The sequence below is a fragment of the Astyanax mexicanus genome, unplaced genomic scaffold (genome assembly GCF_023375975.1).
Source record: "Astyanax mexicanus isolate ESR-SI-001 unplaced genomic scaffold, AstMex3_surface scaffold_37, whole genome shotgun sequence".
In the NCBI taxonomy this organism is placed as follows: domain Eukaryota; kingdom Metazoa; phylum Chordata; class Actinopteri; order Characiformes; family Acestrorhamphidae; genus Astyanax; species Astyanax mexicanus.
The window spans coordinates 1,108,674-1,180,762 of NW_026040047.1; the positions used below are offsets into that span (position 1 = coordinate 1,108,674).

At 38.1% G+C, this 72,089-nt stretch overlaps 2 protein-coding genes across 2 annotated transcripts; one reads left to right on the forward strand and one right to left on the reverse strand.

Moving 5' to 3' along the window:
• The first annotated feature begins 19,976 nt into the window (after nt 1-19,976).
• tspan18b (tetraspanin 18b) lies at nt 19,977-57,582 on the forward strand. The gene is made up of 9 exons (XM_022664362.2): nt 19,977-20,165; nt 33,617-33,690; nt 41,807-41,902; nt 43,462-43,656; nt 43,804-43,878; nt 43,962-44,060; nt 47,307-47,483; nt 47,909-47,992; nt 56,644-57,582. The coding sequence occupies exons 2-9, from the start codon at nt 33,688-33,690 to the stop codon at nt 56,689-56,691; spliced, it is 777 nt and encodes a 258-aa protein (XP_022520083.1). The 5' UTR covers nt 19,977-20,165; nt 33,617-33,687; the 3' UTR covers nt 56,692-57,582.
• A 4,085-nt stretch (nt 57,583-61,667) lies between these two features.
• On the reverse strand, nt 61,668-67,947 carry lmo2 (LIM domain only 2 (rhombotin-like 1)). The gene is made up of 3 exons (XM_022664363.2): nt 67,392-67,947; nt 66,335-66,550; nt 61,668-63,271 (listed from the first exon to the last, which is right to left on the reverse strand). Exons 1-3 carry the CDS (start codon nt 67,430-67,432, stop codon nt 63,049-63,051), a joined length of 480 nt encoding a protein of 159 aa, XP_022520084.1. The 5' UTR covers nt 67,433-67,947; the 3' UTR covers nt 61,668-63,048.
• Between the last annotated feature and the right edge of the window lie 4,142 nt (nt 67,948-72,089).

Here is a 72,089-nt window from a genome sequence, read left to right on the forward strand (position 1 = left end):
TCTTTGTCATGTCAATCCCTGTATTTGTAAATGCTCATCTACATTGAAAATGAGAGTTGCCCTCAATGGACATTGTAGTTAAAATAAAGATTGATTGATTGGTTGATTGATTGATTGATTGATTGATTGATTCAGAGCAGGAGAACATCATGAACTTGATCAAGTCATATATAAAATATTATTTTTTAGTTGAATTATAAAACAGAGCTGATTTATACTTTCGTTAAGCCATACCATGTTTACCAGATAGAAATGTCAGAAAACCGTCAGTCAGTGTGAGTAAGTGTAAGTGTTTGAGCATAAAATATTCTAACAATCGAGATTGGCTGATGCCAAAAAATGGATAGGATGTTCTACTCTGCAATTGGTCAATGCAAAATGTGATTGACCGCTAAAAGCAAAACATGATTGACAGGCTCATCTCATTAGGTCTGTCTCTGTTTAGGCAGGTGGAAGGCTGCGGAGTAATCTGACTTTGTCTATGTAAAAACTCAAACAGAGCCATTTGCCTCAGGGTTATTATAAATTCATCATATGAGGGATTTGCTGTGTGGTCTGAGTAAGTCTGACGGAACCACTCTTTAATAGACCCTTATCTTCTCCATGTGTTTTTTTTAACTCGTCTGGCTTTAATTTCCACTAGTCAGAGAAAGTGTGTGAGTGCTGCTGTCAGACAGATGGAAGAATAAACAGGAGCGAATGCTGTTAGTAAATAAGGTTAACCTGGGAAAAGAAGACCTCTAATCTCTTCTTTTGTTCAGTAATGTTTTGTCATTTAATTAATAAGATTCTTCATCCTAAAATACTAATGTAAGTTATTAAACTGTGATTAATTAAACATGTACATGCAGCCAAGTCTTTTGTGTTTATTATATTCAGCATTTTGCAAATCCATGCATGTATATTTAAGTAATGGCTACGTTCACTAGAATTGAACACAGATTAAAATGTATTTTTTTAAACATAATGCGGGATATTTTATATTACACCGTAAACCTACTTCTAACTTAAAGATATTTTATTTAAAAAATGTATTTTATTTTTCTGTTACTGTTGACATGGCATCTTTCCTATTGGCTTCTGATATCAATTATTTGCACACTAGACATGTACTTCAGTCAGTCACCATCAGTGTGAAGGTGAGTCTTCCAAGACACATTTAGCAACTGTGCTTTTAAATGCAGCTATTAATGTCGGTAAGTGCACTACCCATGTTATCAAGACATGATCTGTGGTTGGTCTGTGTGTAAGGCTTGTGTGAAGTTGCAGCCTGCTGTTTCCTGATTGGCTGGATGCAGTGCAGTGGCGTTCAACACAACCCAGCATGCACTGCAGCATGGAGCGGCTTTCTCCATTGAAATGAATAGGATGCAATACAGCTCTCTATGTGGAGTGGCTATGTTAATTAGATGTTCAGTTTACATGAATCCCCATGATGTAGTTTCATAGCAGTTTTAGGTTTTAGGGTTATAATAGACTTTATAATAGATAGTTGTTTACAGAACTTGTTCAGTGTGTGGCCTAAAAAGCTGTTGGGTCCCCACAGCTTAAGAGATAAAAGAAGATAAAATTCTTTGTTTATAGCCTGTCTGTACAGTTCTATCTATCAAATGTCTCTTCCCTTTCTCTCTTTATCAATCTCTCTCTCTCTCTCAGTGCTCAAAAATCTTCAGTTTTCACTGTCTAAACTGAGACTGTAATAATTGTTTTTATCCTATTTCTGATCTCTGGCAGGGTTTAAATATACTTCATGAATGATATAAAAATATAATATGTTTTAGATGCAGCACAGTGCAGGACATAATAAAAATTCAAATTCTACATTTGATCCATAATAATAATTCCTACGTTTTGTTTTAAGATGTATTTTTGTGGTTGTAGAGCGGGTGATGTGGACCTGGCATGTTTCTGCTGTGTGTTTGAGGAATTGTGTTTCTTGTGTTAGTGGAGAGCAATGCGGGGACCCACGCTCTCCCGCTCTTTCTCTGAGCCCTCCGTCACCATGGCAACAGAACCACGGGATGCACATCCTTTCAGGAGATAAACCTGAGCTACTCCATCATGAATACATACATCACAACTCTGGTAGTAAATATTTAGCTTCTCACAGTCATGCAGCTTCTTCCCTGCAGTAACTCTTTAAAGAGTGTGAGAGAACGGGAGAAAAATATTTTATCTTCTGTATGGATACTGTAATGTAAAAGAGGCAGGCATGTCACTTTAACATACAAACCAGTGGTAACCAGGCCAGACTGGCTCAGTTCTTAAACATGATTCTCTGGACATATAAAGCTTAGATTCACTACAGTAAAGAACCTATTAATACACATGTGATAGAAGGGATAGACAGGCATGAAAAACAGTCGGGAAACATAATTTTACAAAATTATCATCTCTATTTGCATCTTCATTAATTTGACTAAAACAGAGATACTTTAAACAGTGATACATGGAGTGGCATTGTATGGGTGTTCTTAGCTAATTATGCAGACCTAAATGATGGAAGCTGTAACTATAGTGACGGGCAACAAGAACCTGGCTCTGAACCTGAACATAACTGATGCAGGCAGCGGCACTGTAGCCAATCAGCTTACATTTCACAGCATCCGTCTCCATGGACTTTTATTAAATTCCTGCTTACCATGAGCACTTATACTAACAGGCATACTTTCTACAAATGGTCCAGCAGATAAAGCCACTGCCACTAAAACAGAGTCAGAGGGAGTACAGAAGGTCATGCTGTTTTTCCATCAGCAGTCGGAGTCTGAGAGAGAGTACAGTAGGTCATGTTGTTTCTCCTTTAGCAGCTGGAGTCTGAGAGAGTGCAGTAGGTCACAGCGGAGGCGGAGTCTGACTTCTCATATGTGTTAGTCTTGAAGGTATGTGTTAGTCTTCACCCTCCTGGTGTAGGGGCATCACTAGTAATGGGGTTGTCCTATTGAGTTTTGCAAAACACCTTATGGGGTGCTGTCTTGGTCAGATCTGTAGGCGTTTGGACTGTACTTGTACTATAGATTATAAAGTGGATCATAATTTGAACTGTGGTGAGACTTCACCCTTTTGGTTTAGTTTCAGTGTTTAGAATTTAAATGACTGCGTTAGCGCCCTCTGCTGTCTGACTTTAACATTGGAAGGTGGCTGCAGGCTGAATTTTGAGTGAGATTTGTCACTGTTGTCAGTATTAGCAAATTAGACTGCAGGTTCATGTATTAATCTTAATCCTCTCTGATTATGATTAATAAACAGACTGCTGCTGTCAGTGGTGAGGTAGTGGAGAACATGCTATGATCTGTACTAGTTTGTTAAATTGTCAGGTCTGCCGCAGAACTACCAAAATGAAAGGAAAACGGCTTTAATTATTAAAGTCCCCCTCTGGCAGCACTGTCTGTAGGATTGGCAGTAATTAACAATGTGCTCTATTCAGGGTAAACAGCTTCATAGGGAGAGGAAAGTCTCAGAGGGACTAAAATGTGATGTAGGCACAGATTAATGACTCGCTGAGACCTTTTCCGAAATACTCCTCAGTGAAGTTCTAATTCAGAAAACACTAAACCACTTCTTTAAATCTGTAAGCGGTGCTTAATACAGGCTACTTGATGCAGTTCTGACCCTGATATCTGACCCTCCTTTTTATCTGCTGATCATTTACTGTATGATAAACACATCTTAAACATATTCAGTATAACATGTAGACTGAAGATTATCTACAGTTCATTAGCTGTTCACTGCTTGTTTATTTTCAAGGATGTGTAAATATCATCACCTGGAGCAATACGATTTAAGATGTTTGTCCTTGCAGGAATGTGCTGTAATTAAGTGGAATGAAGAAATGAATGAAGTGGAACATAAATACTTCTTTATACAAGTGTGTATTTAATCTCCAAATTGCTTAAATTATAACCAATGAATACAATAACACACAACCCCAAATCAAAAAAGGCTGGTGCACTATTGAATTGCACACAGTACACTCTAATCAGAGTAATTCTGATGGCCTTTAGCCAATACTTAAATAAATACAATATTGTAAGATAAATAAATAATTATATAAATTTGGTAGGATTTTTATTTTTTATTTATTGTCTTATTGAGTTTTAGTGACAAAAAAAACAAACGTGTTGTTTCAACTCACTTTCCTGACTAACCCAAACTAAATATATTCCATTAAACACTAAAATGCAAAAGTCATTTTGTGGCTAATTAATTATCTGTATTGGAAACTTAATTTTCTCCTCCATCTGAATTCTCCCACTTGTACATGTTGGAGATCACTCTGGAGAAATAGAGACGATCCACCAGACACCAGTTTTAAGTGTGTGAAGGATGAGCTGTGTGATCAAAGTACTGAATAAAGTTTATCATACTGTTTAATATTGACACTGTTTGACAACTTCAGCAAAAGTGATATTAAAGGAACAATAGAGAAGACACTGAGAAAATAAATTATGTGCAAATTAGCAAGATAAATATATTTTAGGGTATGATACACACACAAAAGAAAAATAAACTTAAAATTGTTTTCATTAAGGTGATTTTTAAATCAGCTGAACAAGATTTTTTTTTATATTATATTATTAAGTTCCTTGTTAAAAGTTGGTGTAATTTAATCATTTGTGTTGTAAAGTTTATAAATTGTAGTTGAACTCTAGTTGAGGTGCTCTACTGCACATGCTCAGTTTACTCTTTAGTTAAACAGGGTCTACTGAGCAATTCTGCATTCTGTTGGTCACGTTATTTGCATATTGGGCGTGTCCTCACACCTCTCACTCTCAGCATCAGTGTGTAGTCATTCCCCATATATATATATATATATATATATATATATATATATATATATATATATATATATATATATGTGTATATATTGAAATTCACAGTTTCTAATTTAAATGAATGAAAAAATTAGTATAGTGCCTTTATAATTAATGCAGAATGTGTAATAGACACAACTTTATAACATATTTCATAGAACTTAAATTAGTAACTTAAAAATAGCTAAAATTAATAACTAAAAACAAAGTAAATATTTAATTTGTTTTTTTAACTTCAAAATGTAAATGTTTGAGTTTACCTCAAAACCCCTAGCAGAGTTGCCTTAAAATTTTAAGTTTAAGTTAACAGAAAATAAATTAAAGTGAATAATTATAAAAGTGATTTTGTGTTTTAGTTAAAAGAACAATTATTATTAAGTTGATTAAACTTACCGGCCAGTACAACTCAATAAAATGAGTTCAGACAACTGGAACTACAAAGGTCACTTTGACACACTCTTGATTAAAACCTCTGTATATTTACGACTTAACAGTCAAATCAGAATAACAATGGATGTGATATAACAATGCCATTTTATCTAAGTTTGTAGAATCCAAATTATAGTTCACCTTTTCTTTTGCTCATTAAAACAAAGTACTGAAAGGAATATTAATGATTATTAGTCAAACGAGGACTAAATGATTAAATAAATTAATCAATAAATACAAAAAACAATCAATCTACCACATGCAGAAACTTCCTAAACTTTACTCAATAACAGCTGTTAAAAAAAACATACAAAATCTAATTAGTACATATGAAGCAATTATCTGATCTAACTTAGATTTGGGTAGAGTTTACTGCATTAAATATTACTAAACAGCTAAGCCCCACTAATTATAAATCTATAATATTTAGTATGATGCACAAAATTGACATCATTCCTACTGGTTCCTGACTTACTTTATTTGCATAATGGGCTTGCTCTCCCACTTAACCAACCATCAGTGTGGACTCTTGCCTACCAAGAGTGTTGTAGATCAGCAGAGCAGTGCTGATAATATACATCATAGTATAATCTTAAGCGTGTTATTGCAATTATACCACAGTTCCATTTTTATTGTATGTTAAAAGATTTTGGAGTAAAGAAGATGAGAAAATATGATCTGTTTGGTTATAAATACTGAGTTAAAATTGTTTCAATGCTGCTCTGTTTGTAGCTGTGCTGTTTGGCTAGGTTCCCTGTATGTGGAGGAGTAATGCATGGAGAGCTTCGGTTACAGTGCATTACTGGCTGATAACGGTACTCATAGAATGCCCCAATCACAGAGTCGGAGCTAACTGTGGTATAATCTTACATATTTTTTCCCCTTCAAGTGTCTGACAAAAACTACAGTAATATAATTTTAAAAAATAATTTCCATAGAGCTAATTGTATTATTCTTCCACAAAATCTAAAACCTATGAAATCATATTTTTTTATGAATAGCTAAAATGTGTTCCTTTAAAATAATGAAATATATCAGTCCTGCTTAAAATTCTTGCATTTAAAAAAAACAGCGCCCTCCCATGTTCAGCTGTGCTATAGGTGTGGAGCACAGTATGCAGATCAGACAATCAATAATACCGCCCACCTGCTGTTGTCCAATCATCTGCATCTCACCGCTATCAGAGAACACTGCTGCTGCTGCTGCAGCTCAACCAATCAGCTCTCCCTCCTGCCCCACCTCTAAACCCATACATCACCCAGTGCCCCTCTAAAACCTGTCCTACCATTTTTTTTTCTGCCTTTTTCAAGTTTGGTCTGAGGGTGGAGTCATCAGAAATCAGTGAGATTAGTGCCCCTTTAAACCACCGCCTCTAGGGCTTGTGCTGTTTAGTGCTTCATGTTGCTGACGTCACTAAAGAGTAGAGTTTGATTGAAGAGCCGGGAGCAGGAAGTGATTCGGGAGGAGTCTGTAGATGCTGAAGTGTGAAGAGAACTGAGATGCAGTGGTCAAGTCCCGATTTATAACAAGAGGATCAATTTGCATAAAGAGCGTGTCCTTTTTCACTGACACAATCAACGTGCAGTCATCCCCCTGTACTACCTTCTCTAAATAATCTTAACAAAAACATAAAGCAGGGACACGTCATGAAACATCTGGCTTGTGAGGTTGTTTGAGTTACAATGAATGATAATGAAAAAAAAATGTTTCTCTGGTGAGATTTTGTTTACATTTCTCCCTTGTCTGTTTCCGCCTGTTCTAGTTTTTCCCTGCCGTTTTTGGGCTCCCTATCTCCTTAAAAGGGCATTTTTTGGCCGAAGCGTTAGTGTATTGGACTCTGATGATACAGGTTTTTTGCTTTGAAACTGTTCTGCAACTGGGTTCAACAATCCTCTGGGCTGGGGAGCTTCTAGTCTGTACATTTCATTTTCCAAAACAGATTTTTTTTTTGTTTGTGGCCACCACACAGAAAATACGTAGAGTATGGTGCCACTAATTAAAATTGTAAGCAAGAATTTGTAAACAGTTGTAACCACTATAGAAGAGACAGACGTCAACCTAATAGAATTATCCCAAGGGAATCAACTGCACAGTAACAGTAGTTTCAGTGACAAGCTGACACGCCCAGTATGCAAATAGATTGAGCCAATTAAAAGTCATGAATTGATAACTCAGAGTATTTAATAAAAGCAGAAACTCTTTATTAGGGATTTGATGTAATGTGATGTGAAACTACACCGTGTTCTTTTATTTTGAAATAATTTAGTTGATTAAAATAGTCTATAAGTCAATAAAAATGGGAGATAATATATTTCTAATAAGCTGAATGTAAACAGTTTCACATTACATAGCTTACATTACATTACAAGCTTCGTATTTACACAGGTAAAAAACGTACTATGCAAAGTCAAACATATACAGTACAAAAGTTCAAAAATGTGTAGTTAAACAAAAATGTGTGAAAGTGTTAAATTGTGTGAGTTTATTCTCCAACTTAAACTACAAGTTGAGTTGAGGGGAACTCTTTGGTGGTGTAGAGTTTATTCCAAGGTGTTGAGGAGCGTGACTGAACTCTCTACACTGTAAAACATTTCAAGTTGTTTGAACTCAGTAACATAAGTTCCCCTGCTGCCTTAAAAAGCTGAGTTAACTCAACTTGATTAAAACCTTTGTATCAACTCAAGATGTTAAGTTAAACAAGTTGTTCAAATACTCATTACTTACTGTTTCAACTGGATGCACTGAGTTAAAACAACTTAAGTGTTTAATTTGTCCTTTTTAAAATGTTCTGTTTAGTCAAATAAACTAACAATTCATCTTTATTTTCACACAATTTAATAAAACTTTATTAATATTCACATAACTTATAACTTTATAATAACCATAGGTATTTTCAACATATTTAGTACATCATTATTAATTAACTGCCAATACTGACAGTATAATAATGGATCAATACAGGAGTAAACTGGGTAAAGAGTGAACTCTGTAGCTCAGAGTCAGCATACTGTGATCACTAGAAACACAGAATAAAGTTAATGTGCTCTTACAGCTCTACAACACTGAGACCTGCCAAACAACATGTATATTATAATTACTGCACACCCAGGATCAGGTAGCTTTGGGCAACAGACAACACAAAGATGGTAAGTAGGGGAGAGGCCACACCCAATATGCAAATATATGATGCCAGGAGCCTATAGTAGCCAAAACTGTAGAAAGAGCATTGTCACGTGTAGTGACTAAAAGTTGGTTCAAATCACATTTTTTTATTGGCTCAACAAACAGTTTTTAGTTTTCAGGTTGAAGTTCTCTGAACTCATTTTGTTGAGTTGTACTGGCCGTTGAGTTCACTCAACTTAATAATATTAGTTCTCCTGACTAAAACACAGAATTACTTTTAGAGTGTTGGTGACTCCGGAGATAGGCGTGTCCCTCCGCAGCTGAAAGTAATCCCCTTTAGTTTTTTGCTCCTTGTTATTATTAATTGCTATGTGTTGGTTAAAAAGTGTTTAGTCCAATGTGTCCACAGTTTTAAAGTTTTAAAAAGTACTCCAGTCTTTTTTAACTTGCTGCCTATCACGCTACCTCTCTGCATTTTCAAATCCTCCCACTTTGCTTTTTTTAACCAATAACTTATAAACGTAAGTTAAATAAACTTGGGCAAATTTGAGTAAATCACAGTAAGTTAAGACAATATGTTATTTTAAGTTATTTTTATTTAAAACGAAGGAATTGAGTTTAATATCCTAAACTTGTCATGGCAATTGGAATTGAAAAGAACAAATGAGTTCACATAACTTAATGTGGCTGTAATGTTTTATAGTGTAATGGGCGTCTCCCTCAATCCCAGCTCACCATCAGTGTGTATTCTTGCCCACCAGGGCTCCCTTCCATTAAATATATAAGCGCACGTTACCATATTTTGCACTGTATAGTTTGATACAGTGCTGGCAGTGCACTGAGAACTGCAATGCAGGTTCAATTTTGTCACACTGTAAAGGAGTTTATGGTAAAACTCCCAGAACTCTGTCATAGAGTGTATTTGATATATACATACACATATATACACTTAAAATGAGTTGATATTAACTCAGGGATATTAATGATGGAGTAAAGGTTAATTCTTTGAAGTACAGAATTTGTACAACCATGTACCTTTATTTCTGACACTGTACTATCATCAAAAGATCTGGAGAAATCCTTGTGCACAGGAGACGAGGCTCAGCAACACATGCAGAAATCACTGTACGTGAACACAGCTCACCCTGCAATCCACAAATACAGGTTAAATCTGTACCATTCAGTCAGGTAACCATAGAGCCGTGCCTCGGGTATCTGTGGTAAACTGATATGCTGGTGATGTCTCTCCACACTGTTGTGCACTGAATCATTAAACAGGCATTTTCAATTTGCATTCATTCTTCCATAGAACACAACAAGAAAAATATTCTTTCTGTGTTTGTCTATGGTGATGCTGTTACTATGAAATATTAATAAAACACATAAAACAGAGATTAATATAAAAAGTTGTCAGACAAAAATAAAACAGGTTTTGGATTATGATCCTGCTCCCCGAGGAGCTGCCCTGATTCTGAATTCTTCTTCATTATATTTGTTTTGTTCAGTCGGGTTCGGGATCCATAATCCATAATTATCTGAGGGATGTGGAACCGACTGTCAGCAGAACAACAGTAAGAACTTCAGCGCTGACAGCTGCAGGTACGTCTGCCAGATACAGCCTCTGGCAGCAGGAATGGATTCACTGGCAAAACACTATTTTTATCTGTTTAAAGCTGTGGAGCACACGGCTTCTGCTTTATAAAGAGCAGGAGATTCTCTGAGATTTTGTTTTCACAACGTTTGCTTTAAAAGTGCTTTTCTAGACTGCTGGTAGCCAATCGCTGACATCACAAAGATCCAGCTAATTTAAATGTTTCTGGTATTTCCTTTAAGTGTTTAATTCTATCTTAAAACAAGCATAAAAGCCTGGAAACAACACCAGAATAAAATCTAATTGAAGTTACTTTCTCACATTCATCATACACAGTAAAACTAAACTCTAAAAAGTAATTCTGATGGCCTTTAGCCAATACTTAAATAAATACTCTGTTGTAAAAAAATATATAAGTTTTTTTATTTTTTATTTATTGTTTTTCTGAGTTGAAGTGACATAAAAAATTAAAATGTTGTTTCCACTAAAATACACTAAAATACAAAAGTCATTTTTCTGGCAACTTAATTATCTGTATTTAACAACTTAACTTTCTCCTCCATCTGAATTCTTCCACTTGTACATGTTGGAGATCACTCTGGAGAAATAGAGACGATCCACCAGACACCAGTTTTAAGTGTGTGAGGGATGAGCTGTGTGATCAAAGTACTGAATAAAGTCATACTTTTATCATACTGTTTAATATTAACATTGTTTAACTTCATTAAGACAAACTTCAGCAAAACTGACATTATAGGAGCAATCGAGAATGTTAATAAAATATATTCTATGAGCAAATCAACAAGATTAATACATCAGTTTTTGGTAATGAAAAGTTACACAAAAAACTAAAGTTAAAATTGATCTCCTTTTTTGAACAAGAACAAGAAATATTGAATTTCATCAAAAACTATAATAAACTAATTACCTCAACTTACATTATTAAGTTTCTTGTTAAAAGTTGGTGTAAATAAATAATTTGTGTTGTAAAATTGTAGTTGAACTCTAGTTGAGGCCGAGCCGACTACTCTGCTCTACTGCACATGCTCAGTTTAACTCTTTAGTTAAACGGGGTCTACTGAGAAATTCTGCAGGGGTTTCACCTGATGTTGGTCACGCTATTTGCATATTGGGCGTGTCCTCCCTCCTCTCTCTCAGCATCAGTGTGTATTTATTCTCCACAGGCTGCTTCTCTAGTGAATCTGATATGTGTTATACAGTAACTGCTCTCAGTGTTGTAGATTATAAGAGTAAGTTACTGTGTTTTTTGGTTGGTGAGTGTTTGTAAATTATATGTCTGGATCCAGCTGATTTTGTCTGTGTTACTGCAATACTTATATGACTGATAATGAGAGAGATAAGTTATGGTCTCAGTTGTTAATTTAAATTTAAGTTAAATTACTTATGTAATTTGAGTTTAGTGCAGTCAATATAAAAATATCTGTAGATGGGGACACTTATTAAGTTCATACTATTAAAAATGCTTTCTGCTATAACTGAAAAACTGATGTACCATACTTAAAATATCAATGCAATTTTGCTGACCCAAAGCTTTATTTTTTAGAGTGTAGGAGCGAAATGCCTTGATAGAAGACATAGGGCCTTATTTCACATGGGTGCTCATTGCTTAATGCTTGCTTAAACTCCACCAATAGTCTATTTTCACAATTTATACATCATTTAAATAGCAAAGGTGATCACGAATATATTTACGATGATGGGCGTAAAGTTCGAAAAATGGTGTGTGTTTAGGTACATTTCTTGTGTATTGCTATCTTGGCACAAAAAAATCACAGGGCCTCCACAGACTGATTTAAACCATGACAGTAGTTAACAGTCAGATGTCCATACTTGGCAACACAGGAAGACTGTGCACGCTCAGTGTGAGTACACCCCAATTTATTACACACACACAGGCGTGCCAGTAGGAACAAACCCCACTTTTACATCAACATTAAACAAAATACTGTCACATATTTAACCTGTTCCCTGTCGTTTTACCCTCTGTGCCTCTCTTCCTCATTGCCTTATTTCTCCACGTGGTCCTGTGTTCCCCCATGTCTCCACCTAAACTGTTTCCACCTGTGCTCATTTGTAGCTCCATCCCCATCATTAGTTTATCAGTTCTTGCATGTTGTCTACGCATGTTCCGGCTACAGGTACCTTTATGTTTCATTTTTTTTTTTTTTCCCCCATTTTCTCCCCAAGTTCCAAGGCCAATTACCCAACCCACTTATTAGAATTTCCACTATCACTAGTCATGCCCCAACACACCAGGAGGGTGAAGACTAACATGGGCCTCCTCTGATACATGTGAAGTCAGACTCCGCCTCTTTTCGAACTGCTGCTGATTAGTATCACATCGCATTTGGAGGAAAGCGCAGAGGCTCGGTTCTGATAGATCAGCTCACAGACGCCCTGTGCTACAGACATCACTCTAGGAGTGATGTGGGGAGAGAGCGCCATCTACTGTACCCACCCAGAGAGAGCAAGATATGGCGTCACATCAATGTCACAAGTCTGGGGGCGAAAAAATACCAGGTGAAATAAATGTTGCTCTCAAGCTTAATTTTTTACTTCTCGGGTGTTTTTTTTCCTCGCACACTGTGCGAATTACCTGCAGCAGCATTTTTCAGCAGTGTTTTGCGCTCCAGGCACTAACCCGGGCTAACAATGCAGAGGAGCCGGTTGTTTGCATGTTAGCATAGCCAGTTAGCTAACTCTCCCTTTGTCCTTCTGTCCCCGCCCTCCTCCGGCTTGTGGAGGTTGGTGGTCCGTCACAAATCCTGGAGATATCAGCCAATAGCGTTCGCTGAGGGAGTTGACCCTGAACCCACCTCCAAACTGTCAAAACCACCCCTTTCAAAACTCGAGCGCAAAAACACTCACTCGAGCACAAACTGCTGCTGCAGGTAATTCACACAGCGCACGAGGAAAAAAAGCAACTGGGAGGAGAAAAATTAAGCTCGAGAGCAACATTTACTTCAGCGCGCACACAATTCAGTTTTTTTTGCTCGCGAGCTTCACATTTGTGCTCACAAGAAGTTCATTTACACACGCAAAATGTTAAAACACACTGGTTAATTTTTTTCACCTGGTATTTTTGCGCCCTCGACTTTTGTCATTGATGTGACGCCGTAGCGAGGCCAATTGTGCTCCCTCTGAGCGCCGGCAGCTTGATGGCGTGAGCATGAGCGACCTCCCACTCATAGTGGCAGCGCTTTAGACTGCGCCCCATTTGTTTTCTGGTTTAATAAATATTACTTGCGTTTGCGTCCGCTCTCTGCGTCCTTTTTTTGCTGCAGCCGTGACAAATACATAATAAAATAACATTCCTGTTCCTGTAAATGAGCTGCTCAGGTCCTCTCCACTGAGACAAAAGAGTGTTGAGGTATCTAAATCAGCTACAACAGCATTTAATAAGGGTCCCCAACATCTCCTAGTGTTACTGATGGAAAGAGAGTTTGTGTGATTTTTACCTAGTTTTTGATCAGCATGCTGAGATATTTTGGGAAACACAGCCCTGAACATTGTAGCAAATATTGTTTTTAGTTAAAATGAATATCTCACAGTGAATCAGTTTTTTTCTGTGGTGAAGGAGTGAGTGTACCAGCGCGTAACTCCCCTGGCCTACTTTCCTTCCCCCAGAGGACTAGTGAAGGTATAGAGTGGGCTTCTGTCACGCTTGGCCTGTCAGAGAAGGCAAAAGCACAATGTGGACAACTGGAGGAGGAGGAGGGGTGGTCATGTATTTAAATTAGAGTGCTGGACCAACTTTCTCTCACTGTGGCCCACAGCCTCCATTCCCCTCTCTGCTTCTTTATATCTGTGTCTCCTCTCTCTCTGTGCTAAATCACTGCAGAATTAGAACCAGCTTGGTTTTATAGTTTCACCAACTAATCAGAAATCAAACAACCACTAGAACAGAAAGACAGAATGGACTCATATCCATTCATATGCAAATTACTTAATTAAATTTCCACTAGAAATAGTGCAAACACGCTGGTGCTGATGAGTGCACTTCAACAAAGCAGCAGAAGCCGAGAGTGGCTGGTTGAGGGTAAAACTATTATTTTATATAATCCACATTTAACACACATTCCAAAGCATTGTGGCCAAACGTACAGTTAAATCTCCACTCATACACTCCCTCTCTGCTGAACGCAAATTCACTATCAATAGAGGTACTTGAAAAACATTCAGCTGTTAAATGGCCTACATATGCAAACTAGAATGCATTGACCTAAAAACGCAGAACTATTGTTCATACCCAGTTTCTATTGTTAACTCACTGCCCCAAATAACACCTAAATTAAAACAGCAGTTTTATTATTATGCAATGTTGTTACTGTGTAATGCATTAATGCACCAATTATACATGAGAGGGCGCACTATAATGTGTATTATACCACAGTTAGTTCCGACACTGCAATGTAATTGGCTGAGGCATTTTATAAAAGACATTATCAGCCGGTACTGCACTGCAATGTAATGCTCTCCATGTATTATTCACCACATACAGGGACCCTAGCAACGATGCAGCGCTTACAAACATTATACACCACTGGGAGGCGCTGAACCCCATAAGCACAGTCCCACAAACGCCATGTCTCCAATAGCGATTCGAAAATATTCATTTTTACATAATTATCAGCCACTATATCAGGATAAGAGTTGCTATTAATTAAATAACAGCTTAAGTGAATATATTTTTCAGCTGTGTTTTAAGCTGAATGTAAGGTGGAATTTTGTAATTCCGCAGGTCTTCCCGCTGGTGGCGCCAAGTAAACAAAACATTAATTTTTAAAAAAACGTTTTTTTTTTTTTTTTTTCAGTTAAAGGAGCGCTGGACTTTAATCTACACAGATTTCTCTCCTAAAACTGTTTATTTGGGTGATTTAAGCACTTCTGTTTATTAATAGTGAGCTTAGATTTCCACAATATAGACTGAAATGGCGGATAATGCAGAGCTTACAGCGCAGCTACAAACAGAGCAGCTATGGAACTATTTTAACTTGAAGTGTGTTTATAACCAAACCGATCATATGTTTCTCATCCTCTTTAACATGCCTATGACCGCCGCACAGCAGTAACAATATTACCCCTTATAGCACAAACCTTCTGTGTATTATTGTGATTATACCACAGTTCCACTATCGCTGTTTACTAAAGGATTTTAAGTTGAAGAGAAGGAGAAAACAAGATCTGTTTGGTTATAAAACTCTGCCAGTTAAAATAGTTCCATTGCTGCTCTGTTTGTAGCTGCGCTGTTTGGTTTGTAAGCGCTGCATTGTTGCTAGGTTACCTGTACGTGGCGGAGTAATACATGGAGAGCTTCGATTACAGTGCATTACCGCTGTCGAGCCCCCTCCGCTGCCGCGGCCGTGCTCTGTCCGCGGCCGGGACAGCGGAGGGTCTCGACAGCGGTGAGCCATTACTTTCCTTGATGCAGTAAATTATTCCCTGAGTTTTAATAAATTATTCTGTTACTTTAATAAAAAATTCCCTCAGTTTTAATAAATCGTTCTCTTTATTTAATAAATAATTACCTTTGTTTAATAAATCGTTCTGTTGATTCAATAAATAATTCCCTGTGTTTAAATACATATTTTTCTTTTAAATAAGGGAATGATTTGAATACAAATTAATAAAATGTTTCACTTGTGTTGAGATTGTGTAAATATGAATGAGAGTTTGTTTAAATGTTTTCTTCTTGTTGGTACTTACATAGATGAAAATAGTAATCTACTAAAATAGATAGGAAAACATATTTAAATATAACTGGAACATACTTGGGTTGTGGGGGCTGCTGCTAATTGGTTGTTAGAATTGGGTTAACTGCTAAACTCTAAAATAAAAGCAGCAATTGCTATTCTGGACAGTATGCAGATCTCATTAGTTTTAATAATGAAACGGTAGGATATTTTTCATGTTCTTTCTGTTTACAGCTCGCTGAGGAATTCAGAGCACTACAGAGCACTGACTGGTGTGTCAGGGACCGTGTAGGGTACTACAATCAAAAGTGTTGCAGTACAGAGTACTACATACTGGGCAGTGTGTAGTATGCAGTACATACTAGTGCAGTATGCAGTACGCAGTATAGTAGTATGCCATTCCGAATACAGCCTATGAAACATAAAGTTACATTCTTTTACATAAAAGGACACCATCTTAAGAAGAGCTCTCAGTAGAAAGAGTGGAGAAAATGTAAATATACAACAGAATCAACATGCCAATACAGAATAATAATCAGTTTTTGTCATATGTATATAATTCAGACATTGCATGCATAATTTTGCTAACAACTGTAACGGTAACGTGGAGTAACATGTTTAGGTTGTAAAATCATCTTTACTTGGATGTTAACTAATAATAAACAAAATAAAAAGGGAATTTGATTATTTGTGTTTAAAAGTAATTTCCACAAATGTTGTTCTAGGAAACTATAGGGTGGGCTTGGGTTCATATTGGCAAAGCCCGCTCCTACGCCCTTGACGACCACATACAGCCTCGGTTCTGGACTGATTTGCTTGGAGGGGGGCAGTAAAATTAAAAGTGCACTAAAAAGTGCTCTTTTCCCCCTGAGCACTTGCCCCCCAAAATGTCTGTGCACGCCACTGATGTACATATTGTAATGTATACAACATAACACACAGCTAACACAGAGTTCTTACAACCTACATCACAAAGGTAGGTCAGGCAGTAAATCATAAAATTAAATCTACACACTGATGGTGAGTGTCAGAAAATGATGGACACACCCAGTGTGCAAATAGAGAGTGCCAGAAGCCAATGGGAAAGAAGCTGCTAATGGCAACAGACTAAACAACAGACTAAACTCAGTAATTATAAGATTTTTACATCAGGAGTAAAGGCATAAAGTTATCCAAAAGCAGTGTGTAAGACTGGTGGAGGAGAACATGATGCCAAGATACGTGAAAACTGTGATTAAAAACCAGGGTTATTCCACCAAATATTGATTTCTGAACTCTTAAAACTTTATGAATATGAACTTGTTTTCATCTATCATCTGACAGCTCAACTCACATCCAGTACAGTGTATGTATATAGAACTGCACTTTTACAAATTGATGGTAACTAACTGCAAATGTGAGATTTTTAGCTCAGTGAGGGACACTGGAAGTGTGAACAGCAGTCTTACTTTTTATACCTTCTGTTATGTGTTTTTATTTTATTTTTTGGTACATCATTACATAAAAAGTGCATTTGACCTCTGCAATTATTTATTCACATTATGAGAAAGTCAGGATGTAGTCTTGTCCATCAGGGCTAACTTCACTTAGATATTTAGTTATGTTTTATATAATTGTTGATTGCCTAAACATGTGTGTTGTAAGCTATAAGAGCAAGTTACTGTTTACTTTACTGCAAAGTGTGACTTCATGCGGGCTGAGAACAGCAAAAACCTAACTTTGTACAGGATTAATTTGGCCATGTTTTGGTAAAACAATCTTTTATTGAAAAAACAAAAGCACAAGACAGTCATTCCTGAATGCCCTGGTAAGCAGGACTGCACACTGATGGTGAGTTGGGGGTTGGTGGGACACACCCCTTAAATACCTGATGCCAGGAGCCAATAGCAAATGTGTAGTTTGTGTGCGATGTACTATGAAATGAAACAACTCACAGTTGGAATGATTATCTTTGATAATACACTTCAGTAAGGAGCATTACTGAGTTGAACTGAAAGAGCCAGGCTAGCTAATGTTATTTATATATTTCTAAGACAATTTAATACCATGCATACAAATTCAGATTTAGATTATTGCTATGAGATTTAACTTTTACTGGCGTGATTCCTGCTCCACTGTGTTGTGCTGGACTTTCACTGACCTGTTCACAAGTGTTTGTTGCTCTGGTATGAAATAATGGAATAACAGTTCAAGGTACAGTATACAGTATTTGACAGTAGTTTTATTTGGAATTTGGAAGAAATGTTGGCCATAGTTTATAAAATAAAACAACAGTGTTAATTTTACTCAAATATATTCCTATAAATAGCAAAATCAGAGAAACTGATTCAGAAAATGAAGTGCTCTCTTCATTTATTCCAGAGCTGTACATTACATTTGATTCAATCTCTGTACATGAACAACAACCATATGATTTTCACTGTTAGTTATATCTCTATTATATCTCAGGATGAGGACAGATTCTACTCTCATAAACCTTTGAGTCTCGTATGTAAACTCTGGTCTTTCCCCTCTGGACCCTGCAGGTCCCAGAGCAGTCAATTACGGCGTGCCTGGAAGCTGCAGTCTGATTCTAGGTGCAGCAACAGTGTCTTTCCTTCACGGAGCGACAGGACTCAAGAGCTGACACACAGAAACCTGGATCATTATATAGAATATTGTGACATGTGGGACAGCTCCATTTCACTTTACTTTCTCTGTGTCTCCCTCACTCTGTCTCTCTCCTTCTATCTGTCTTACCATCTCTTCCTATGAGAATATTATTATTTGAAATGGAATGAATGAATATATCATATCTCAATCTATATCATTCCTAACCACAGTGATTGAGTTATACAATCATAATGTGCAAAGCATATACTTTTGGGATAAAGTCATTATAATGATAAGAATACAGGTCCTTATATGTCAGTGAGGTGATTTTTTCTACCTGTCCTGTCTCTTGACTGCCCTGTCAATCATTTTTCAGCCTGGAGACTTGAGACTAAGAGATTTTGGGGAGGAGGAGGGGTCAGCATGACACATGGCGCTTGTCCCAGGGGGGCTTTCTGATGCCATTTGACATAATGAGGCTGTCTGGGCTAAGCATATGGGGAGGGGGGGTATATTGTTTACATGACATGGAGACAACAGACATGTGTGTCCTACAGTAGATCACAAACACAATAGAGAGCGTAAAGAGTGTAAAATCCAGCAGTTAACTATAATTTCCTTCATTTTTCCTACAGTTCTCACTCATAATCAATGATTAAATAAAGTCTTAGTTTGAGTCGATGGAGACAATTTTAAACAGACTTTCTCCCACACTTTGTGATGCTTAGGAAAAAAACTTTTAGTAATTTAGTAATCCATAACTTTCTTAATAAGGAGCAGAATTTTCACAATGCTTCAAAAATACCTCCAACTTTAACTTTAAATGTAAGTTATTCTGGTGCTTTTTATATCTGGCATTTGATTATAAATTGTTTACAATTTGTAAAGAATACATTTATGATCAAATGGTGTGAAAAAAAAGTAAAATGTCTGATAGAACAATACAGAAATGTTTGGAATACAAACCTTTGGAATACAATCAAGAGGAAGATGGATGATCACAAGCCATCAAACCAAACTGAACTGCTTGAATTTTTGCACCAGGAGTAAAGCAGCATAAAGTTATCCAAAAGCAGTGTGTAAGACTGGTGGAGGAGAACATGATGCCAAGATGCATGAAAACTGTGATTATTATTAAAACTTTATTAATATGAACTTGTTTTCTTTGCATTATTTGAGGTCTGAAAGCACTGCATCTTTTTTGTTATTTCAGACATTTCTCATTTTCTGCAAATAAATGCTCTAAATGAGAATATTTTTATTTGGAAATTGGGACAAATGTTGTCTGTAGTTTATAGAATAAAACATCTAAGTTCACTATACTCAAACATAAACCTATAAATAGCAAAATCAGATAAACTGATTCAGAAACTGAAGTGCTCTTATATTTTTCCAGAGCTGTATGTTGTTTTTATTAAAATGGTTTCTACTTTATTTTCTGTAAAATAATAGAATATAAAGTGTATGATGTGCAGTTCAGGTTTTGTACGGAGGAGCATGTTGGCATGTTTATATATCAGTGTGATCAGTCTTGATGGTGTATTTTCTTATTATAATGTTACAGTAAAATAGTGTTGGATCAGTTTAAACAGCGCGGTCCCCGTAAAACACAATAACCAGTGGGGGACTGGAACACTAAGTGGGCGTGACCGAAAGCGTAGTGTCCGCCCCCTCTTGGCTCAGCTGCTGTATGTCTGTTATTCAGGTGGGCGGGGCTTCAGCTCCGAAACTTACAGCGGAACGGGCGCGCGGAGCGGCGGCGGGTCCGAGGGTCTGCGGATCATCAGTGCTGAGTCTCACCCGCTTTAACCGGTTACGGTGATCCTCTGCTCCCCGGGTTACGGTGATCCGGTCCCCGCTACAGCCCTCCGGTGGAGCCGTGGCGGCGCGGAGCAGCGATCTGAGGTGAGCACTGACCGGGAGCTTCGCGCTGTTTAGTATGTGTATCTATTATTGCTGTTACTCAGAGAATAATGAAATGGTTTATTTAAGATTTTACACTGTTTATGATTACACTGTGATACTCCGATTCTGCTAGTTCTTCTATCCTGATATTTGCAGCGGTGAAATAAAGTAGTTTTAAATCAGAGCGGGTGTTTATGGGGTTCACGGCTCTGATCCTCTGCTCTGACCTGCGAACGGGTCTAACGCAGCCGAGGGTGTAGAAGAAACAGGGGAGCTGCTGTGCTGCTGTTGTGGAGCTGTGTTGTTATTCTGTGCTGTGCTATGGTGTGTTGTGCCGTGGTGTATTGTGCTGTTATGCTGTGCTGTGGCATTGTGGTGTTCTGTGTTGTACTGTAGTGTTTTGTGGTGTGTTGTGCTGAGCTGTTGTGATGTTGTGTTGTGCTGTATTGTGTTGTGCTGTGCTGTGGCATTGTGGTGTTCTGTGTTGTACTGTAGTGTTTTGTGGTGTGTTGTGCTGAGCTGTTGTGATGTTGTGTTGTGCTGTATTGTGTTGTGTTGTGCTGTGGCATTGTGCTGTTGTGCCGTGGTGTTGTGTTGTAATGTGGTACTGGTGGTGTGAAATTGTGGGCAGATAATGGTGTTTTCAGATATTTAATAATCAACCAAAACATAAACCTTTACAACTGACACAAATTAAGGAACTGTTTCTAACATAACAGCACAGTGTTACATTAATTTGTACAAATACAATAAAACAACTTTAAGTTTAGAAGCCCATTTTTAAATAAACACACAGCAAAAGAGCTAGAGCAGTTAGTGGTAAATGCTAATGCTGCTCCAGCAGTGCTAGCCGGAGTTAGCAACAGGCTACAGGTTGATTTACGGTTAGCGGCTAATGCTAATACTGCTTCAGTCTCGAGTCTCGGTGCTGGAGAACTAAACTGAAACTCCTGTATAACTCTGTTGTTCAGCAGAGTGACTTTACTGCTCCTTAATACCTGACTGGTAGAATTCATACATAAGGCGCAGTGGATTATAAGGTGCACTGCATTTTTTTGGAAAATTAAAGGATTTTACATGCGCCTTGTAGTGCGAAATATATTGTAAATGAAATCAGATATACTGTGCGCTGTGCTGTGTGGTGTTTTGTTGACTCAGGAGAACATTCTTGAGGAGGTATATTCTTGAAATGAAACGTTTTCTTAAACCCCCTCACCTAGAAATGAAATAATGTTCTATATGGAAGGATGTGTTCACAGTAGCAGGTAGAGCCTCTGTTGTGTTCAGTAAATGATGAAGAAGGTAGAGTCACTGTTTTTTCAAAACAAGAACTTTGTGCCAGCTTGAACTAAAAGCTCTTCTTAGGAACTCCACTGTCACGCCAGTAGTGATACGCCGATGTGGGAATTGTGGATACTTTAAAGGGAACCAAAAGATAAACATTTACAAATTACATAAATTAAGGTAATGTGTTTATCATTACAGAGCAGTGTAACAATGATTTGTACAAATAGAATAAAAAATATATATATTTGTTTTAGCGCAGTAGCTTGTTTTTAATTAAACATTCTGTTTGGTAATTGTGTGAATGCAACATCAAATATAGGTTTAAAATATCTATCTAATCTATTGGTTTTCAGCAGTTATGTGCCAGTATCAACGTGATTTTAATTAATTTAATATCCATAGAAAATCTGAAAAGGAAATGAACATGAACCTGTATTGTATGAGGTGTTAAAGAGGGTTTAAAGCAAAATGTAAAAAGGATTATGAGTTTGCCATAGCTATCATAAGGTTAAGCATTTGTATTGTTAATGTGTGAGAATGCAGTATTAATAGTAACCAATGAGTTATTTGTTTCTCCCGTTACTTTCACAACCCCCTCCTTTCCTATGGACACCTTTAGCTGTCCGTTCGCTCAGGGGCTGAATGCTTGTAGCCTGGGATAAGAGTTTGCCGCATTGTCCCTAAGCGGACACTGAGGACAGACCTTGGTTTTTCTTTGCTTTTCGCTGCTGTGTGACGCTGCTGACACAGAGGGATCCATTAACCAGGTCTCCAGCGAGGAGCCTTTGGGTTTAGATAAATTGCTGATGTCAGAGCTGCTCCGAGTTCCTCTACAAAGACCTTTGCTTTGTATGGTGGTTGTTAAAGGACAGTAATGCTGTTTTTTAACAGTAGAGTTCTGTGCTTTTTGCACTGTAGATGAAAGAAGGACGCACTTTCACAAACAGCTTGTTGTATTTGTCATATATCAGTAAAATGAAAAAGAAACGCTATCTTTTCAGTCTCTCTGTTAACATATGTAGTTTTTTTTCAGATTGATGTTACTTTTCAAAGCCTTGTAGGGCATTGCTGAGGAAAGAGGCACCTTGAGCCATTGTTGCCATTTTCGGAAGTGCGAAATATAGCAGCTATTCATATATATATATATTTGTTTATTTATTTATTTATATATTTGTGGTCAAAGGATTGCAGAAATTGATTTTGGTCAGAATGTAACTACACACGAAAGTCTTTAAAGGCTGACAATCATTCACTCACAGTGTTTCTTATCTATAAAACTACTTCAGATATCTTTTCTGTGTTTAAAGTCATGAATTAATTTGGAATTCTGTCAGCATGTGCTCCTGCTGTGTGCTTTGATTCTGTGACCTGTTGTTTTATTTAGCCATATGGTTACAGATACTATGATTTCTATTATGCTATGACAGTTCTTCCTACAGTCAGCAGACATATATTATATTAAAGTTTATGTGATGCGTCTTATATAAGATTCTCAACTCAAAAAAATGTCCATAAAATAATTGATAAATATGATTAATATCTTATTAAGCCCAAAGTGCAGGAGTACACACACACACTGGCATAGCCACTGTATGGTTGAGATTTTCACGGGATGATAAACGCTTCAGAAAATAACACAGTTTCACTTCATACATTTTGAAGTAGTGACCCGCCACTGCAAAATGAAAGTTGCCTTTGCTTCAGAATGTTCAGAATATCATGAAATCACAATCAGAAAACTCTGCAGAAGGCTTTTGATTTGGGGGAGCTGGAGGAAGTGGGAGGAGATAAGAGAGAAAGGCAGACTAAAGTTAAGCAAGTGCTGGATATTAATCTACACAGATTTCTCTCCTGAAAACTGTTAGATTGAGTAAAGCACTTTCTTTTATTTACGGTAAGCTTAGATTTGCAGATTTACACTAAGGCTAGCCATGGTTAGCGCCTAACGCCGCCTGATAGCGCTACACTGAGGAACCCTGAGTGTTCCGGTAAGCCGGGGTGATATTCGCTACCGCTTCGTCCCATGCAGCTTGTTTTAACACAGTAAACACGCAGGCTACATTCAGATGTACTCACCTCTAAACAGCAAAAGAGCACTTAGCGTGGTTAGTGGTTAATGCTAATGCTACTCCAGCAGGGCTAGCCGGGGTAAGCAGCAGGCTGCAGCACGATAATACTCATCTCGGAATGGCGAACAAGCTAGTGGGGTTAGCGGATAATGCTTATGCTGCTCCAGCAGTGCTACCCTGGGTTAGCAGCAGGCTACAAATCGATAATGCTCATCTCTGAATGGCAAAAGAGCTTAGCGCGGTTAGCGGCTAATACTAATGCTGGTGGAGAACTAAACTGAAACTCCTGTATAACTCTGTATTTCAGGTGTCTCTCCTGCTCATGAATACCTGACTGGTAGAATGGATACATAAGGTGCACCGGATTATAAGGCACACTGACAATTTTTGGAAACATTTAAGGATTTTAAGTGTGCCTTATAGTATGAAAAATACTGTAAATTAAATCACATATAGACACAGAAATGCACAGTAGATCATATTTGAGAAAAAATTACACAGAGAAAGACGGTCAGTCTTAAGCTAGACAAACAAATGCTGAGGCTAAATTAGCTCAGCTAACATTACTGTTCTAGCACTGTACAGCTCGTATCTTTCAGCAGTGTGTAAGGAAACAGTAAACTGTTACAAAGTGTGATTAGGTAATGCAAAATGTTTATTTAATTGAATGTGTGCAGGCAGAATTTCATTTCTTGAATTTTGTATTTAAACTGTATTTCTTACTGAAAATTGACAGCCAAGGGCTGGTTAGATATAGTTTTGTTAGTTTTGTTATTTGGTATTATATGTATATCTATGTGGTAAGATATTCTAAATCTGCATTATGAACCGGTTGTGTTTTCTATGCTGTGTGTCTGAGTGTAGCATCAGTTGCTGAGACTAAGGGGCAGATCTGGAAAGGAAAAACATTTTATCTATACTGGTAATAAATAAACATGTAAATAAACATGTCAAACCCTCAATCAATATTATATTATATCCTAGACTCCTAAATAATATTATTATTATTACTCCTAAATAATAATAAGACTCTAAATAATAAAATGATTCAGATTATATTTAGGTCAATGTAATTTAGTGCTGACCTCATCAGCTATGTTTACTAACAGCATCAAACCTCGTCCATACTGGTATTCAGGTAGTCTTCAGGTGGACCTCTACAGTTGTATTCAAAATGCTTGATACCACAAGCAGAATTATGCTTTTTAGTATAGTTTCAGGTGAAAAGTAAACATATATTATTGCACAGTTACTTTCATATTGATTTAATTTAACAATTAAATAGTAAAGTAGTGTTCGGGATATTTTTTAAACTTTGCACACACTTTCAGTGGCAGAACCTAATTGCCTGTTAGGTCTTCTTTGATATAAAAGGATGGGTTAGGCAGGTAATGGTGTGTCATTAGGAATGGTCAGCTGATCATTTCTCGGACTGTTTAGAGTGCAACATCCATGGGCTTTTGCATGCATGTAGCTGATGATCTAAACATGAAGCACATTAATGCCTACAAAGCAAAGAACGGCTGACGGATATATAATATTAACTTCATTTTTTTTTTTTAACAAAATGAATCATTTATTTTAAATTTATTTAGCGTTTTTTATTTTTCTTTAGCTGTTCATAAATCTACCTGGATTAATTTTTCTGTTTATCCGTTAAAATGTTGTTGCTAGCATTCCTTTACTCAACCTTGCGTTTGATGCTAAAGCTCTTTATTAAACTTTTACTCAGCACCTTAAAACATTGAAATTTAAAAAGCATCGAACTACTCTGAGACACACACCTTTTTGTAAATAAAAATTTGCATTTGTAGTCAGCCCCCTGACATATTTAGTAAATAGAGTACAGCTATGTGTAATTTAGCCTTTAGTATAACTACAGCTGTTCTGTAAAGGCCTCAAAGGTTTGGTAGAGAACATTAGTGATATACAGCATCATGAAGACCAAGGAACATCTCACAGAGCAATGTTCAATCCATCTTTCCAAAATGGAAAAGCGTGTTCATCCACCTAAACTACAACCAAGGGATGGAAAGAACATATGGTCACTCTGGAGGAGCTGCAGAATCTGTTCACAGGACAACTATAAGTTGTGCACTTCACAAACCTGGCCTTTTTGGACAAGTGGCAAGAAGAAAAACATTGTTGAAAGAAAGACATTAGAAGTGCTGTTTGTAGTTTGTATCCACAAGCCATGTATGAACTCAGCAAACATGTGGTAGAAGCTGCTGTGGTCAGATGAGACCAGAGGTTAACCTTTTGACCTGAATGCAAAGCGCTATGTGTGGCAGAAAAGTAACACTGTTCATCATTCTTAACACACCATCCCCACTGTGAAACATGGTGGTGGAGATGCTTTTCTTCAGCAGGGACAGGGAAGCTGGTCAGAATTGCTTTCCAGCAAGACAATGACTCTAAACATACAGCCAGAGCTACAGTGGAATGATTTAAATTAAAGAATATTCATGTGTCAGAATGACCCAGTCAAATTCCTAAAGACCTAAGTCACATTGAGCTTCTGTTGAGAGACGTGAAAACTGCTGTTCACAGACGCTCTCCATCCAACCTGACTGATCTTCAGCTGTTTTATAAAGAAGAATGAGCAAAAATCTCTAGATGCTCAAAGCTGGTAGAGATAAATCACAAAAGACATGAAGCTGTAATTGAAGAGAAAGGTTAATCTACCAACTATTGATATAGGGGGCTGAATATAAATACAAGCCATGCTTTCCAGATTTTTATTTGTAAAGACATTTTGTACATTACGTATCATTTTCTTTACTTCAAATGTACTTTTGTGGGTGTAACATGAAAAAAAATGTCATTTAGTTAACTGATATAATGTGATTAAGTGATGCTTTATCATTAATTAAATTAGTGATTGAATAGTGTGCACAGTGTTCATTTAGTCTAAAAACTCAACTTTAAGAACTGTTTCAGATCTTTTCTTGTTTTGAATTAGCGCAGGATGGTAGTGCCACATACTGTGGTAATACTTTGATATTGTTTATGCCACCATCCTGTCTCAGTCAGTAGTGAAGCTTCAATCGTGCTCTCCTCCCATGGCAACAGTGAGCAGGAAAACTGCTGCATGTGAACAGTGGAGCTGTGCTTTTTAATACAAGTAGAAGTGGATGGGTTTGTGTGACAGCAGTGCACTACTATAGTTATACTGACACTGAGGATGAGTGTACGTTAACTTACAATAATGCATTTAAAACCAGGAGAAAGGAGCAGCTGTAGGGAGGGATATAATGTAAACAGATTCACAAAATCATAAAATGGTTATAAATAAAATATATTTTACACCTTTAATTATATAATTCTGTTGCTTTTACCAAAAGCATTTCTTGTTGGGCATAAATACACTACTTAAAATAATTAAGGCAACTGTACACAGTCCTGGTGATGGGTAGACTCGCTAACCCTATCACAGCAACATTAATCATCACAGAATTAAAACAAATTCAGACAAAGCATAACCGATTGTAAATCAAGTTCACCTGCTTTAATTCAAATTAAATTTAATGGGCATTAGCAGGACACACCTCAAAACAGGAAATCGTTTTGCTGGTGGTGACCATCAACGCATGCTCTCTCCTTATCCTTCTTTAATCATTCTTCTCTAGTTCTGTGCTTCTGTTAGTGTCCTTGTCACTACTGGTAGCATGAGGTGGTACCTTCTACCCTTCTAGGTTACACAGATCCTCCTCCAGGATCCCAGCTAACAATTTTTGGTTAGTTAAATCAACGGTTTTCTGAACGTTACATTTAACGTTTTTACAATTTTCAATCTGGCAAATTTTCTGTATGTTTTTCTAACCTTTTATCTAATGTCTTTAAACTATACTGTCTGACAGCTGGGATGCTACAGTCTCAATCAGGGCAAGACTCAACAATCATCCAAAGCACATCATTCTAGAAGCCCTTGTCTTTGTTTAGGTGTTCTTTTTCTAATCAGATGTTCTTCATGGGGTGTTTTAATTGAATTTTACATGAGTGTACAAAGTGCTCTGCTGCTCTGCATGTAAATGTTGAACATGTGAGTTAATCCCTAAATAATTCTTGTTTTCCGGGGTACTTGCTCTGCTGAGTTTCAGTGTTCCTTACGAATCCGCTTCTGCTTTCTTGCTCCCTTTGCCAGAAGAAGGAATGCAAAGAGAGATTTTTATGGGAGCTTACTGTGGAAAAATGCCTGGCTCCTCCCTATGTCTCCTGAACCCTAATAAAAAAGGAAGGATAATACAGATCCTTTGGGCTATCTCATCTGCTCCTCTTGTGGAGCAATTATCTCATTCTAAAACTTTAGTTATGTGTATGTGGACCATGTAACAGTCTTAAGACCTCTAGAGACATTGAAACTCACTGCCTGGTAGATGCACCAAATGGTCACACTTGCTGGATGTTGTTTCTTTACTTTAACCTACTAAATTAAACAAAACTACCCAACAGTAAGTGAAGGCCCTTTAGCCTCTAAAGATGCACTTTAGTGTGTATAGTCTACACTTAATATGTGTTTTTACACAAATTAGACATTTAGCAGCTTTGGACATCACAGTCTGCTCTATGGTGCTTAACGTGGGATTTAATAGTGGCTTCAAATTGACAACAGATGTTGGCAAGTATGTTTGACAGGGTGGTTAGGCTGCAGGGAAAATGTGTTCTACAGAAGAAAATAATAGAGCAAAAATGTTCTGTAAGAGCCAATGGTGCTCCGATGTCGTTTGATTGAAACATGGTTAGCACTTTTTAAGCAGCGCTTTCAGACTATAATTACTTTATCACTATTTAGCATGATGTCAATATCAGACATTTTCACTTTCTGACAGTGTAAATTTGGCAGTTGGGCTTTACATTGTGTCAGAATTTTATGAAGGATGGACCAATAGTCATGCTCCAAAATGACAATATAGAAATAGATATTTTACTGTGCTGTTTTGGAGACCCTTAAACTTTTTAATAAATTACATTTGATTATTTTTTATTTCGCACAGGCAGATTCTTATTTAAAATGATTTGTAAAAACGTGAAGCAAGGCTCAATGCACACAATTTCATTTAGCACATAACGGGGGTAAATCCTACAAAAGCATTTCTAAAGATCTTAGTGTACATCAATCCACAGTTAGACAAAGTGTCTCTGTAGTAGTGGACAGTAGTAATACATGTAGAGCTTTGGTGACAGTTTATTATCGGCTGATAGCAGCACTCATAGAACGCCTCTCAGTCAATCACATTTCAAGGTCTGAACTACAGTAACTATAGTACAATTAATGATAATTGCAAATGTTATTAGCAATATAGTGTTGAGTTTTATTGCTGAACATTTAAAATTTCTCAAAAAAAATTACTCCAGTGGACACCATAGAACTACTAAACCCATAAAAAAGTGAATATATCATGAATATGAAATAAACGTGTTCTTGTTAAGAATCTGAATCGGATTTTAAAATATTCTCCTAATCTGCATTTGTCTAATTATATCAGTTAAAATTAAGATGTGGATTTTGCTTTGACTACAATGCAAGCATCAAAACAACTCATAAAAACTTTTTTTTTACTTTATAAGAAAGCCTATCAATTTAATTATATATTATATAACTCAGTGCATTGTAAATCAATGCAATATTTAACCACTTATACAGAAACCGCAGCTCTGTGTCAGCAGTGTTTGCCTTCTCTTAAGCCAGTAGTTGAACATTATTAACAAATATAAAATAGAATAAATAAATTGTAAAGTGCTTTAGAGTATAGAGAATAAGGATATGGAACAGTAGGACCTGTGGGGCTTGGCTGCAGAAGCCATTATGCTGTAGATGATGCATCACTGTCCCTAGCATGGGTGCAGAGTGGGGGGAGGGCAGGTACTGCAACATACCTATTTCTCCAGTAGCCAGTGCTGCAACAGTACTGCTAACCCTGCAGATAAACTCACCCTGCACACCCTGACTGAATTCATTTTATATCCCTTCTGTTCAGCTAAGATAATATACAGTGAGGAAAATAAGAATTTGAACACCCTGCGACTTTGCAATTTCCCCCACTTAGAAATCATGGAGGGGTCTGAAATTTTCATCTGTGGTGCATGTTGACTGTGAGGGACATAATCTAAAAAACAAAACGGAAATTACAATGTATAATTTTTTAATAATTTATCTGTTTGTTACTGCTGCAAATAAGTGTTTGAACACCTGTGAAAATCAGTGTTAATAATTACAGAGGTCAAACGTTTCCTGTAGTTTTTCACCAGGTTTGCACACACTGCAGCATTTCTCCCCATTCTTCCACACAGATCTTCTCCAGATCAGACAGGTTTCTGGACTGTCGCTGAGAAACACAGAGTTTGAGCTCCTCCAAGTATTTTCTATAGGGTTTAGATCTGGAGACTGGCTAGGCCACTCCAGCTCCCTGATATGCTTCTTACGGAGCCAATTTGGGTCATTGTCATGTTGGAAAACACGACAAAAACACCCCCAAAGCAAGCTGCTTGGCAATTCCCCCAGTTTAGTCTCTGGTGTCTTTGGACAGCTCTTTGGTCTTATAGCTATGTTAGTAGTTGGAGTCTGATTACTGATTGTGTCTCAAACAGGTGCTTCTAATTTAGTGGAGTGGAGTGGAGGTGGACTTTGTAGAGGTGGACTAACAGGTCTTTGAGGGTCAGAATTTTTGCTGATTGGCAGGTGTTTAAATACTTATTTGCAGCAGTAACACACAAAAAAATTATTAAACATTATTAAAATCATACATTGTGATGTCCAGATAGTTTTTTTGATTATGTCTCTCTCTTTCAGACCCCTCCATGATTTCTAAGTGGGAGAACTTGCAAAGTTGCAGCGTGTTCAAATACTTATTTTTCTCACTGTAGACCATTCTTAGCTGCATTGGTAAAGTTTGCCTTTGTGTCGTTAGTTACATTTTGCTGTTATTAGTTAATTCGTTTTTAAAAAAGAAGTGAGCAATGACGGAAATAGTACATAATACGTACATACTTATGAAGAGCACCATCTTTAGGACTGATGTTTTGCTATTTAAGTAAATACTGAATCTTTCACAGAATGAACAGAAGTTTTTAGGCTGTATTTGTGCAGAACTCTGTATTAAGTTAGAAATGCTCTTTTTAATTGAGTCTCGTGGGTCTACTCTTGCTTTTAACTGTGAGTCCCCTCTTATTCTCCTCTGAGCCTCCTCCCCCAGTGCAGTCTGACAGTGTTCTCTCACTATTAATCACTAGGCTTTAACGCTCTGCTTTGATTCCTCAACTTCACTGTCAGCACCTTCTACACGTCTGCTGCATATGAATAGAATCTGGGTGTCCGGTACTCCTTAAGTGAGGGACATCCTGAGTAATATACCATCCTTGTCTTTAAGCTGAACTACAAGTGTTGGAGAATGAAAGTGAAACACCTGGTTTTAGAGCACAATAATGTATTGTGGTGACGGACAGTTCTGGTGGAAACAGGAGAGTTGAGGTGCACATTGAATTCTGCGTGATTTGATCAGCCGTGGTTTTATGTTTTTTGGATACAATCCGGGTTAGCACCCGAACATCCCTTTCAGACAGCTTCCTCTTACAGCATCCACAGTTAATCCTGTTGGATGTGGTTGGTGCTTCTTGGTGGTATGCTGACATTACCCTGGATACCGTGGCTCTTGATGCATCACAAAGACTTGCTGTCTTGGTCACAGATGCTCCAGCAAGACGTGCACCAACAATTTGTCCTCTTTTGAACTCTGGTATGTCACCTGTAATGTTGTGTTCATTGCAATATTTTGAGTAAAACTTCACACTCTGCTCTTACTTGGAAAATATCTGGCCTGCAGCCAAACTGAATTGCTGACCCCTACTAAAGTATTCAACATTTTTTTGTATTTAAAGGGGCACTAAACTCCCTGATTTTTGCTGACTCCACTCTCAGCTCAAATGTGAAAAATGCTAAAAAAATAAAAATAAAAAAATAATAAGTCCTTGTCCTGATTAAGTAATGCAGCCAATGGTTGTACCAGTGCAGAACAGAACAGCACAGCTTTAGTCACCATTTGGCCCTGCAGTTGAACAGAGGCCTGTGTGTCATTGCTAAAAGCCCAGAGGTTTGATATGCACAACAAGAGGAAAAGCGTGCAAAGGGAAACGTGCAAGACCAGACCAAAGAAAGGATATCCTTTATTGCCAGTAAGTCTTCTAAAGCCCTACATTTACTGTGTAGGTAGTAAACTTTCATAGACCCTTTTACTAGGAGAGAAGGAGCAGATCAGCACTGGGCACAGCACTGTACCAGTACTGGTGATTCAGGGCTGAAACACAGAGATCTGCTAATGCTCCATGTGATTTGTGTTTTCACTCAGTTTATCTACATCCCATAGACACAGCTACAAGCAGTAAATAAAAAAGAAAGATAACTAGATCCATCACACTCCGACTATTTGATGGCAGAATAACAGCATGGTTGTTCTTTTGAAGCCAAAAAATGAACTCAACAGATTTTTATCTTGTGAAGAGGAAAGTGCAAGAAAAAGAGTTTAGTGGAAAACTAGATTTTTGCTAAAGTGTGCATATTGTGAAATTTAATCTTTCACACTGCAGAAACTGAATTGCACACTGATGCTTTCAGGTTTTTATTTTAATCTTCAGTAGGGCTGCACGATATTGGAAAAATGTACATTGCAAATGTTCTTTTTTTGCAATATATATCAAGATATTAAACAATTCAGTGCCCATGGCGTCATCAGCCCCGCCCCCACCTGTGCTCTGTTGCACGTGCGGACCGATCAAGAGCTAAGTCAGCACCGAGCTCTCAATACCCCAGGAAAACAGCACAACAACAGTAATCAGTCCTTTAATCAGCATTTAAATGGCTTTTTAAATGGTAAATAAGAGTGTTTGTTTTTCTGGGATTAAAAGCGTGAATTCAGCTGTAACTGGAAATATCGCTGCTAAACTGTGCTGGACTGAGGTGCACAGCCTTAGACACATGCTCACGTTTACAAGCACGTGCCCAACCATGTGGATGGAGGCCATGCGGTTACCTCGTGCTTACTCCTAACCACCCACCCCCCTTGCACTCCCCCTTCCCCTCCCCCTCGCGCTTCTCAGGCAGTAGCAGAGACAGCGCTGTGGACCTACATCTTGTGTCAAGAATAAAAACATTGCAACATGATGTGTTTGACTTAATTGCCTTAAGTGAAATCACATAGTCAGATGTGACTATTGAGCGAGCACACATCGTGATGACTATGCTTAAATGATATATCGTGCAGCCCTAATATTCAGCTTTAATTCAGAGTGAAACCTGTGTCTATTCCTGGCATACAAAACATACCTATTACAATATCTACTCGGCTTAACCGAGGCCTGTGATTTCTGGTGGATCACAGTCTGATTGTTTTTTGTGCACTTGTGTACAGGTGGCGTGTTTACACCTGGCAATAGTATACAAATGTGTTAAATTACTTTGCACCAGTACTGATCACAAGGAACAAATTAGTGCCTTACAAACTTGCAGTTTGCACTTGTGGTGCCTGTGTGAGATCATGCACAAGAGCAACATTTTGCCATTTACCATTTTGTGTAAATTTATTGCCAGCAATATTTTGACCTTAAACATAATCCGACAGCAGCAGTCTGCTACAGGTAACGAGTCAGAAATTCCTATCATTTTGTCATACATAAGTCCAAATGCTAACTCAGGTTAACATGAGAGATAACATAGCTTATGAAATGCAATTTAAGATTAAACAGTAAGGAGTTATTAACCAGTCAAAGAATAAAGCATGGCTTAAAACATCAAGCAGCACCATATTAATATTTCAGCAGCTTCCAGCAGTGGCCCAGTGCAGCTCCATTAAAGCTTGAACCTCACACATTTCTCCATGTTAATTTTGCCTTCTAGCTGTAAAATAAAATTCTGAAACAGTGTCTGAACTGCGTTCATAAGGGACCCTGTTAAAAACATTGAAGCTCATATTATCCTCTCTATCTGCAGAACCTCAGCAGTGTAAACTAATGACCTCTATGTATGGATGTGTGGTTGAGCACACAGTTTTAATTTTGTAAATATATTGCGTTTTATATTGTATTTCTCTCTTTTTCTGTCTTCAGGCTAATGAGAACGAGGGGGAATATCGAAGAAATCATATTCTACATCTGTCTGGATCAGCAACTTAGAAGCAATGGTACGTATTTTGTATATGTCATGATGTAATGTATATTTATCATATATGTAAATATAGGCAAGACATTTATAATGATTTACATACGTGCTCAGTATAAATGGTTACAACTATTAACACTGCAGAGTACCTAATGTACTGCAGTGCTAATAAATGACTGTTTTCAGATTAAAATGTGCTTTTATCTGTTAGAAAGGAGAGTTTAATCTGTTAAAATTCATGTGTAAGGCCTGCTTAGGATTGGAATCATATCTTCGGTCTTCACAGATGAAGCAGAGCAGCTAGAGGTCTGACCTAAGCTCTGTGGTAGTCGTGGTAGCAGGGGTGGAATCATCCCACCTAATCAGAATTTAAGAGTGCATTGTTCCAGCACTGAAATCTGATTGGCTGGGCAGTCTTACAGCCTGCTTTTATAGTTGTTCACCTAAAGAGTTAACGTTCAGTGATGTAATTTTGAGTATGCCCTGTGATCAGTACTGTAGTCAGTGTGTTTTGTACAGAAAAAAACATTTATTGAGGACTATATTCTCGGAAGCATCAAAGTAATGGCTCTGTGAAGCATGGCTTTGCCTTATGCTGATTGGTAGACCACTCAAATCAGGGTCTTTCTGCTCGTAGTCCAACACTGGATATTAATCTAAAAGTCATATAAAGAAAACGTCCTAGCTTGTGTTGACATAGTAAAATTGATGATCTGTGTTTATTATTAGTCTGTAGTACAGTTGCTAGTAATGAGCTGCATTTGTAGAAAGGATAACACACTAGAACTGTTGAATTTACTTTTAAAGATGTAACATAAAAAGTAAAGTAACTTTTTTCCACACTGCTGATAATTTTTTATAAATTAATGGTAAATTTATAAATCCCACCTTTTTGTGCCCTCTGCGTGTGCTTGCTTGAGCAACACCAAATACCTTAGATATTGATGAAATGTACTCCTGAGTTTAAATAAATGTTTTTGCCAATGAATGAGACTGATTAGATTAATAGAAAAATTGATGGATAAAAAGATAGATGGAAGGATGAATGGATGGATCGTATTTCTATAAAAGCAAAAATTGCCTTGGATTGTGCCACCACAGGCAGAAATGTAATGTCCATTTTGCATCACTTTCAGGCTGAGGCACAGTGTAACAAATGCCAATTATTGGTTTATGGGGACAAAATAATGGGGACATTTTTGCCATGTCCTCATTTGTGTGGACAATGTGTTGACTGCATGTATCAACAACCACCACGGCAGAACCTCTTCCTGCCAGCTCTGTGCCCACCGCCCCTGCTGTTAAAGTGGGCTCTCTCTCAATATTGTCTTTTTAAAATGGAGTACACAAGTTTGGACAGTAGGGACTTAGCTCGACTCGCGAGTGCAGACTCCCGAGGACAGAGAATGTGGGACTTTTATGCTGAAATTAAAACAGTGGTCCTACCTGGACCACACATCTCTGAAAATGTTCCGTGTTCTTGCCTAAAAATAACTTCAAACTTTACTTTATCACACAGCAGTCCTATTCTGAAAATCTATAATTTACAGGTATGTACTTTTTCTTCAACCATTACACCTATACTGGTGTGAAGTGCATTCTGGGATATCGGACTGTAAGAAGTCCACATAAGTCACCTTACTTTGATAATGAGGGGAGGGTGTTTTTCTAACTGTGAATTTCTAAATGAAACAGAACTTGGGCTGCGACTGATGACGTTTCCCGAGTCCACAAAAAAAAAATACCAAAAAGAACACAGATTGAGAAACGGCCCTGAGTTTGACCTACTGAGGAAAGTTCATCTACTCCTCTACGATATAGTGTTTTTTTTATCTTAAACATATTAAAAGGAAATTAAATGCCCTGATTTTAGCTGACTCCACCCTCAGCTCAAATTCAAAAAAAGTAAAAAAAAAATGGGTAGGGTAGTTTGGGAGGGGCATTGGGTGATGTATGGGTTTAGGGGCGAATCAGAAGCCAGAGCAGATTGGGCTGAGCATTAAGCCTCTGATAGCAGTGAGATGCAGATTTTGGATGTCACCGAGTAGGGGTGGGATTGGTTAGCTAGAGTAGCTACCCGGGGCGGACTAGCATTGCTAACCAAGAGCTTTACTCACCCAAGTAAACAGTTTTCTGGATAGAAATCTGTGTAGATTAACATCCAGTGGTTGTTTGACTTGGAAGGAAAATGTTTATTAAAGAATTACAGTTTTGTTTACTAAGGCACTTTCCCCCAGCTTCCCCATTGGAAGGGAAATATGGAGACACCTTTGCTCACTTTAATATCGGCATCCTTACTAGTGTCTTATAATGCTCCTTATAGTCCGAAAAATACAATACACTGGTACCAAAGTACACATTATCCGTTCCTATAGCACAGTTGAACCAGAGAGGGCAAAAATGACCCCTATTTTAAAGGTTAGGAAAGTTTTTTTTTTTTAAGCAGGAATGGTTTGTTTCATTACTTCAAATGAACACATTTCAGCTATTAATGAAAAAATTATATGGTTTAGTGTTTTAGTGCCTTTTTAATAATTATGATCCATTGCCCAGGCTAACAGGCTAACTGCGTGTGGGCGTGAAGCAACAGAAGGAAACATACTCCTGCATACTCCTGTACCTTTTTCCAGAAGCCAGTGGTAATAGTCTGTGTGCATGTAGTGTTGCATCGTGCAGCCGTCTGCCAGTCGTGCTGGCATTAACAGGATGGAAAGAATTATTTTTCATCCTTGAGAGATTGGAGTTTCCATAAATGTACAGTTTACGTAAAATGTTATTTTTTTGTGACTTTAATAACCAGTTGTATATGAATTAATATAGAAACTATACTATGGTGTATCTCCGGTTCAGGTCAGGCAGCAGACTCTCTATTAACATGTAGTTCTAGAGCAGCAACAAAGAGATACAGCACCAGAGCATCAGCCTAAATGGGTTTGACTGTTACTTTGCACTGATAAAGTGTCCAGAAATGTTTCAGTTTCCAAGGGCACACTGTCAAACATGTGCTCCTCATTTGACATTACAATTCACAAATGCACCCATTGTTTTAGTGAGGCTAAAGTCAGCAGTTATTTAGTGAGTGTTTTTTTTTGCTTTTCAATAGAGATATAGTTAAAAATGGTTGTGTTCACCTTCAGATGCAGATTTCTTTGCCTTTTCCCTTTATATTTTAACTTTAAGTCAATAAAATAAGTGATTTGTAAATAAAAATGAACATTTATTTAAAAAATCTAAAATCAATACATGCACAGAGACTCACACATATGTAATGCAGTATTTTCAGCAAAAATACTTTAATTTTTTTGTTTATCTTTTGTATTGAAATACACAATGTTTTTGCCATTTGTAATACACAGTTGTCTTTTATAACATTAAATCATCCATGTGGCCCGTAGTCCATGCAAAGGTTTGGCACACTTACAGAGACAGCACATAGTTTTTAATCAATGTAGTTTTTGTGGTGTTGTGTTATTTTGTGTTTTGTTTTGTTTAATGGTTTTAAAACTGTGGATGACTAGCTTTCTGTATTTTTGCCTTATTTTAATCAGAAAATATGAAACTGTCTGCTGAGTTTTAAATTAAATATTTGACGTATTCACTATTTCCAGGACATCAATAATGTTCTGTACTTATTGTACATAAATAGTATAAAAATCTGTGAAATGCTATAGAGCAGGATTTCCCATCCTTTTGCAACTCCAAGCCACTGAATCCACCACAAAACATCACAACACCCCAGAATATTTTACTTGCTGTTAAAAACAAAAAAAAACAGGGCTCCGGGTGGTACCACTATGATCAGGAGATTGCTGGTTTAAATCCCGGTCATGCAGCTTGCCATCTGCTGCCGGAGCCCTGAGAGAGAACAATAGGCCTTGCTCTCTCTTTGGGTGGGTACAGTAGATGGTGCTTTTTCTCCTCATCACTCCTAGGGTGATGTGGATCAGCACAAGGCTGCATCTGTGAGCTGATGTTTCAGAATCGAGTCGCTGTGCTTTCCTCCGAGTGTTAGCACTGTGATGCTACTTGGTAATGATGCATTAGCAGCAGTTCAAAAAGAGGCGGAGTCTGACTTTACAAGTATCAGAGGAGGCGTGTGCTAGTCTTTATATTGAAAGACAGGGTACTAGTGGTGTATAACGTGTTACAGACGAAGCATTTATAGAATAGATTTGTATTTATTTGTAGGATGTATTTATATTTGTGTTGTTTGTCCTGTTCTTATGATTTGGCAGTCATTAAATCTTTTATTTTTCTTATGTTTTGGATTTTTTTGTGTGTATTGGTGAATGAAGAAGGCCGTTATATAAGCAGTGTGAGATCAGTGCAGTCTGAGTGTGGTGTAAAGGGTGAAGGTTGAAGAGCAGAATAGTGTCCTTGTTGTTAAGATAATGAGTTTAGCCCTGGTTGCAGAGGAGGGGCGGCTGCAGCAGAGAGTGGATTAATCAAGCCAAAACGTCAGCCTGACGGGGGGAGAGGTGGGGTGGGGGGTGGGGGGTGGGGGAGATGACGAGAATAGAAAAAGAGCAAGACTGAAAACATTACTAATGCTATTCTTGTTTAACCTTCAGGTATAATGCCAAAATGAACATAATAGTTAAAAGTAATTTTACTGAATCTGACAGTTTGAGTCTTAAGTGTTAATGTTCGCTAAGAAGACTGTACTAAAAGGTAAAAATGCTGTTATAACTTTTAGTTTGAACAGTGCATCGAGACAATTACAGCCCCGGACAGCTGCCTGTATCTTTCAGATCACTGAACAACAAATATTACGGATACCATAACGTTAATAATCAGAAAAGGCAATGCTCCTGCCACACAGTGTCCTCCAGTATACCTCTTCTTTGACTAAACATTTCTTCAGTCTAAAATTAGATAAAATAAGACAAACTGATTGTACTTGCTGATTTGTGGTCCAATTTTATATATTTGTGAGTTGCAAAAGTATGTTAACCTCTAGGATTAGCAGCTTGAAATCAAATTAGTCAGGTGTTTTCAACCAATGGGATGCCAGTCTGTTTTATTTAAAGAACAGAGATCTATCATAGTCAGCTCTTCACAACACATGTTTGTGGAAGTGCATCATGGCATGAACAAAGGACATTTTTGAGGACCTCAACGAAAGAGTTGTTGATGCTGATCAGACTGAAATTATCACCCTCCCCAGGAGTGGTCGACCAACAAAGATCACTCCAAGAGCAAGGAGTGTAATAGTCCTCAGGTTAACTTCTAAGCAACTGAAGGTCTCTGTCACACAGGCTAATGTTAATGTCCACCATCAGGAGAACGGCAGGGTGAAATGCAGGGAGAAAGCTACTGCTCTCTTGTGGACGGATGGGACCAAAATGGAACATTTTGCTTTAAATAAACAGTGTTATGTTTGGAGAAAAAACCTCAGTCTAAGAACCTTATCTAATCCCATTTGTGAAACATGGTGGTGGAAGTATCGTGGTGTGTGCCTGTTTTGCTGCATCATTGATGGAACCATAAATTCACAATTATATCAGAGAATTCTAAAGGAAAATATTAGGATATAAGTCCATGAACTGAATCTCAAGAGAAGGTTGGTCATGCAGTAAGACAACGACCTAAAGCACACAAGTTTTTCTATCAAAGAATGATTCAAGGATAATAAAATTAATGTTTTGGAACAGGGCCCAAGTCAAAGTCTGAACGTAATCCAGTGGAAATGTTGTGGAAGGACCTAAAGTGAGCAGATATTGTGAGGAACCCCACCAACATCCCAGAGTTAAAACTGTTCTGTATGAACTGTTTTTTATAGCTCTTCAATCTGGAGCACAGGACAAAAATATAATATTAAATTGTTTTTCTCAATAATTGCATAAAGGACCAAGTATAATATTTTGTCTCATTTGTTTATGTGGGTTCTTTTTTTTTACTTTTGTGAAAATCTGATAATGTTTTAGGTCGTATTCATGCAGAAATATAGAAAATCTGAAAGGGTTCACTTTTAACCACCACTGTAGATGAGGACAAATTAAACACCAATAGAAATATGATTTTCATCATACCACCATACAGACACAAATATCCTTAAACAGTTGACCCATTGTTATACACATTGTTATTGTTATATACGTTAAAATACAAGCTTGAGCTTGCTTGGTCTCATTTATATCTGAAAAACAAGCCTTTTCTTTATTTTAAATGTATTAAAATTGCGTATGCTTACGTTTTTTTTCCATTTGAGCTCATTGTGACCAACAAGGAATGTCCCATGATGTCTACAGCTGTATGTAACTTTCACTCTGTACTGCAGGTCATTTAATCAGCAGCTGAAAGCTCACAGAATAATGAACTGCGCTGCACATTTGCGCTTCGCTCTGCTCCTGGTTTGTATCTGTTTTACAGCAGGTACAATAGCTCTGTGAGGCTAATCGATGAGGGCTGCACAGCCGTGCAAAATCAGCCTGCTTACTCTGCATTTACACCAAGGCCCATAGATCTTTTCTGCCAGATTGATTTATTCTGGCCTGTGCAGTTTTACATTCACGTACTCCGATTAGGAACTCAGATCTGTCTCTAATAGAAAACATGCAACATGCTGTAGTCCTCTTATTTTTATACAAAACCCGGACATCAGATACTCAAATATGAAACTTTTTTAAAGGCATTTAAAAGTTATTTCTATGTCCAAAGAAACTGGTTCAAATAATCAAAATACATTTGTTTCTGTACTTCTGTTTATTATTAGTTAAATCCAACCAAAGATGGCTTTTGGACATTTACTGTTGTTAGAAAAACATGCGTGCAATGTCTGAATTATATACATATAACAAACACTGATCAGTTATCACCTAATATTTAAAATAATATAACAGATTTGGTTAATATTATTATTATTATTATTATTATTATTATTATATTTACATTACTTACATTTTCTCCACTCTTAAAAAACTTAGCGTTGGGTTCTGTGTTTTTATTTTTTTCTACTAAAAGCACTTCTTATGATGGTGTCCTTTTATTAAACGAATGTATTTTTAATTCTTTAATATATATATATAATTTTTATAATGTAATTTTTTTAGCTTCTATCTTAGGTTTTACCATTTTGTTGTGTAGTACATGACTTTTGTACAAGTGTTTTGATAGTATGCTGGTCTGCTTTTCCCTTGAAGTCATCAATAAAAATAATTTAGGGGAAAAAAAAGCTCTCCCAGTCGCAGGTACGCACCGTCTTCTTGATAAAAGTGGAGCTAATTGCTTTAGCTAACTTTAGTTAGAAACATGCTCCCGAGGTGAGGTGCTTTTCATGGCGGTATTCCTGCTGTATTATTTTTGGGGGGGTTCCAGGTTCCTACGCCAATGTATGCGCCTGTTCAAATACAGTTCATTTATGTACTTCCTGGTTAGAACCTTCTTACTTGGTGAGAAAGAGGGTAATTAAAAGCCTCATGGCCCTCAGGGCTCCTTCACAGCTTCTTCACAAGAGATGAGATCAATACCAGCAGCTGTTCAGCCCTTCAGTCTGATTGAGAGTAGATCTTTACCTGTGGCTGCAGTCGGTAAGAGCAGCAGGATTAGTGGTGAGCAGTAAAGGGGGGTAAAGTGTTTCAGTTGAAAGGTGAGCTCTAGCAGTTTAAGACAGTCTCCACCTGTGGACATTTCAAGACTATTTATATATTTTTATTTTCTTTTGTGTCTCAGCCTGCAGCTTTCATTCTTTACCTCTCTCCTCTGTTTCTCTGTCTGTCGTTCTCTCGCTCGACAGTCACACTGATAGTTTTGGATGAACTGGCCTTGAGTGGTATCTGTGTCAGTTGAGGGCAGCGCCACCTAGAATAATGGAAAAGGCCCCCCATTTAGGTAAAGTGCTGCTGTGAAAGGAGGTCATTTCAGTGAGTGTTTTATTGGACGGGAGCTGGATCTTCGCAACAGAAGGGTCTACTTACATCCAGCACATGAAAAGCCATATTTTAGAGTCAGTCAGGTGGTCGAGACCATTTCTTTCTGAAAGCTAAATGCAATTTTATAATGGGTTTATTGTTTCACATGTGCCTGTTTGGGCTAAAAAAATGGTTTTAAACTAAAACTAAGAATCTGCAGGATATTTTTTTCACTTTATTCGCGCGTTTCAGCCTGGGTTCATTTACAAATCATGCTTTTTCCTGCAGGGTCTTGGGGAGGCTTCAGCGAGAGGGACCAGCATGGAGGGTGATTGCCTCAGCTGCATCAAATATCTCATGTTCGTCTTTAACTTTCTCATCTTTGTGAGTATTTATCCATCTTTTATCAATTCTGTTCAATTCAATTGTTTTTCATTAAAGAGCAGAACCACCATTTAATACATTTTCACTTCAAACCCAATTGTCCTTCAAAGGAGAAGCTGATCATTAGGCCAAATCCCATTTCACCCCTTGGCCTTACCACTTACCCTTACCCCTTCTTTTCCAGTGCATCACTTCCCCTTGTTCCACAGATGCTGACAAGCTTCTGCCGTCTGTTGCACCATTTAAGGTGGAACGGGAAAGTTAGCTAGCTAGCTACTGAGATAACTAGCGACCTGTTTTATACTTGTTATAAAGAATTCAGCCATAAAACATTGAAACTACACATTAAACTCTATAAAATAGCGCTAATCGTTATTTTGTGTTGCCATTTTACCAGAGATTCTCATACCCCTCTGTTTGAAGTGCGCCTCTGAACCCTTCCAGCCTAATGAGAATCAGGAAAGGGGTAGAGGCAAGGTGTAAAACTATTCAGAACTTGAGCACTACTAATTACTACTAATATTGTTTAGGTAGGAGATCCTTCATAATGCTCAGTGTGGAAATTAATTAGCAGCAATAATAGAAACAGACTCAGTCAGGCTGACTGGAATAACAGTGCTGCTGACACTTATATATTGTTTTTTACCATTACAAACCTGGGACTACTGGATCAACACTTTTTATTGTTTTTACTGAAATTATTGTTCGTTAGGAGATATGTGCTGATGCATTATGACTGCGTCTTTAAAACAGGTCTCAGACTGACAGATTATTAATGTCTAATCTATGAAAAGAATTCCAACCCTGGATCAGGAAGGGAGAGGGGGTGTATTCATATGTGGGGTGCGATTCGTGTGTGTGTGTGTGTGTGTGTGTGTGCATGCATGTGTGTGTCCTGAGATAAGAGCTTTGTACACACTCTCTCTCACACACACTCATTCTCTCACACACACACACACACACAGCCGTTTTTTCATCAACCCACGCATTTATCTGTGCGTGTGCCCACGTGTATGTGTGTGTGTGTGTGTGTGTGTGTGTTTTGGGGTTGGGAAGATGTTGGGATTCACTGTGACAATTACAATTTGCAGAAAACAACAGGAGATTTATTTTCAACCCCCACATTCTTTTTCTCTCTCTCACTGTCTCTCTCTTTCTCACTCTCTGTCTGTCTTGCTCATTCTTTCATTCTCTCCCTCTTTTTTTCTCTATCGCTCTCACATTTTCTTTGTCTCTCATTCTTTTATTCTTTTATTCTCTCTTTCTCATTCTCTCTTTTTCTCCCTCCCTCTCCCTCCCACTCATTCTCTCTCTCTCATGGTTCATCAGTAATAAGCAGTACATATTGGAGGGATTATTTTTAATGTATGGTGTGTTGTTATTATTGTTATTTATCCTTCAGATACAGAAATGATCATTGTATAAGTAAAATCTGCTGTACAGAATCATTCAGATCAGTATGAGCTGCAGAAACTGGAACTGTCTCTTGGCTTCAGTATTTGTCCTGAATCTGTTGTAGCAGGTCGTTAACGCTTTTCTTTACTCCCTGGTTCTTTTAGTTAGGAGGCTCATTTCTGCTGGGAGTCGGGGTGTGGATGCTGGTGGACCCCACAGACTTCAGAGAGATAGTGGCTGCCAACCCCCTCCTCTTCACTGGAGTCTACATCATACTGGCTATGGGTGGCATGCTGTTCCTGCTGGGATTCCTGGGCTGTTGTGGAGCTCTGAGGGAGAACAAATGTCTGCTGCTGTTTGTGAGTGCTCATCAGTCTGTTTTAGTTTTTTTATAACAAAGTGGTTTGTTGTTCCCTTATGCATTATTAATATTAGAGAGTGAATTTAGTAATTGTCTTCATAAATATAATGTTTTCTCTCTCTCTTTCTCTCTCTCTTTTCTCTAGTTCTTTATGTTCATCCTCGTTATATTCCTAGCAGAGCTGGCTACTGCTATTCTGGCTTTCATTTTTCGGGAGCACGTAAGTGTCACTCTCAGGGGGTGGTTTGTAATCTGGCACTAAACCGTTTACAACCTTTTACAATCCTCTGTTTGTTCACACAGTTGACCAAAGAGTACTTCACAAAAGAACTGAGGAAACACTACCAAGGCTACAACACCTCTGATGTCCTGACCACTACGTGGAATGCCATCATGAAAACAGTATGTCTGTCCTCTTCAGCTGTCAGTCAGCACTGTAAAAGAATAAATTAGGCACCATTCTCTATAATATCTCCATAATTTCCATTCACATTTTAACATGCCCAGGGTTGGGTAGTAAAGTAGTAACTGTTTTAATCAGTGATCAGACAAAAAGGTAAAAAGTAATTAATTAGGTTACAGCTACATGTTAGGACTAGAGTGATTATAGGGGGATATCATTTGTACATTTGTTACATTACCGGTAATACATTTTAATTACAGCTGGAGCCAGTTGATTGTGAGCAGTGCCCTCCTGTGGAGAGTCATGCAGGTGCGCTTCCTGCATAGAGTGCAATAAACCTGCATTAAAAAGCGAAAGGAAAGAGTATCTACTGTCCAGTATAAATTAGGCCTTCCAGCAGTTAAATGATTAATCAGCTTAAAAAAAGCTCCACCCTAATTAAAAGAAACACACTGAATTCACACAGACATGCCGTAGCTGCTGTATGTGGTGTTGTCTATGTTTTTGTTTCAGTGAGTGTGTAGGTGTTTCTCTATAATATTTTAGTACTGGAAATATTGATCACAAAAAGCTAGTAATCTCGTTATGAGATGAAGAAACTTCTCAAATACTCATTTTTCATGCTTTTCATAATGAAGGAAACAGGATCATTCAAAAGAGATTTTACTTTTTACAATCTTTTTATAATTTGTATTAGTGACATGGATGTTAATCTACACAGATTTTTTCATAAAAAAATGTTTATTTGGGTGAGTAAAGCAAGTTTGTTTATGTACAGTAAGGTTAAGAGCTAGCATGTAGTGCGGTTAGTGGATAATGCTAAAGCTGCTCCAGGAGTGCTGAATGCTGAAGGAGCTAGCGCTTAGCACAGTTAGCGGCTAATACTAATGTTGCTTCAGCAGTGCTAGCTAGGGTTAGCAACAGGCTACAGGCGGATAATACTCACCTCTGAACGCTGAGAGAGCTAGTGTTTAGCAAGGTTAGCGGCTAATGCTAATACTGCCAGAGAACTAAACTGAAGCTCTTGTATAACTCTGTACTGACTTTACCGCTTCTCAAATAATGCAAAAAAAAAGTTCATATTTCATATTCATAAAGTTTTAAGAGTTCAGAAATCAATATTTGGTGGAATAACCCTGGTTTTTAATAACAGTTTTTTTTATGCATCTTGGCATCATGTTCTCCTCCACCAGTCTTACACACTGCTTTTGGATAACTTTATGCTGCTTTACTCCTGGTGTAAAAATTCAAGCAGTTCAGTTTGGTGGTTTGATGGTTTGTGGTCATCCATCTTCCTCTTGATTATATTCCAGAGGTTTTTAATTTGGTATAATTTAAAAAACTCATAATTTTAAGTGCTATCTTATATTTTTCCAGACCTGTATATTTTTAATATTGTAAATAATGCTTAAATAAATGTAATAATTTTTTTTTTAAGTTAAAAAGTATTTTTTAAACATTTCAGCTCATTCAGGTTAATGGGTTCCCATCAGCAATTTTGAGGTCAGCATAAATGACTGCACTCATGCCCATATATTGTATGATAAATCAATGACGTAGTTATGGTGACAGGCGGAGCTAGACTGCAGTAGAGGAGTTATACAGCTAAACTTGGCTACAGACTAAAGACCGGTTCTTCCTCTGCAGTTGGGATCAGTATAAGGAGTTTGATGAACTCAATAATCTGCTGGATCTTCTCTCTCAGCAGTATATCATGATGAGCCATCATAAAAGGGAGGAGCATAATAACAGATGTAATTAAATAAAAATTACCAGACTCCCCAAACCGTATGCTAACACTCAGCAACCCTGACCTCCTATAAGCACCTGTCTAAAGATCTCAGTCTAAAAGCAGCCCGTGCAGCTCTGTACAGCAGAGGAAGACTACAAGTCTGTGGATTCAACAGTGAGGACAGTTATAAAGGAAAGAAGGCAGTTCAGAAGGTCAGTATGATGCCTGAAGGATCTATGAGAGAATCTTTTGTGTGTTTGTAAAGAAGGCAAATCAAAAACCTCATATGACTCCCAAGACCAGCATGAAGGTTCAGCTGAGTCACAACAAGCTCAGGTTATTTGCAGTTTCAGCTCGCCACAAAAATCTCAAAAAGCCCGATCAGCTTGTGGACTGAAGCTAAAACAGACCTCCTGGCAACAATCAGCAAACGTGGAAAAGGAACTTGAATTTTAAGAATTAGTATGATAAAAATGAAACAATATACACTGTAGATATATGGCATTGTACTGTATTATTTAAGGTAAAATATAACTGAATATATAGATATTACAAGGCTATATAAATGTGCAGATATCTGGAGTATGTGTGTGGAAGCGAGGGAATAGTCCAGTATGTAACAGAGTAACTATGATAAGTTGTGTGTGAAGTACAGGGTGCAGAATGCTGTGTGAGTTGGATACAATAGGTGCAGGGTAAAGTAAAGTGCATGGTGCTTTATATGTAACTGTCTATTATGTCTATTGTCTATTATATCACTATCAGCTTCAGAAAAATAAGAGAACACTTAAAAATGATGAGTTTCTTTGATTTTACCAAATTAAAAACCTCTGGAATATAATCAAGAGGAAGATGGATGATCACAAACCATCAAACCACCAAACTGAACTGCTGGAATTTTTACACCAGGAGTAAAGCAGCATAAAGTTATCCAAAAGCAGTGTGTAAGACTGGTGGAGGAGAACATGATGCCAAGATGCATGAAATTAAAACTGTGATTAAAAACAGGATTATTTCACCAAATATTGATTATTTCTGAATTCTTAAAACTTTTAATATGAACTTGTTTTTCATTTTCAGTTTGCATTATTTGAGGTCTGAAAGCTCTTTTTTGTTATTTCAGTAATTTCAGTGTTTCTGTAAATAAATGCTCTAAATGAGAATATTTGTATTTGTAATTTGGGAGAAATGTTGTCTGTAGTTTATAGAATAAAACAACAATGTTCATTTTACTCAAACATAAACCTATAAATAGTAAAATCAGAGAAACTGATTCAGAAACTGAAGTGGTCTCTTTTTTTTAATTTCCAGAGCTGTATGTGTAATACATGGGTCTCATATTTAATTGTTCCCTGTAAACTGATTAGATTATATATAAGATTAATGGAGCATTAAATGTTTAATAGAATAAAAGTCCAGATGAGTAAGTAATGTAAAGTTGTAATATACTAAATAATATATAATCTCTTCCTCTGTGCCTGTCTTTCCCATATCCTTGTTATTGTGTCTGTAGTTTGATTGCTGTGGTGTGAATAGTCCTGAAGATTTCGAGGAGAGCCTCTTCCATGTCCTCAACCCCAGCCAGGTAGTTCCAGAGGCCTGCTGCCGGAAAAACAGCCACCTGGGAGACGTGAGCTTCAGCAACAAGGACGAGTGCCTCTCCGGCAACATGCTGTATCGCAACAACAAGGTCAGATACTCACCACAGGCATTTTAATCCAGTATTTAAATCCTAATCAATTAATTTCTCAAACAATAAATCACTGGTATAAAGTATTATTGACCTTTAAATTCCACATAAATGCACCATTTATACTTTTTATTTGTTTATTTGTTTTTATTTGATTTAAATTCTACAAGTTTAAGGAGGGAGACTGATAACACAACACTGAAATAAAGCAAGAAAACTATTCATTTCTATGCTGTTTGTGTGTGCACTAACACGTATAAGAGAATGAGAGAAATAAGAAAGAGATAATGATTAAAAGTGCGAGTTCTTAATGTGGTTTACTGCCACTAAACTACACTAAACTGAAGAATTAACACACAAAGCTCACACACATTTAATAAAACTTTTTTTATGTAATCTCATACTACTGTAATTCTCTGTTTCAGGGCTGTTACTCATCGGTTGTAGACTACTTTGAGATGTACATTTATATAGCCGGTGCCCTGGCTATTGTTGTACTTACAATTGAGGTAAATATTTTATTCTATTTTGTATCTGCAGGTATCAATAATGTATTAATACATGAGTACCTAAACAATCTAAAAAAAATAAGATTTATAAAAAATATATATATCTGGCGTACAATTGTTAAGAGCTGCTGCCCTCTTGTGGTGATAAAATAAACTACAAGTACCCAAGATCATCTCAACCATAGACTGTATATAAGTCTTTATATAAAAATCTGGGAAAAAATGAACAATGACAAAAAATCTGTAAACAATGTTATAGATACAGATTTTATAACTTTTAAAAATACATTATTCAATATATATACTTAAAACAAACAAATCTCCAGGCAGTGTCGGCTTTCCAGCGTAATGGTACAGAATGTTTAAAGAAGAATTAACCCCTCTACTAGTCTCCTCTTTTAATTGGACTCTTGAAAAAGGACACTTACCACCATCTTGGAAGGATGCAATAATTTCAGTAATTCCCAAGGAGGGCAAAGATCCAGAACATTGCAGTAATTACCGACCTGTTTCAGTCCTTAATATAGACTATAAGATCTATACCTCCATTATTACCAAACGATATATGACCTTTATGCCAGATCTAATTGACGAGTACCAAACAGGCTTTATTATAGGTCGCCAAACACAAGATAATGTCAGAAGAGCTCTTCATATTATTGATTCAATACAAAAGACCAAAATGAGTGCTATGTTGATTAGCCTAGATGCCGAGAAGGCTTTCGACAGTGTGAATTGGAATATTCTATATTTAGTACTGGAACGATTCAGTCTTACGGGAAAGAGAGCAAAAGAGGCACTCGACAGGGGTGTGGCCTGTCACCTCTCCTTTTCTCCCTATATATTGAACCTTTGGCGCAAGCTATACATCAGAGTGAAGAACTACAGGAAATTACCATAAAAGGACAAATACATATTATTAGTCTGTTTGCAGATGATATTATAGTTTATTTGAGGAATCCTAATACATGCTTTTTAAAGCTGATGGAACTGCTAAATACATAAGGAAGACACTCAGGCTACAAGGTGAATGTCAATAAAACACAAATTCTGGCTTTTAATTATATTCCCTCCCAAAAAATCCAAAAGATGTTTCAGCTGTTAAGGGAAGAAGAGGCAATAAAGTACCTTGGGGTAATTCTTTTAAAGCAACCCTCTCAGCTTTTCACAACAAATTTTGACCAGATCCATTCACAGATTAAAAGAGACTTGGAAATCTGGTCTATTTTACCACTAGATTTTAGTTCTAGAATTATTAAAATAATTAAAATAAATGTTGTTCCTTATACATGTTTCATTCTCTTCCCCTAAAAATACCGAAGGAAAGGTTCCAAATTTGGGACAAATTACTCAACACTACAACTGCCCAAGGACAAGGGGGGACTGTCTTTACCTAATCTTAAGGATTATTATCAAGCAACTCAACTAGGACCTATACTTAAATGGTGAGACAAAAACTACTGTTCAAGGTGGAAAGATATAGAGAAGACAGTTTTGCAATTCCCAATCCAGTCTCTGGTTGGTGATATGAAACTTGTAAAGAAATTACAAGGCTCGATAGACCCCATCACCACCCACACACTAGATATGTGGATTGATCTATTAAAAAAATACAAATTAGGACAAGTAGCACAATTGCTAAATTGGTTTGCCTATGCTGAGAGATTCAAACCAAGTCAGGCAGATCACACCTTTAAACAATGGGCAATAAACGGAATCACAGCAATGTGCACAATTGTCAAGAATGGAAATCTAATGCGTTTTCAAGAACTAAAACTAAATTTTGTCCTGAGTGATGGAGATTTTTTTAGATATCTACAATTAAGGAACTATTTCACAACAGAGTTACAAGGCAAACAAATCCCAAAGGCTCAAAATGCAGTCATTGATTCAGTAGTAAAGATATACAGTGGTATAAATTTCAGAGTGACAAAGTCTAAGAGAATGCAGTGCTTCTTCCACTGTGTACATTAAAGCTAAGTGGGAAAAGGAGCTTGGCGATGATATCACAGAGGAGTAATGGACTAGAATGAATATAACGCAACACACTACAACTAACTCAAGAATATGGAAAGAATTTGGATGGAAAAATCTGACTCGCTATTTTATAACACCTGAAATAAAGAGCAAACAAACTGGGCAACACCAATCATGTTGGAGGATGTGTGCGGTGGAAGTACGGTGGCCAATCATACACATATTTTTTGGGAATGTAATAAAATTAAGTGTTTTTGGGAGAAAATAAATTATACTATTACAGACATTTTGGAGTACCCGATTCCCAACACATGTAAGGTTATGTACTTTGGTGATATAAATAAATATGTCCTAAATAGTGATAGATATCTAACTAAGATCTTATTGATAGCAAGCAAAAAAGTAATAACACGAAATTGGTACAAGACTGAACCCCCCACTTTTGAACAATGGGTACAAACTGTTAAACAAATCTATGTACTAGAAAAAATTACTTTCAGCTCCGATTAAGGGGAAAAACATTTGCTAAGAACTGGAGGAAATGGGAAATGGATGACACCACTGAGTTAAATAAGAATGAATAGATCTAAGCACAAGAACACTGATTGTCCATACTCACTATTGTAATTTTATATATATATACTTATTTTATTTTCTGTTTTCTGGATTTTGTACTGTGGATATCACTGTGATCACCATTATTGTGAGTCCTATTAGTAGTGTGTAACAATATGTTTGCATCCAGATGTATATTGTTAAATATTGTGGAAAAACACTAAATAAACATTTAAAAATACATTATTAGTGTTATATATATATTTGTATAAGTAAGCTATCTGTATTTAAGAGCCATTTAATATTCTGACTGCAAACCCATTTACAGAACAGCATTTAGTGAATCTTCAGCAAATAACAAGTGAATTTAGGAGAGAAGAACTGAGCCAATCGTGACACACATCCTGCTGTTTATTTTTAGAAATAGTTTGCTATGATATTGAGGAAGTATAATTAAGGGAATTAAAAGTATGTTCAATTAGGTAAAGTACTAAAATTTTCTATTTAATATACTCAATTAAAAAACACATTTAATTATACTAAAAGTTCACTTTAGTGTATTTTTCCCAGTGTCAGTAAGGTATACACAATTTAGAATATACTTCAAGTGTATTAAAATGATCTTTAAAAACACATAATTAATTAAACTTAGGTTTAAAGAAGGTATATGAAAAAGGGATTTTACAAGGGTTCACATAGTTTGTGAATAATATTTTGTAATAATAATAATAAATTCTACACTGTTGAAAGCTGTAAACCTGTAAAATGTAAAAACTGTTCATGTTCACAACATGAACATATGCCCTACGAACCTATATACAAATATATTGTTAATGGTTTATTGGTTAATTATTTAATAATAATAACTAGAGGAAATTAAATGACTATGGTCTAGACTACTGTTCACAAACCCAACTACTTATTGATATATACCAATATATTAAACATGAATTATAATATATAATTGCAATAGTAAACATTAGCTTCTATAGAAACTAACCCTGTGTAATTTAACTTTAGATAAAAGAAAAGGAAACTTTACCTGAACCCCACAGATTACATATAAGATATTTACTTAGATAATTAAGTCTTAGCTAATTACAGCATGGATATCAGCTTATTTTATTTATTGTAACTATTTTAATTCTTGAACTGAATTACTGATTGCGTTTCACCATCATTTTCGCCAGCTAAGCTAAAGCTAGTCTGTCTAACCCAGCAAAAAGCTTGGTTTATTTCTTGGTTTTTATTTCACGTTACGCCCAAAAAACAGCCATGATTAAATAAGATAATTAGTACATGCCTTTTGTGTGTGTCTAACTGCGCAAGGTGTACTTTTCCTGATGTTATGATAGCAAAATCACACTGACACGCTCTAAATCAACCTACAACGTGCACGGTTGTCAGCTCTCCTATATCGATAAAATATGGCCCTGAGGATTATTAAAAAAGGAGGGAGCCGGGCAGAATTTACAAAACCTAACTTCCTAAATAAATGACTGGATGTGTAATATCCCAGTTACTTTAGCAGGAATGGATGGGTGTTAAAAATTGTACTGCATCCCGCCACTAGAGGGCGCAAGAGACGCAGTGACTACTGTTCTCCTGGGGCCTCATGTACTAAGACTTGCGTGGACTTCCTACTAAAATGTTCCGTACGCTCAGATCTGAAAAGTTCCGTACGCACAAAAAAATCCGGATTTATCAAACCGTGCGTAGGCAGAATTCCACGTACTTTCTCTTAGTACATTACAATCAACTTGAAATCAAGCGCAAATGCACGAAAACATCACACCTTCCATGACTCCTCCCTCAATTACGCAGAGTATAATGTTATATTATTATTATTATTATTATTATTATTATTAATAATAATAATAATAATAATAATAATAATAATAATAATATATACGCATAGCGTATAATTACCCATGTTTTAAGTTTTATTATTCTAAGATAAATGCTTTCATTTAAATGCTTTAAATGAGTTGCCTACCAAAAAGACACACGTCACACACTTAGCTTGTTTTCTTATGCTCTTGGAAATCTAAAACTGCTTATAAGCCATCATCATCATGGGCCAAAAAAACATAATGGTCACGGAAAATGCGCGCTCAATGAATTCGGCCATTAGCAGTATTTTCCAGTAATGCCAACGCTGCATCTCCAACAACTCCAGCACAAACCTGATCTAGGCTAAGTGGAAACACGTTAAACGATTATTTCTGTAAGACAATGAAACTGTCTGATTAATTTACTTTATTTTACCCAATAATGCTTACTTCAATGTGTGCATAAAGGATATCTTAATAGTTGTAATTTCAATGCATCGCCTCTAAGTGTCGCCAAATGACAAAAACACAATACATACGCACAAAAAAAAGGCGTACGCCCAAAACAAAACTTCCGTGGGGGAACGCACTTTCACACGTTCAAGTCAAATTTAGTACATCAGACCGTGAGCGTGAAATATGGCGTACGCAATGTTTTTGTGCGTACGCACCTTTAGTACATGAGGCCCCTGCTGTCTCCCCTCTACACTAATATACACACAGTCTGTGATCTTTACAGAGTGTAGTATTTTACTCAGCAGACTGAAAATATGATTTATTTATGTTATTAAAATTATGTTATTTATGTTTTTCCATTAATACTTACAGTATTTTTTACACCATAAGGCGCACTTAAAATCCTTCAATTTCCCAAAAATCTTCAGTTCTCCTTATAACAAGTCAAGTCAAGTCAAGTAGTTTTATTGTCAGTACTGCATGTGTACAGGACATACAGAGAATTGAAATTACGTTACTCTCCTTCCCAATTTTACAGCAGGTACAGATAATAGATATAATAAAGGAGAATGGGAGACACCATGTGTACAATACAGCAGGGACACAAATAGACATACATGAGACAAAAACAAGGTGCAGTGGTGTGGGGGAGGAATAGATATATAAATATAAGTAAATAAGTAAAAATAGATATATAATTATAATATAAAAGAGTGGGAGACACTATATGTTCAATACAGCAAGACACAATAAACATACGTAAGACAATAGTGCAACATTGATGGTGATTGAGATGGGATGACAGTAAAAATAGTAAATAACAGTAGTGCAAATACGGTATATGGTATATAGCTTAAGGCTGGTAAAGTGAATGGGTGCATAAGTCCTTAAAGTTCACAGTTTAATTAAGTGGAATTAAAGTGCGTATTGACAGTGCAAGTATATCAGTAGTGCAGGTGTTGTGTAGTGCAAGTCCGTTTGGAAGGGACCAGTACTTTGTGCATTGTAGTGCAGAGTTTCAGTACTTTATTAGTGGGGGGGTCAGGATGCTGAGTGAGTGTGTGCTGGGGGCAGGATTGGGATGGGGGGTAGAGCAGGAAGAGAGTTCAGCATCCTCACAGCCTGATGGATGGGGTTGTCTCGCAGTCTGCTGGTCCTCACCCCGAGACTCCGCAGTCTCCTCCCTGATGGCAGCAGGATGAAGAAGCTGTGTAGTGGGTGAGAGGGATCTCCTGCCAGACGGAGGGCTTTCCGTGTGAGGCGGGAGCTGTACAAGTCCTGAAGGGAGGGGAGAGAGGTGCCAACAATCTTCTCAGATGCTCTCACGATGCGCTGGAGGGTCCTGCGGCAGGATGCTGTGCAGGCCCCGTACCACACGGTGAAACAGCTGGTCAGGATGCTCTCGATGGCCCCTCTGTAGAAGGTGGTCATGATGGGGGTGGGGGCTCCAGCTCTTCTCAGCTTGCGGAGAAAGTAGAGACGCTGATTTGCCTTCCTGGCCAGTGACGCTGAGTTGGTGCTCCAGGAGAGGTCCTCTGTGACGTGCACACCCAGGAACTTGGTGCTGCTCACCCTCTCCACAGCAGTTCCGTTGATGAACAGAGGCGTGTGCTGTGTGTGAGTTCTCCTGAAGTCCACAACAATCTCCTTGGTCTTCTCTGTGTTCAGAGAGAGATTGTTGTGTTTGCACCAGGAGGCCAGGCGGCTCACCTCGCTCCTGTAGTGTGACTCATCGTTGTTGCTGATGAGACCCACCACCGTCGTGTCATCCGCAAACTTGACGAAGAGGTTGGAGGTGTGTGCTGGTGTGCAATCGTGGGTCAGCAGAGTGAACAGAAGGGGGCTCAGCACACATCCTTGGGGAGCCCCTGTGTTCAGTGTGGTGATGCTGGATGTGCTGCTGCCAACCCGCACTGCCTGTGGTCTTCCAGTCTGGAAGTCTAACAGCCAGTTGCACAGTGAAGTGCTCAGCCCCATACTGTCCAGTTTGTGTATGAGCTGTTGGGGGACGATTGTGTTGAATGCTGAGCTGAAGTCAACAAACAGCATTCTGACGTAGGTGTTCTTCTTGTCTAGGTGTGTGAGGGCTGAGTGGAGAACAGTGGAGATGGCATCATCGGTCGAGCGATTTGACCGATAAGCAAACTGGTAGGGGTCCAGGGAGGGGGGGAGCAAAGACTTGATGTGATGCATGACTAGTCGTTCGAAGCACTTCATGAGGATGAGGGTGAGTGCAACTGGACGATAGTCGTTGAAACAGGATGGCGATGCCTTCTTTGGGACAGGGATGATGGTGGTGGCTTTGAAGCATGTGGGAACCACCGCCTGACTCAGAGAGGTGTTCTAAATGTCAGTATAAACCTCTGCGAGTTCCCAGGCACAGTCTCTCAGCACACGGCCAGGAATGTTGTCAGGCCCGGGAGCTTTCCGAGCATTGATCCTGCTGAATGCTCTCCTCACACTGTCTGGGGACAGCGTCAGCACCTGGTCACCAGGAGGAAGGATGGATTTCTGGGCGGGTGTGTTGTTGAGTGGCTCGAACCTTGCGAAGAACCCATTCAGGTCGTTCAGCAGAGATGTGTCGCTGTCGCAGGTCTGTGGATGTGGTTTATAGCCTGTGATAGACTGGATACCCTGCCACAGGTTCTGTGTGTCTCTGCTGTCACTGAAGTGTTGGGAAATCTTCTTTGAGTACTGTCTCTTAGCTTTCCTGATCCCGCGGGACAGATTGGCCCTGGCTGACCTCAGGCCTGCCTGGTCACCTGTTCTGAAGGCTGCATTTCTAGCCTTCAGGAGCTTGTGGACTGGTTTCTGATTCGCTCGAACTGTGACGGTCTTGAGGTCGGTTACATCATCAGTGCACTTGGTGATGTAGGCAGAGACAGTTTCTGTGTACTCCTGAATGTCTGTGGAGTTGTTGTGGGTGGCAGCCTCTCTGAACATATTCCAGTCTGTTGTGCTGAAACAGTCCTGAAGTCAGGTATTAAGGAGCAGTAAATACAGGAGTTTCAGTTTAGTTCTCCAGCACAGATACTGGAGCTGTATTAGCTACTAACCGCACTAATCACTAGCTCTTTAAACATTCAGAGATGAGTATTATCGGCCTGTAGTTTGCTGCTAACCCCGGGTAACACTGCTGGAGCAGCATTAGCATAAGCCACTAACAACGCTAAGCGCTTGCTCTTATGTCGCTCAGAGGTGAGCATATTGTGTGTTTACCATGTTAAAACAAGCTACGTGGTTTACGGGGACACTCAGGGTTCCTCAGTTTAGCGCTGTGGGGCGGCATTAGCCGCTAAACATGGCTAGCATGGCTAAACATGGCTAGTAGCAGTTAGCTACTAATGCTGCTGCACCCAGCCTTATTTGGAATCTGTATATATAAGCTTACTGTAAATAAACAGAAGCGCTTTACTCACCAAATAAACAGTTTTCAGGAGAGAAATCTGTGTAGATTAACATCCAGCACTTGTTTTGACTTTAAAAGAAAATATATATTTTTAAGAGTTACAGTTTTGTTTACTTAGCTTAGCTTAATTGGAAGGAAAACATTGCGACACCACTGTTCCTTACTAGTGTTGCATAATGCGCCTTGTGATGCGCCTTATGTGTGAAAATAAACCAGAAAGTAGACTTACATTAATAGTGCACCTTATAGTGCGAAAAATACGATAGTAAAAAATAAATAAATAGATAAGTGTTCATTTTTTTCAGTTTTTTTTTTGTGCATTGAACGTTATTTTATTGTTTATATCTTTCCTTTTTTTTATTAATTTCACAGTTGAAATTGTGATGATTAATCTAACTGCTTTGTTTCTGTTCTGTTCGCAGCTCTTTGCTATGATTTTTGCGATGTGTTTATTTAAGGGAATCCAGTAAGCGCACAGTGGACGTTCTTAACATTCTAAACTTCAATAAATGAATCTGCGAGACCCGAACTTCCCATCTGGCCATTTGAGGTGCTGAGTGACAAACACACCAAACAGGATAAAATTCAGAACAGTAATTCAGTGGATGTGAATTATTGTGTGTGTAGGTTCACGTGTTCTTCTGACCAGGATTTTATACAGACTGGTTGGATAGAAGAGGATGAAGACTCTGCTCTGGTTTTAATGCAGGGTGTTTTTACTGAGCGGTTTTGACTTGTTTTTGTAAATATTTGTGTTTATTGAGAATTTCTCTCTCTGGTCGGGTAAAAGGCCACACCTTTCACCCTTCACATGCATCATCAGCAGCTTGTCAAACAAACATGTTAACAATTTTGAGGTACAATATGTCTGTACAATATTGTAAATATTCACTTTTTTAAATATTCATGTTGTGATTGTGAACATCCTGTGCTTGCTCCTTTCCCCGTTTTTACATTTCCTTATTTTTCATTGTATTGATTATTGCTACGGTGCTTGTGTGTGATTTTAAGATGGAATTTACATCTGTTTGTATGTATGTATTAAATCTGAATGACTAATGAATAAAAGTTTTGTCTTATTCAACAGTTATTAGCAAATGACATTTTCTTACAAACACTGTATTTTATTGAATACCCCAACCCCAGAATTAAAAGTAATCCTGCTCCACATTTGATTATGTAGCTGGATGTATTTGCAAGATCTGTCTTGTATTAAATTGTGATCTTTTGTTATTTATGCACTGATGTACGTAAAAAATGTTTTTATTACTTCTGAAATGCAGTGTAAAATATGAACAGTTGTTTGCTACTAGTTCTGTGCCAAGTTCCAGGAGTTTTTATTAAAGTCAAGCTGGAAACAACACTGGCTCTTTTTAACTCATTTAGTTCATGTCTTTGCTTATAATTCATCAAACTTTTTCTGTAAAATATTAAAGTTATTTGTATTGTTCATGCAGCACTTAAAACAGTTACAACATATCACTACTATGAAGAACAATAAATTAATAGACAAGAAGTCTGTCTAAAACATGGTACTGCTAGCAGTAATGAATCCCCCAGTGATTGTCTGCAGGTGTGATTTTGAGTTATTCTGAGTGTGAATTGCTTTGGCAGGACTGGAAGCTTCATGGCGAAGTCATGTTAGTTTGACGTTTTTAATTTTGTGAATCTTCTTTTGACATCAGCTCGACTCTTGCTTTCTTTGGCTGCCTTTTATTTTCAGTTCCTCTTTACACTTCCTGCAGCACTCAGCGATGCAGATCCTGCTGTACCCTTCAGTGTGAGGGAATGTGATGGTGTGTGAGGGTTAAAAGAGTAAAACATGGTGGTGGCAGCATCATGCTGTGGGGAAGTTGGTCAGAGTTGATGGGAAGATGGATGGAGATAAATACAGAACAATCCTGGAAGAAAACCTGTTAGAGTTTGCAGATTGCAGACTGGGAAGGAGATTGACCTTCCAGCAAGACAATGACCCTAAATATACAGCCAGAGCTACAGTGGAATGATTTAGATCAGAGAATTTCCATGTGTTAGAATGATCCAGTTAAAGTCACAGCTAAATCACATTAAGCTTCTGTGGCAAGAGGTGAAAATTGATGTCCACAGACGCTCTCCATCAAACCTGACTGAGAAGAATGTCCAAAAATCTCAGTCTTTAGACGTGCAAAGCTGGTAGAGACAAACCCCAAAAGATTAGCTGTTTGATTGGAGAGAAAGGTGGTCCTACAGAGTACTGACACGTTTTCTTTTACTTTACAATTACCTGCTAGTAATAAAATGTATTTAAATTTGAGGGTGGAACATGAAAAAAAAATGTGGAAAGGTTTAAGGGGTATGAATACACTGTACAGTATATTTATTAGCCAACTTCATCTGCTGCATTCCCCTGAGCGTCATATCAGGTGCTGTGCTACCAGTTTCTATTTTTCTTCTATAATCCTTAAACCACTATTTACATTTATACATATATATATATATATGTTTGGATTATGTATAAAGCAATAATGATCTGAGATCTGATGAAGTGAGTCCTGGTGAAGGATATGCACTGCAACATCTTTGTGACAACAGTTTAAGGAAGGCCTTAAATTCCAACAGACAACCTCTAAAATCCTGTGGAAAGCCTTTCCTGAAGAGTTTGCCTCATTTGCATATGCCACAGTAGTTTCATAAGGCAAAGTCAACTAGGAGCAGCTGAAATTAACTTGTATTCTAGAGATTTTAGAGAAAACATATTTAAAAATAGCTCACTCAGCAATAGATTCTGCTGCTCTGTGATAATTTAATAAATCATGAACTGAGTTCAACCATTTGCTTTAAACACTAAAACACTAACTAACTTATTTAGAACCTGATGGCAGCAACACATCTCAAAGGCTGTAAAAGTGAGAGGTATTAATAGAAAGAGCTGCAGTAGAGGTCAGTAGAAAAATTTAAATAAAGCTCCTCAGTGTAAAATGATGTAGACAACATAGACTTCCCTCTGTCTACAGCCCATAATATCATTAAACCATTCAGAGAGTTAGGAGAAATCCCTGAGTGCAGGAAACAAGACAAACAGATAGTGAATGCTGGTGGTCTTCAGGCCCTCAGGCAGCACTACATTAAAGCTTTTCTGAAAAAGAAAATAGGATGCTGTTTTCATCATTTCAAGTTTTTCATGAATTGGTACAATGTATAATTCTTAACACCTGGTATGTGAGGAAAACATGGATCTATACAATTTGCAAATCATTCATTAGTATCCTATTTGCTGAATACCAGAATAATGAGAAAGAGACCATTTTAAAGTCAAAAGTTAACAGAAATATCATTAGCATTTGGTACCATCGTCCTTTAACCGGTGGTCTGGTGAAACTAAAATTGAACTGTTTGGCCATAATGATCATCGTTACGTTTAGAGCAGAAAAAGAGAAGCTTACAAGCCTAAGAATACAAGCCTTTAACTGTGAAACGCGGGGGTGGCAGCATCATGTTGTGGGTTTGATTTGCTGCAGGAGGGACCGGTGCACTTCACAGAATAGATCATAACATCATGAGGAAAAAACATTATGTGGCAATACTGAAGCAACATCTCAAGATCTCATGACCTGGGTCAAAAGTTTTGGAACTCCTTCCACAAGCTTCTCACAATATTTGGTGAGAACTGAGCCATGTTCGTAGGTTGACATGCTCGCACCTGCCTTTTCAGCTTTGACCATAAGTTTTCAATGAGATCACCACTCCAAAACATTCACTTGAGATGTTGCTTCAGTGTTGCTTCAGTTAGGATAGTATTCACAGGCTTGCAAGCTTCTCTCTTTCTGCTCCTAAAATAACAATGATCATTATGGCCAAATAGTTTGATTTTATTTTCATCAGATCACGCAGGACATGTCTACAAAAATTAAGCTCTTTGTTCCTGTGTGCATTTCAAACACGAATCTGTTATTTATTTATTTTTTTGAAGTAATGGTTTCTTCCCGGCAGAGTGTCCCTTCAGCCCATGTTGATGCAGTACATCATTTCTGTGACTCCAGAGATACCCATCACACCCTTACTGAGCAGTATTATGATGGCTGGAGATTTCCAACTTGTTTTGACTTATTGTTTTGGCGTAATTATAATGTTTTGTATAGATGAACTAGGCATCTTCAGGCATCTGGGAATTGCACCCACTGATAAACCACAATTCTCTTCCTGGGTCTCTGATATCTTTAGACTTGATGTCAGAGATATCAGAGAGACCCATGATGTTACACAATGAAGCAGTGAGTTTCAAATGTGCCTTAAAATACGTCCACAGGAGTGTCTATAATTAACTCAGATGCTGCCAAAAACCAAAAGCTTCCAAAGACATGACATCATCATATGGGCTGTCCCAAATTGTTTAAAGGCCATAGTAATCTTAGTGTATGTAAACTTTAGACTTCGCAAAAAGTAATGCCTTAAACAGTCTCTCTCTCTCATTTTTGTGGCATTTGGCAAATATGAATAATTTTAGTAATCCTAATTGAACTAAAATGGGAAAGGTTTATTCTGATTTCATGTCAGTGAGAGAAAACATGCGTATGTGTCTTAAACTTCTGGTTTCAACCATATATATATATATAAATATACAAAACAAAATGTATATACATTGTCTGGCATCATCAATGCAACATCTTGGTGAAAAATTAATGCAACACTGGATATAAATAAATCTTGTGACATTGCAGAAGCTTATTAGAAAAATGCCACAGTGAATGCGTGCTGCAACCAAAAGGTGGACTAATTAAAAATTATAATGTGACCTTTTTTGGTGGCGACATTTGTATATATATTATATTTCATGTCTAAATTGGAGCAGCCTGGTGTTCAATCTTCATTAATTGCACATTGCACCAGTAAGATCAGAGTGTGAAGGTTCAATTAGCAGGGTAAGAGCACAGTTCTGCTCTAAATATTACAATGCACACAACAGTATGAGAGACATACCAGAGTTCAAAAGAGGACAAATTGTTGGTGCATGTCTTGCTGGAGCATCTGTGACCAAGACAGCAAGTCTTTGTGATGCATCAAGAGCCACGGTATCCAGGGTAACGTCAGCACACCACCAAGAAGCACCAACCACATCCAACAGGATTAACTGTGGACGCTGTAAGAGGAAGCTGTCTGAAAGGGATGTTCGAGTGCTAACCTGGATTGTGTCCAAAAAGCTGCCCAAATCATGGCAGAAATTAATGTGCACCTCAACTCTATTGTTTCCACCAGAACTGTCCGTCACCACAATCAATTATTATGGTCTAAAACCAGCTGTTTCAGTTTCATTGTCCAAACCCTGTATATATATATAATTATGGCACATTTTTTTGGGCCACAAGATGCTTAGGCTTGGTGTCCTGAAAGTGTAATTCTATTCACTATTTTGTTGCAGGAAACACCACCTTGTGTAATAAACCATGTGTGCAAATGAAGGAAATCTATCTTCTATTCTACACATTTATTGGCAGAATTTGTTTTCATATTTCTGCATCAAATAGATTAAAGAAAACAACATTGACATTTTAATGTTAGGAACAATTTTCTAAATAAAGATTGGAATTAAAAAACAGCAATCATTCAGTGTTTACCCATCCACCCCTGTGTACAGTGTACTGTTTTAACACTGATTGGACTTAGGACTATAAAAATATCCCAATTTTTCTTGCCAACATGATTATCAAAAGTTTTATACTGACTCATCACTTCCAATTTTGTGCAAGTTAAGAAAAACTGCCCACAAGGCACGAAAGAGTTCTCAGATTAAAAAAACACCACAATTTAGAGCCACTGGCTGCCAGATTAAAGCAGAGAATCATGAAGGTCTGAGAACTGGTTTCACTGAAGTGATCATTTGTTTATACTATAAATATATTCACACATCTGTAGCAAAATGCATGTGGCTCTCTAACAAAACGACTGTTTTATCTGCCAGTAATCACGTCTCTATGTTTATCATCACTGCAAAAAGGATTATTGCTTTTATACATAAAAAAATATGAGATTTGTTTCTTGAATAATATTATTCATGGTTTGAAAGCATCAGGTCAAATGACAGACCTGTTGAGTTGATTTTCTAAGAGAATAAACCACAGGAAAACAAACTTACATATATTCAGGGTTCTTGCACCATTTTAAAAGTCCAATTTAATGCTTTTTAAGACCTGTTTAAGACCTCAATAAATAAAATTTAAGACATATTTGGTTTAATGGGAAAAAATTTGTTGCATTGGAAACGCTCCATTTGCTCCATTAGCTCTGAAACGTAGTTAACTCACTGCTAACGTTAGCGTTAGCTAGCTCTCCGCTAACCTTAGTTCTCTTTCTGGTAACGTTAGCTTATTCACTGCTAAAGTTAGCATGTGCCCTTTCTACTGGCATTAAATGCACAGTCTGAAAATGTAACGCAAATTTACAGTAAATTTAATACAGTTTTAGACCTTAATTACCCGGATTTTAATTTAAGACATTTTAAGATTTTTTAAGGACCTGCAGGAACCCTGATATTTCGTTTCTGTGCATTCAGAGCTCAATTCTTACTTGTTTTCTATATTTAATATGCTAAAAACTATTTGATGTTTAATTGTTTTTGCACACTCAACTTTTTTGCATTATGCTAAATAAAGCACATAGACAATAATTATTCATTAGAATGTACAGATTACTGTGTCCTCTGGAGGGGACATGCAATATGAGGGGTGCACAAACGTAAAGTAAAAACTGCACTGCATCATTATATGCATAATTATACGCAGATCTGCATTTTTAGCTGATTGTAAAGGGATCACTGTTGATCCTGGAACGGCATCAACACTTTTTGAAAGAAATTATACCAAGTTGCCGTTTAGTTTGGTCCACTCAAATATGTCCTGCTCACACACAATGTCCGAGTTGATGAGCAGATATCGGTCTCCAACGCAGAAGTGCTTCTGGCACGCTGCACACTTGAAGCACTCAAGGTGGTACACTTTATCACGCACTCGCATAGTCATTTCAAACGCCCGGATCCTCTTCTCACACGAAGCGCAGAGTCCATCCTGGCCAAAAAGTCTGCAAAAGAAACACATTTAATAGAGGTTTTAGAGATTTTACATAAATTGTGATGTTGGTGTTGTCAGGCTGGGGTGTTGAATGGTGTGAAAATGTATTTTTCCCAGAATTCTTTTGTTTTTGCTTTATTGGCATGCAGAAATATCCAGCCAACAGCATCCTGTACCCATTACATTACATTACATTACATTACATTACATTTGGCAGACGCTTTTGTCCAAAGCGACTTACAATATTGAAGTGCAAATAATAGAGGAGGTTAAGTACAAAAATAATAGAAGTTAAAAATAAAGCATCTATAGATAGGGCCTTAAGGAGGTCAGAGGGAAATAATGGGATAGAGGAGTAGAGAAGAGGAAGAAGGAGATGAGGTTAGAATTAGTTAGTGTGTTAGAGGTGTTAGGAGAGTAAGTGCTCTTTGAAGAGCTCAGTCTTCAGGAGTTTATTAAAGATAGTGAGAGATTCTCCTGATCTGGTAGTAGAAGGTAGTTAGTTAGAGGTGTTAGGAGAGTAAGTGCTCTTTGAAGAGCTCAGTCTTCAGGAGTTTCTTAAAGATAGCGAGAGATTCTCCTGATCTGGTAGTGGAAGGTAGTTAGTTAGAGGTGTTAGGAGAGTAAGAGCTCTTTGAAGAGCTCTGTCTTCAGGAGTTTATTAAAGATAGCGAGAGATTCTCCTGATCTGGTAGTGGAAGGTAGTTTGTTCCACCATTGGGGAACTCTGTATGACGGTATACGTTTTGGTTGGTTGAAGACCAAACGTGCTGCTGCGTTCTGAATCATCTGTAGTGGTTTTACTACACAGGCCGGGAGGCCAGTTAGTACGGCATTGCAGTAGTCGAGGCGTGAGATTACCACAGCTTGTACCAGGAGTTGGGTGGCCTGTTGCATCAGAAACGGTCTAATTTTTCCGATGTTGTAAAGCGCAAAGCGGCAGGATCGAGCAACTGAGGCCACATGGTGCGTTAAGAGAACTTAGTCATCAACCATGACACCCAGGTTCCTAGCAACCTTTGTCGGTGAGAGAGAGAGAGAGTCGATGGTTATGGCAAAGTTGTGTTGAATAGAAGGTTTTGCTGGTATGACCAGAAGTTCAGTCTTTGAGAGGTTTAGTTGGAGGTGATGTTCCTTCATCCATGCGGATATGTCTGAGAGACACTGTGATATTCGTGCAGAGATTGAGTGATCATCGGGTGAGAACGACAGGTATAGCTGGGTGTCGTCAGCAAAGCAGTGGTAGGAAAAACCATGTGAGCGGATAACCCGACCTAGAGAGGTGGTGTATATTGAGAAGAGAAGAGGTCCCAGTACCGAACCCTGGGGAACCCCAGTGGGTAACGAGTGGGCTGGGGACAGCCGTCCTTGCCATGACACCCTGAACGAGCGCCCAGTGAGGTACGATCTGAACCATGACAGCGCATTGTCTGAGATCCCCATGTTCGAGAGTATAGTTAGGAGGAAGTCATGGTTGACTGTGTCGAAAGCAGCCGAGAGGTCCAGCAGAATGAGCACTGAGGACTGTCCTGCAGCTCTAGCAGTTTTTAACGCTTCAGTCACAGACAACAGAGCCGTCTCAGTAGAGTGCCCTTTCTTGAAACCAGATTGGTTCTGGTCCAGGAGGTCATTTTGGGTGAGGAAGCCAGAGACTTGGAGAGCTGCTCTTTCTAATGTTTTAGAAAGAAAAGGCAGTAGTGAGACCGGTCTGTAGTTATCAACCTGGGCGGGGTTGAGAGAAGGCTTTTTAAGCAGTGGTGTGACCTGTGCTTGTTTAAAAGCAGTCGGGAACACACCAAATGTTAAAGAGGCATTGATCGTGTGAGTAATAGCCGGAATGATTGCAGGTGCAATGGTTTGCAGAAGGTCTGAAGGAATCGGGTCAAGTGGACACGTAGTAGGACGGCTACGCGTTAGGAGAGCCAGTGTCTCGTTCTCAGTGAGAGGAGCGAACGAGGAGAAAGCGACGCCTTCGGTAGAGGGATACCGGGCAGCAGAGCATGATGTAGGACTGCTACATGTCGCATCAGTAAACTGTCTGCTGATAGCTGCCACTTTCCCAGTAAAGAATGAGGCAAGAGCTTCAGCCGTAAGGCAGGTAGCCTGAGGAGGAGGTGGAGGGTTGAGTAGTGTTTTGAATGTAGCAAATAGTTTCCGGGAGTCTGTGAGGGAGCTGATTTTTTTGTGATAAAATTCAGCTTTAGCAGCAGTGAGGCTGGCTGACAAAGAAGCCAGAAAAGAAGCCAGAAAAAGAAGCCATTGTACCCATCAATGAAGGATTGGCAACAGTGTAAACTGTGCAGCAACAGAATCAGAGCTTCAGTCTCTGACTTTATTTTATCTACAGGCTGTTGTGTAATAGAGTGGTGGACAGTGAGAGATTAAACACAGTGTTTAAAAACTCCAGCAGCACTGCTGCATCTGATCCACTCATACACCACCACCATTCTAATCAGTGCTAATCACTGCAGTGCTGAACACACATAAAGGTATAAACATGCTCAACATATAAAATAATAATGTAAATGTACGTCAGGCAACATGGCCCATGTTTTCCTCTGAATTAAATTACTTATACAATAATACAGGAAAGGCAGTGCTATAACATGTAATATTAGCACTGCTGTGCTGCGGCCTTAGGCACAAGGCCATAGGCCACGTAATGTAGATCAGCAGTGCCAATACAGCACATTATAGCACAAACCTCGAGTGTATTATTGCGATTATAACACAGTTCTATTATTGCTGTTTAATGAAAGATTTTGAGTTAAAAGGATGAGAAAATACAATCTGTTTGGTTTTAAACACTAAAATTATTTAAAATAGTTTCATTGCTGCTCTGTTTGTAGCTGCGCTGTTTGGTTCGTAAGCGCTGCATTGTTGCTAGGTTACCTATATGTGGAGGAGTAATACATTGAGAGCTTCGGTTACAGTGCATTACCAGCAGATAACAGCACTCATAGAACTCCTCTCAGCCAATTACAATGCAGGGTCAGGAATAACTGTGGTATAATTAAATATAAGACTCTCTCTTAAAGATCAGAGTATGTTTCAGACCTGAAGGGACTCTTACCTGAGATAGTCTCTCCTGCACAGCTTCCTGCCCAGTTTATAGTAAAGCCTCCGGCCAACTTCCCCCAGCCGACAGCCGCAGAGATCACAGCTCAGACAGTCCTCGTGCCAGTACTGCTCAATGGCCTTGAGGAAGAAGCGATCTCCGATACTTTGGTGACATCCACCACAGGACAGCAGTGATGGAGGTACCTGGAGGACCTCATCCACAGGTTCTCTGCAAAATTCATTAGAAAACTAAATTTTACCTTACTGAACAGTGTGTGGTTAAACTTCACACATTCCCTCCCTTTAACCATGATATGAGGCCTGTGTATAAAAAAATGTAGACAACACTCAGTCTTAGCAAATAACAAATATACTAAGTGAGGGCAAAAGAAAAGTGTGAGTCTACAAACATTTCCTGAAAGGCTAAATAAACAAAAACTTATTAAACTCATTAAAGTGTCTGAGAATTATGGAAGTGCATATGCTACAGCTGCTGCCTGGTCTCATATTTTTGACCAGAGTTGGCAGAAAATGGGCTGAAAACATGAAAAAACTGAGTCTAATCACTAAACTAAAAATGGAGAACTGTAATATAGCTTTTGCTGGTAGCAATTTTTGTGTTTTCCTTTATCAATATGGTTCAATATGGTTGACCAGCTTAGTTCTTAACAAGCATGTCACAGGTCTCCAGAGTAAGTGCTTGAGCTGTCTTTTACACAGCTATATATAACGCTTCACTGTCACATCAAAGAAGGTGGTCAGTGAAACGTTTATAAAACACTTATGTTGATATATTTATTATAATAAACTGAGAAACATTACAGCTACAGTAGAAAACACAAAGATATACCCACAACCCCACTCACAGTCTACACTCCTGCATTATTTATCATTATATATTTATTATAATAAACTGAGAAATATTACAGCTACAGTAAATAAACACAGAGAGATACACACACACACTCACAGTCTATACACCTGCATTATTTATCATTATATATATATTTATTACAATAAACTGAGAAATATTACAGCTACAGTAAATAAACAGACAGAGAGATACTCACTCATTAGCTTCCAGTGTTTTCCTCTCGATTGTAGAGGCCATTTTAGCGCTGGGTGAGAGGAACCTGAGAGCCGCACATCTGCTCCTCTAACCCCGCAGCGCTCAGTCCCCGGACCCGGTACCGTAGCCTCCTTCTCCCGCAGAGCTCAGTCTCCGGTAGCGCGACCCTGCAGCCGAGGCTATAGGATGCTCTAATCCGCACACCTGCCCCTCGCCGTTACTCGCGGTTACCAAGGGTTACGCTGCTTTTTGCCGTTACCAAGGGTTACCTGCCGTTACTACGGAATACTCGCCGTTACTCTGGGTCCGGTGCTCCGCATGTTGAGGGTCTGGTTCTCGGCGCTGTGTGAAGCTCAGACTGCGCAGTTTCTCTGGGCGGAGAGGAACAGCAGCTCCAGCAGCTCCACCCCTCAGTCTCCACACGGCTCCTCCTCCCGCCGCCTCGCCTCGGCTCGGCCCGGTTCTGCTGCTGCGGTTCTGACTGAGTGACTCCGGGTTTCACAGCAGCGGGTTTTATACAGTGTGTCCAGCCCCCGACCCTCAGCCTGCAGCACACTTCCTGCTCACGAGCCGCTCCTGCAACCCCCCCCCTCTCCTCCTCCTGCACAATCAGAGGAAACAGCGCTCACGACCTCATTACCCCCCCATCATCCCCAACACCCAACCAAACCACACCTATATAACACACACACCGTTACACACTGTTACACACACACAGCAACACAGCAGCAAAACAGAGAGAAGTTTTATAATAAACCAAATATTTCCATTTGGCTCAACATCGTATTTTAATAGTAATAAGAGTAACTGTGTAATAAAGAGCCTAAACTAAAGTTTCATTTACTCAACTGAGGTGGCAGAACTACACAAATTATACGCTTAAATAAAAGTACAAATACTACAGCACCACCTTCTCATTCAGTGTCTGTATGTCTTTATATAATTTATTTTCTACATTGTAGATTCATATTAAAAACATGAAAGTAGTTAAAGGAGAACTGACTTTTGTTGTAGTAAAACATGATAAAAAGTACTTTCCTTTGATGAATAGCACACCTCCGTTCCAACACCCTTGGGTGACACAGGGCATAATTTGCCCTGATAAATCACTTTTTACACTGTTATCCTGCTCAAAGTAGCTCCACACTTCCTTGCTAGAGTCTGGAGAGCCCTGACATTTAAAATGAGGCATTAATAACCTAAAAAGTGCCCAAGAAGCTTTTTAAAAACATTGTTTACATCCCACAACGCTAGCTTCAGCTCCCAGGGTCGCCATCACTGAAACTGAAAATATGATAACAGCGATTTATCAAATAATGCCCCAATAAAAAATCCTCCACAATCCCCTGATCTAAAGCTGATGAACTGAGATGGTGATTTGAGGTGATTTAATTGGAATGAACTAGAGCTTCACAGTGTGAAGGAAAAGCACTGTTGTTCAGCACCTCCAGGAACTCCTTCCTTCAAGATGCTGAGAAAACTATTCCAGGTGACTCTCCCCAAGAGTCAAAAATCTCACCAAGAGTCTGCAGATCTGTCCTCAAAGATGTGCTATACTTAGAAGAATCTAAAGTATTAAACATATTCTGAACTTTTTTTTGTTTACTAAATAATTCAGCATGTGGTTCTGTATAGCTTTAATGTCTTCAATATTAAATTACATTTTTATTTAGTTTTTATTTCCATATATTTACATCTGGATCTGATACAGGGTTCAAAAGATAAAACCTTCTGTCTGAACCCACCAATTTTTCCAATGAGCAAAAGTATTGGAACAGATATGGATGAAGTGAATAAGACTAATATTTAGTTGTAAATTCTTCTCTTGCAGTAACTGCATCACGTCTGTGAGCCACTGACATCACTAACCTTCTGCATTCTTCCTCTGTGATGCTTTTCCAGACTGCAGTGGGTTTTGGGCCATTATCTTGCTACCAATCTGTTTGGTTGAATATTTCTTTAACTTTCTGAGTTCATTAAATATCAATTTAGATAAGTGAGCCCATCCCAGAAAAAGCCATATCTCCACTGTGTTTCACAGATGAGCTGGTGTGTTTGAGATCATGATCAGATCCTCAAAACTTTAGCCTTTTCAATCACACTGGTAAACATTTATATTTGTCTCATCAGTCCATAATCAGTCCAAAGGCTTATCTCTGTACCTTATGGAAGATCAACAAATTCTAATGGTTTTGAAAATATGCCATTTTGTCCTTTTTGAGGTTCTGTATGGAATTATATGAAAATGTACTTTTTCATCAGCTTTTTTCTCCTCACAGGGCTCCTTGTTATGTTTATTGAGTATGATCATGTCAGTGTTTTCCTCCATTTTACAGTAGAAAAGGAGGCTCAGTATTTAGAGCATGAGGTTAATGATCACAGGGTTGTGGGATTAGTGGATTTGCCTAATCTGCCACTGGTTGGTCTTTAAGCAAGGCACATAAATCTCTTTCTGCTGCCCATACAGCAAGGAGAAGTCTGCCCACCATCCCTGGATCTCCTCATGCCAGGCCAGATTTGTTTGTCTTTACCCCAAACATCTGGTTTAATCAGTCCTTGATAATGTTAAATCATGTGTGCTAATGATCGAACTGAAAAAAAAATCTACAGTAGGGTCCATACTAATTAAATTTATGAATAAAACATTATACAAATCATAGAATTGTCCCTGCTCTCTCGTAAAAACATATTTTTATGTTTTATGGATGTGTTGAAGATTGCTAGTAACTGCATGTACCTGTGGTTCTATGATCCTTAATATCAAAATGTTATTTGTGGCATTTGTCGTCTACCAGCAAGTCATCTGGCATCATAGAACCACAGTTACATGTGTAATTAGCGTTGTTTCATGGCCTCTGTAAGATAGTAGATGAAGAATGCTATCATTATCATGAAGGCAGACTCACTAGAGTAGCAGCTGACAGATGTCAGCCAAAGGCATCAATCAGAGGCCAGCCCAAGAAGCTGAGATACCCCTAGTATATCACTGCACAAGTGCTCATACTGAGAACAGGCTGGAAGTTCAGCTATCAGATTAATTCAGAAAGATTGCAAGGCTGGTTAACAAGGATAAAAGTTCAGATTAGGCCAGTGTTACTAGGTCTCAGGTGTGCATAGGAAGCGGGTGTGTTAAATTTTGTAGTACTGCTCTCACACTCTCTTATACTGATCACTGAAAGTTCCAACATGGCACCTCATGGCAAAGAACTCTCTAAAGATCTTTAAAGACAAATTGTTGTGCTACATGAAGATGGCCAAGGCTACATGAAGATTGCGAACACCCTGAAACTGAGCAGCAGCACAGTGACCAAGTTAATCCAGCGTTTTGAAAGAGCAGTGTCCACTCAGAACAGACCTCACATTGGTCGCCTAAAGAACCTGAGTGCAGGTGCTCAGCGTCACGTCCAAATTCTGTTTGAAAGATAGGTGCAGGTGTGCTGTCAGCATTGCTTCAGAGATTGAAGAGGGGGGGTGGGTCAGTCTGTCAGTGCTCAGAACATACGCCAAACACTACATCAAATTGGTCTCCATGGCTGTCAAGTCTGTAAACAAGAAAGCGGGCAGTGTAACTTAAATATCTGCAGAAATGCGAGGTGCGTACTCACTTTTGTGATACACTGTATGTAAAGTTCTGAGGATGGAGCTGGAACATTATTGTAAGGAAGCTACAGATCAGGTCTCAATCGATAACACTGTGCCGCAGAGTAAAATAGCTGCAATGTACTCTTTAAGAGTGGATGGGACTCAATCTCATTTTTCATCTAGTAGGTGCTGTAGGTGATTCTGAGCTCCTTTTAGCCTTATCCTGCAAAACGATGAGAGAAGACAACAGGTATCTGTCAGGAAAATATGTTAGAGCTCATTGTTGTCTAACGAAACGAACGATTGTCTAAACGAAAACTGTCTAAACAAGATTTTTCATATAGATGAAACCAAGATTAAGCAGATTATAGATGGTGGCCGTGTAATGGCATGGAAATATGGCTGCCAGTGGAACTAGGACACCAGTGTTTATTGTTACTGCTGATAGAAATAGCAGAACACCCAATTTGTTTTGTCGAGATACAGCTCTAAATCAGAGAGAGTTGGGACAGCTGTGCTGTGTGTATATTCCTGGAATTGTATGTACACTGTATGTCTAATTGTGTCCCTGTGTTGATTCATTTTCTCTTTGAGATGCTGAACATTTATTCTGCCCCTAAAACCACAACATTATATTAGAATATTTTTTAAATGTACCAAATGGTCTTTAAGACAATATTACTAGTCTTACAACACAAAAGAGACATCCTATCACCATCTCACTTCTGTGTATTCTCAAACCGTCTCCTAACACCTATCTTTGTCTGATGCCATTAGGGCCAACTCATCTTATCTGCTAGCAAAGCCTTGGGGCTCACTGTAGGAGGGAGGCAACTGTCGGCTGGTGGACTGGGCCATAAGATAAAACTACCATCTCAGGACCGCAGACTTACCGGGGACTGACAGTTACACTCATGGAATCCCTCCAGCAAGCAGTCCACATGTTCTGATACTTTTCTCAAATGCAGTCCATACGATAGCTTCATTGGCTCAATTTAACTCAGTCAAGTTATCATTTTGCTTTGACTCAGTTAAGTTGTAAATACATACAATTTTAAGTATGTTCAGCTTAACTGAGTCAAAGCTAGATGATAACTTGAATCCGAGTTTTGTTCAC

Excerpts from the sequence above, each read along its gene's own strand:
- tspan18b (XM_022664362.2), top strand. Across the intron at positions 47,484-47,908 it reads TGCTGTATCGCAACAACAAG|GGCTGTTACTCATCGGTTGT; the intron begins GTCAGATACTCA and ends TCTCTGTTTCAG. Across the intron at positions 47,993-56,643 it reads TTGTTGTACTTACAATTGAG|CTCTTTGCTATGATTTTTGC; the intron begins GTAAATATTTTA and ends TTCTGTTCGCAG.
- lmo2 (XM_022664363.2), bottom strand. The coding sequence starts at position 67,432 with ATGGCCTCTACAATCGAGAGGAAAACACTGGAAGCTAATGA. Across the intron at positions 66,551-67,391 it reads AAAACACTGGAAGCTAATGA|AGAACCTGTGGATGAGGTCC; the intron begins GTGAGTATCTCT and ends TGAATTTTGCAG. Across the intron at positions 63,272-66,334 it reads TGCAGGAGAGACTATCTCAG|ACTTTTTGGCCAGGATGGAC; the intron begins GTAAGAGTCCCT and ends TTTCTTTTGCAG.